Below are 72,089 nucleotides of genomic sequence, written 5' to 3' on the forward strand. Positions count from 1 at the left end.
ATGTGGCGTTGCCACATTGGGGAAACACTGTGTGTATGTAGATAAACCTGTATAATCCCCTTTTAACTACTGTATTCCCCTCCCCCCGCAAGACAGTTGCAAGCTGAGAGGAATAAGGCATGTTCAGACTTGCCTGCTGCTGAGAGAAGGAAAACCAATCAGGTTCCAGCTGGTGACCAATCCGTGAGTCATCACAGGTTCGCGGGCTTTACGAATTCAGTACTGTATTGTGAGAGTTGGAGTAAAGACCTATTTCTTGTAGCTCGCTGTGTTGCCTATTTCTTTACGCGGGAGACTGTAGTCTCCCACACCTGTATATTGTGTTATATCCGTTAGTTCCCCTCCAGACCTTGCTTAGTAAACACCTATCAAACCTACTCCTGTCTTCAGTGTCTCTATCAACACACAGACACAACAGTGGCGGCGAAGTGGAAACGGACTTACCTGCAATTCGGCAGCACCTCAAGGACATCGATTCCTCTGGCGTCCAGAAGAATCAAGAAAGTGAAAAAAAGCTGTGGTTTCACCAGCTGGCCAAGCTGGTGGCAGGTACTGCGCTAATCCTTCCTGGGCGTCAGGCTGGGGCTCCAGCGGCTGGCTTTACAGCTGGGCCAAGCAGCGAAAGCGGAGGCAAGCAGTAACAGACGGGAAGGGAGCACTCGGGAGATGGCCGGCGCTGCAAACAGGTCGGCGTTCAGACCTAGAGAGAAAGTCCGGCGGGAACGAGTCTCCAACTGTAAATAAATAAATAAAAAAAGAACGGAAATTGCGGGAAACAGCGTTGTCATCGGCAGCAGCGGCGGGAAAGCGCGGGAAGCGCCATATCTTTTCTGCAGAAAAGAAAGAAAAGCGCGGGAAGCGCCATATCTTTTCTAAGATGCCTAAGTCTGGCAATATTGATGCTTTTGATCGTGAGATAGAGGATTGGACCACATATGTGGAAAGAGTGGAGGCATATTGCACTGCAAATGGAATAGAAGATGAAAAAAAAGCTTCAGTACTGCTGAATCTAATGGGTGCAAAGACATACGGGCTGTTACGAAATTTAATCACTCCAGCCAAACCAACGGACAAGGATTTTAAAGAAATTGTTGATACCCTACAGGAGCACTTAAACCCAACACCGCTGCTGATAGTGGAACGATTCAAATTCTTCAAGAGAAATCAACACAAGAATGAAAGTAATGCTGATTACCTCACCGAATTAAGAAAGCTATCAAAACACTGCCAATTCGGGGCAGGACTAGCAGATTATCTTCGAGACAAATTCGTCTGTGGTCTCTTGAGTGAAGGAACGCAGAAAAGGCTGCTTTCTGAAAAAGATTTAACACTGGACAAGGCTTTCAGTATGGCTGTATCATACGAAGCAGCCGCAAGAGGAGCTGCAGAAATACAACAAAAGACACAAGACTTCGGCACCCATGAAATGACACAGGGTTTCGAGAGATGTTATTGCTGCGGCAGATCCACCCATGACCAGAGGGACTGCTGGTTCAAGGACAAAGCATGCAGGCAATGCGGAAAGATTGGACACATTGCACGGGTATGCCGATCTGGACAAAATAAATCCACAGACAGGAAAAAAAAAATCAATAAAGAAAAGTACAGAAAGGTACAAATGATGACGGACAGTAGCTCCGAAGACCAGAAGAGCGATAGCGACTCCGAAAACAAGAGACTAAGCTGTCTCAAATTACATAATGTACTTGCCAAAGATGATTACCAGACCATTTGGGTTACCCTCACGATAGCAGGGTCCCCAGTTAAAATGGAGCTAGATACAGGATCAGCTCTGACCGTAATAAATCGACGGGATTACGAGAGGCTATTTCTGCATATACCTTTAAAAGACACATCCATTATCTTAAAAACATATACGGGGCAGAAAGTATACCCCAAAGGAAAAATAAGGGTGCCTGTTGTATACAACGGCAAGGAAGTACAAAAGTTGTATTTATACATTCTACAAGATGGTGGCCCACCGCTGTTAGGATGTGAATGGATCAGGAAAATACGTTTAGACTGGCACTCCATTCAGGCACTGCCGGTGACCAGTAAGAAAAAAAACGATGATGACGTCATACCTGAACGATTAAAAGATATCTTGGCCAATGCCAAAGAAGTGTTTCAAGAGAAACTAGGAACCTTGAAAGGCATCACCGCCTCAATAAAAGTGGAAGATGCAGCAATTCCCAAGTTTTTTAAAGCAAGACCAGTGCCATACGCAATTCGTCCAGCAGTCGAGGCAGAGCTGGAGAATTTGGAAAATGCAGGCGTATTATCCAAAATAGATTGGAGCGAGTGGGCAACACCCATCATTCCAGTCATGAAGAAAGCATTGAATAATGATAAATCTGAAGAACAGAGAAAAATTTGCATCTGTGGGGACTTCAAGGTGATGGTAAACCCGGTCCTTCACACGGTACAGTATCCTCTTCCGAGGATAGAAGATATTTTCGCCTCACTATCCGGAGGGAAACGTTTCACCAAAATTGACTTGGCACAGGCATATCTACAGATGGAGGTTGAAGAGGCCTCTAAAAAATATCTCACGATAAATACACACAAAGGTCTGTACCAGTACAATCGACTGGTTTTCGGAGTAGCATCTGCTCCAGCTATCTGGCAAAGAGCTATGGAGCAAGTCCTCCAAGGGATTCCGGGAACTCAATGCTACCTAGACGACATCCTTGTAACAGGAGAAAACGACAACGAGCACCTTGCCAATTTGGAGCAGGTGCTCACTAGGCTGAGAGAACGGGGCCTACACGCAAATCGCCCCAAGTGCGAATTTTTCCTAAATCAAATATCATATTGTGGCCACATAATTAATAATGAAGGGTTGCATAAGTCACCTGAAAAAAAGCCCCAGCACCTGAAAATGTTTCACAATTAAGGTCGTTCCTGGGATTAATAAATTATCATAAATTTTTACCGAACTTATCAACTCTTCTACACCCTCTTAATGAACTGCTACAAACAGGAGTAATTTGGAAATGGAGCGAAGACTGTAAACGTGCCTTCCATAAATGCAAAGACTTAATCACATCCAAAGAAGTTTTGGCTCATTACAACCCATCACTGCCAATCAGACTGGCGTGCGATGCATCCCCTTATGGCATAGGAGCAGTATTATCGCATAAATTCCCTGATGGCTTGGAACGGCCGATAGCTTTTGCGTCACGCTCATTGAACTCAGCTGAGCGTAACTATGCCCAAATCGACAGGGAAGCACTCAGCCTGGTATGGGGAGTGGAGAAGTTCAACCATTACCTACACGGACAAAAATATACCTTGTTGACTGACCATCAACCCCTCATCTCCATATTCAACCCTAAAAAGGGTGTTCCCATTATGACAGCGCAAAGGCTACAGAGGTGGTCCCTTTTTCTAGGGGCGCACCAATACAACATAGAATACAAAGGATCAAAACAGCATGGGAATGCTGATGGTTTATCGCGCCTACTGTTGCCAACGGTAGAAGAGGCACCTACAGTAGACCCAGTGGAGATGTTCCACTTAACCATAGTGGAATGTCTACCAGTAACAAATTCTGCTATTGAAAAGGAAACGAGAAATGACCCGTCTCTCTCACGAGTCTACGACTTAACGGTGAAGGGATGGCCAGCACATGGCGAACCACTGTTGCCAGCATTCTCGCAAAGAAGAGAACAGCTGTCAGTATGCCGAGGAACCTTGATGTGTGGATCCAGAGTGGTGATTCCACCCAAACTCCAGGATAAAGTGCTAAAGGAGCTTCACGAGGGGCATCTGGGTGGAGTGAAAATGAAGAACCTAGCCAGAGCGTTTGTATGGTGGCCAGGTATCGATGGAGACATAGAAGAAATGACCAAGAGCTGCCTAGGGTGCCAGAAGGTCCAAAACGCTCCACCCCAAGCCCCTCTACATCCATGGGAGTGGCCCTCATCTCCCTGGCAAAGGGTACACATCGACTTTGCTGGTCCATTTATGGACTCAATGTTCTTAATCGCGGTTGATGCACACTCCAAGTGGCCGGAGGTAATAAAGATGTCCTCCACCACCACGGAAAAAACCATCACAGTATTAAGGACCATATTTGCCAGGAATGGGCTGCCGGAACAGATCTGTTCTGATAATGGACCGCAATTTGTGTCCGAAGAATTCAGGAAGTTCTTAAAAAACAATGGGGTTAAGCACTACATGTCCGCCCCATACCATCCCGCCACCAATGGATTGGCTGAAAGGTTTGTCCAGACCTTCAAGAAGGCCATAAAGGCCATGGGTAATGAAGACATAAAACTTCAGCACAAGGTGGATAACTTCTTGTTCGCATACAGGAATGCAACACATATGGTTACCAACCAAACTCCCGCCATGATGTTCTTCAATAGAAGCCTAAGATGCCAGCTGGATTTGATCAAGCCCAACATCAGAAGGGACGTGGAGAACCGGCAATTTCAAGGCATGAATGAAAGGCCAACTAGAACCTTCCCGATAGGTCAACAAGTTTTGGCCCGGGACTACCGTACCAAGAAATGGCAGCCTGGAACTATCTGCACACGACTAGGACCGCTGATGTATACCGTGGACATCGGAGAAAGCATAATAAGGCACCATGCTGACCAAATCATAGAGTCATCCGAAAAGGGACAACCTACACCACAACTCTATATGCCTAACGATGAAGTAGAGATACCCATATCTACCTCCGATCCGGTGATACTGGAACCCGATGAACCCGACACTGGCATTCAAGCCGAATCAGCCTTGCCAAAAGAACCTACTACACCACCGAGGCGTTATCCGGACCGAGTCAGGAAGCCTCCAGAGAGACTGACTTATAATTAATTAACTGCAGCAATGTGTATATTATTTTTCTTATAACATATAATTACTTAAAATATTATGTACTGGTTAGCTAAAAGGGGAGGAATTGTAGTGTATGTGCCTTTAAGAGCCCCATGTGTGCTGTAATGCCGGTAATGGCCACTCGGGCTATATAAGCCTGTATATTGTGTTATATCCGTTAGTTCCCCTCCAGACCTTGCTTAGTAAACACCTATCAAACCTACTCCTGTCTTCAGTGTCTCTATCAACACACAGACACAACAGTTTGCCATACTTTATTTGTCAATTTTTTCTGCCTATTTGCTTCCCTTATCCTCTGATCAATTCGATGAATCTCCTTTGTTACTTTTTTTTCCTAACTGTTGCTGTCGGGTCAAGGACTCAGAGTGTGTAGATGCAATAAAAGAACTATGGGTAGCAGTGTATGCATCTCAACCCCATACATCAGATAATACGGAGTTTCTTAGGGGACACTGTCCCTGATGCAGATGTGGGCACATTATTGAGTGATAGCTGTACTCCCAGAATGCTGGTGGTCCACTTATTTCCCTGATTCTCAACAGTTTGACCAATAGCTTTATTACTTCCCGATTTTTTACATTCCACCATCCCCGCTGATTGCGGATGATGTGGCGTGCTGTGCTCTAACCCAATCCCCCTTTGTTTGCAATAGTTTTTGAAGACCTTAGAGACAAAGGCTCCGCCTTTAACGGAGTGCAAGATTTTGGGTGCACCAGCTACAGTAATTATATCAGAAATAGCCCTGGCGAGTGCGTTTTCTGAAACAGTTTGTGGGGACCAGCCAGCAAGAAGGAAGTGCATCCATCCACACAAACGAGAACATGCCTATATCCCAAAAATGGGGGAAGTGGTCAAATAAAGTCAATAATTAATTTTCCCATTTGCTCATCAGCTTTCACAGGAGCAATGGTGATGGCTTAATTTAGTGATGACTTATTGGTCGAATAGCATGGCTCACAATTTTCCACGTATGTTTTACAGGCTTTAAGCATGCCTGGCCACCAATATAAGAGGGTCAATTTGCAGAATGTTATTCTGGCACTACAATATGATTGACTTATGCCCTTGTGAGCTTCTTTTACAAGCTGTTCTCATTTGTGGCTCGGGGGTACTTCTCGGTTTCCTTTGGGCAACTTAACTAGTACAATACCCATAGGGGTTTCCGAGTAAAAGTACCTCGGTGGACATTCTGGTGGATTCTCTGTTATTGGATCTAATAGCTGAATCAGTTCCTCATCCTGATTAGCTGCCCGTTCTGCCCTAGTGATTACACTAACATTGGCAGGCTCCTCTCAAGCGGGTATCATGCAGACCGAACGTTTCGCTTGTTCGTCTGTAAGGCTGTTTCCTTTCGAGTGTACTGTTCCAGTGGTATGCCCGTTTATAGGAATCACCTGACACTTCTTTTTCTCCATTCTCGAATGGAGAATTTCTTCCCACAGTGTGGATTTAATAAAATCTGCTTTCTTTAAAGCATACCGTAATGCTGTGGCTTCAGCATATTTGCGCTGTCTTATGGCCAAGGGGTTTAAACAGATATAAAGAATAGAAATCTCGACAAGTCCCTATTACTATCCACATCCGAGCTGAGGATTGTTGGGGTGTCTCTTTTTTAATCGTCATTGACGATCCATCACAGCAAATAACTTGATGGTATTCTGTAAGCGGTCTCATAAGTATTTATCTGATTCTCTTTTCCGTATTATCATCCTCCATGATGGAGAGATATTCTATCTTTCCACATTAATTTGAATGGCTTTGTAGTTAAAGATAGTATTTATTAATGAGTTGCTCAAGGAGGCCTTTGCTTCCCCCTTCTGGACAAGTTTAATCAAGCTGTGTTTGTTTGTGGGCAAGGTTGCCAAGGTATAGGGGATTTCAAAAGGTCCTGGCTAGGTGCCAGGCCTTCAATGCTGGGACTTATCATCCTGAAGATGCTGAGGTTCATTTACTGCTTTATCTTTCATTATTTTAACTGATTTTTGTTCCTCCCTCTTGGGGATTTCATGTTTTCTAGATCCCTGATGGGGTTTATCGGACCGTTTACTTTCTTGACGATCCTCCTGTTGAGGTGGACGTTGGTTCTGTTTTCTCGGTACCCTCCCATGGCTCTTTGATAACTTTGGCCAGTATAAAAGCTGTCCCCATAGGGAGTCTACTGTCCTTCGCTTTCCTTTTGAGGTCTAGCCCCTAGTCTATCCCATCTTCCTGGGGAAAAATCTGTCTCATATTGTGGGTGGGTTGGGGGTGTAAACCTTTTGGAATACCCTCTTGGGGGTCCCAAGCCATGAGTTTGTGTCTGGGCAGGGTGGAATTGAGACTTGGGTCTATACAGTCCTTCTTTCTGAGTACCAAAGGTACCTTCTTCAATTTTTTTATCCCTAGTTTCTGATCTCATTATATGTTTAGTTTGGGGTAGACCTAAGAGGTCATGATTTAATTGGATAATGCAATTGACATTATCCCATCTTTGTTGGTTATCTCAGTAATCATTTAGAGCACCCTCACAGGCAAGTTTGAGGGCTGTATTTTGATATTGATTTGCCAGTCAACCATGAACAGTGTCTCAATTATCCTGTGTAAGTACTTTGCCTAACCTGTAGGCAGCTACCAGCCCTTTAGTTGTGGCTGTATTTGTAAGTATTTCCTTGATTGAACCCATTACATGCCCGCCCTGAGTTGCCGTGAGAACATAAGCGTATATTTGAACCCAGTTGTTGCACTGGTTTAATGGGGGAATTAAGTCTGAACTTAGTATCATTTGCAGTAGTTGTCTCAGGTTTTGAGCATTCCAATTTTGGCAACAGGTTTCCAATTTATCAAGGTTAGTTAGAATCCAGCAGGTTTTTTCCTGGCTGGTGTTTCCTGGTTTACCACACTTTGTGTAGATAGAGCTTAGGTTTACTTGACCTGGGGCACAATTTGTGGTTGCTGGGGTGGGTTTACTGGACCATTACTTAATCATTGCGCCTCCAGCATTTAGATAAGAGTGAGCAAGTGCCTGTCGGCATTGATTATAATGGATTCTAAGCTGTCTATAGTTTTCTCGAAGATTGTTGTCATTTATTTCATCATGAGTTTGCCACCTTAACCGGAATCCATGGCCCCCGGGAGCATAGGCTGCTCCAGGTCCTGCTATTCGGTCATGGTTGCCACCACCTTGTTGGGCACCGTTTATTAGGCCTCCCAATTGTGCAGGTGTGCACCTTATCATTAAGGAATTTATTGGATTCGGAGTATTCGTTTGATTATCCCACAGGATATTCTGTATCCCCTGGTTCTGGGGATCAACATTAATCGTGCCATGAGTTCTAACAGCTCCTTTGGCTTCAAAGCCTTCTATTTCAAAAATTATCACTTGGTTTTGTGGAGGTACAGGGATAGGATTATTTCCCCTAATAAAGCAATCGTTTAAATTTTCTAATAAAAAAACTTGGCCAATTCTGACAGGATTTGCCATTTCTTCAAGACCTAACCTCGGTTAGGGTTTAATATTTCGTCAGGACCTAACCTCGGTTAGGGTTTAATATTTCGTCAGGACCTAACCTCGGTTAGGGTTTAATATTTCGTCAGGACCTAACCTCGGTTAGGATTTAATATTTCGTCAGGACCTGTAACTGGTTGAAGAGATAAGGGAGAACCAGTGGATGTGGTGTATTTGGACTTTCAGAAGGCTTATTTCCCCTAATAAAATAATTAAGGTCCTGCATAAGAGACTAGCATGCAAAGTTAAAGCACATGGGATTGGGGGTAAGGTACTGACTTGGATAGAAAACTGGTTGGCAGACAGGAAGCAAAGAGTTGGAATAAACGGGTCTTTTTCTGAGTGGAAGGCACTGACTGGTGGGGTACCGCAGGGATCGGTGCTAGGACCCCAGTTATTCACAATATATATTAAATGATCTAGATGAGGGAACTAGATGTAATATCTCCTAGTTTGCAGATGACACAAAGCTAGGTGGGCATGTGTGCTGTGAGGAGGATGCAGAGAAACTCCAGTACGATTTGGACAGGTTGGGCGATTGGGCAGATGCATGGCAGATGCAGTATAATGTGGATAAATGCGAGGTTATCCACTTTGGTGGCAAAAACAGGAAGGCAGATTATTATCTGAACGGCAATAGATTGGGAAAAGGGGAAGTGCAACGAGACCTGGGTGTCCTTGTGCATCAGTCGCTGAAGGTAAGCATACAGGTGCAGCAGGCGGTTAAGAAGGCAAATGGTATGCTGGCCTTCATAGTGAGAGGAGTCGAGTACAGGAGCAAGGATGTCTTGCTGCAGTTGTACAGGGCCTTGGTGAGACCACATCTTGAGTATTGTGTGCAGTTTTGGTCGCCTTATCTGAGGAAAGATGTTCTTGCCATGGAGGGAGTGCAGCGAAGATTCACCAGACTGATACCTGGGATGGCAGGAATGACGTATGAAGAGAGATTGGGTCAATTAGGCTATATTCACTAGAGTTTAGAAGAATGAGAGGGGATCTCATTGAAACTTATAACATTCTAACAGGACTAGACAGACTAGATGCAGGAAGGCTGTTCCCGATGGTGGGGGAGTCCAGAACCAGGGGTCACAGTCAAATGATAAGGGGTACGCCATTTAGGACTGAGATGAGCAGGAATTTCTTCACCCAGAGAGTGGTGAACCTGTGGAATTCTCTACCACAGAAGACAGTTGAGGCCAATTCATTAAATATATTCAAGAAGGAGTTAGATATATTTTTTAAGGCTAAGGGGATCAAGGGATATCCGGAGAAAGCAGGGACAGGGTACTGAATTTGAATGATCAGCCATGATCGCATTGAATGGCGGCGCAGACTCGAGGGGCCGAATGGCCTACTCCTGCTCCTATCTTCTATGTTTCTATGACCTAACCTTGGTTAGGATTTAAAATGAACTTTATAAGAAGCTTTTAGACCTCAATGGTATTTTGAGGAAGTTTGGATTTAAGCTCCACAAAGCCTGATCAGGGTCTTTGTCATCTCTAGAGACTTAAATCTGGGTCTTAGAACCACTGTCAGTAAACACTCCTCCTATACTTAACAATCTACAACATGGATATAGATATTAATATAAGTATAGGTTCTGTATCAACTCGTTGGGCGCCATCTGAAGGGATAATTACAGTTCTAGCCCTTTTGGGCTATCCCAGATCAGGTGTATTCCCTAGATGTTCACCTTCAACTTAAGTTAGAGATAGCCGAATTCCATAAGACACTTAAATGGGTCTAAATGTTCAGGCTATCTCTCCCTAAAGGAACGGAATGACTGAAGATGTTACCATCCTCCAGATAGTACTTTTAATAAGTTGAACTAAACTGTAACCTTCCGGATATTATGAGGGTCCGGAATAACCCCCAGAATTCTGCAACTCCTTACAAAAGAGTGTACAGAATTTGTGGGTTCGTGAGTCTATATAGAATTACTCTTTGAGACAATTCTAAAAATATATAGTTTTATTTAAGAGCTGACATTCAGTTAACATCTGTTGAATCAGTCGCAACATTAACAATTCAAAATAGAATTAGCTTACATTTCTTATTTCTCAGAGATCCTTATTCTCAAATCTTTACTTGGTTACATTTCTTATTTCTTACTTATTTCTAAATCCAGAACATCCACCAAAATCAATCTGACTTCCCGAGACTCATCGTTAAAGACTTACAGAGATGCCTCTGGAAAGTTGAGAAACGCTTTGCCTGTTCAGCTTGTTCTGACTTTTCTGTTGAAAAGGTCTTATTTTTATACCCTTTTGGCAGTGGTTTCTTTTGATGTTCTTTGCTGATGCCAGCTAATTGTCTTTATTGATACTTCTTTCGAATGCTTTCTATTCTTACTATCAATTCTACTATTGCTTGCATAATTATTTCTCTACCTTTAAGTGTTCCAAAAACCATCGTAAAAACAATGACAGCAATGTTTTCTGTTTGATGCCATTCTTATTGAAGATTCTTCATGGCTTTACTGTTTTTTTGCAGACATTGTGGCTCCCCTTATTCTCCAAGTTCATTACAAACACAATGCAATTGTTTGATGTATCTATTGAAGTCATATCTTCAAAGTGTCCTTGTTGGTATCATATTTGCTATGTCTATAAATTAAAGACACTTCAACTGAATGTTTAATGCATTTCTAGCTATCTCAATTGGTTGCAATCTTATGGCTCCTGTTTTCCAAGTTTAACATAAAACTATTTGACCAGCAGATGTTTCTTTTACTTGATGTCATGTTTTCAAAGGCACATGTCTCTTTAAATGTTTGTGTTTCTGTTCCAACATGTTGGCTCTTAACACTTAAGCTGGGCATTCTCATTGTGTTCGTTCCAAACTCTAGACTCTTCAGAAGCAAGTCTTTGCTTTTCAATAGGGTCTTATTTTCTTGGTCAATATCCCTTTCCCATTTCAAAGCCTGTTTACAACTTTGTTATCAACTGATCTTTTCTCAGAAGCCTGTATTCTGTTCACAGCCTTTTCTGCTGAGACTTGTGTCTTTTAAACCCAGTATGTCTTTTATTAATAATTAGAAATTTGTTCATGGTATCATGTATTTCTCTGAATCATGGCTATTCCTTCACAAATCCAATCTGGCCAATTACTGCCCCATCAGTCTACTCTCAATCATCAGCAAATTGATGGAAGGTGTTGTCGACAGTGCTATCAAGCTGCAATTACTCACCAATAACCTGCTCACTGATGCTCAGTTTGGGTTCTGCCAGGACCACTTGGCTAAAGACCTCATTACAGCCTTGGTCCAAACATGGACAAAAGAGCTGAATTCCAGAGGTGAGGTGAGAGTGACTGCCCTTGACATCAAGGCAGCATTTGATTGAAGGTGGCATCAAGGAGCCCTAGAAAAACTGAAGTCAATGGGATTCGGAGGGAAAACTCTCCATTGGCTGGAGTCATACCTAGTACAAAGGAAGATGGTTGTGGTTGTTGGAGGCCAATCATCTCAGCCCCAGGACATCACTGCAAAAGTTCCTCAGGGCAGTGTCCTAAGCCCAACCATCTTCAGCTGCTTCATCAATGATAGACCCTCCATTATAAAGTCAGAAATGGGGAGGTTCGCTGATGATCGCACACCGTCCAGTTCCATTCGTAACTCCTCAGATAATGAAGCAGTCCACGCCCGCTTCGGCTAATAAGTGGCAAGTAACATTCACGCCACACATGTGCCAGGCAATGACTATCTCCAACAAGAGAGCATCTAATCACTGTCCCTTGACATTCAGTGGCATTACCATCGCCGAATCTGTCTTCACGGAAGAAGATGCAAAAAACTTCCCGGAAATAGTGGACAACCAAGGGTCTAGCGAGAATGAGGAACTGAAAGAAATTAGTAAAAAAAATAGTAGTGGACAAATTAACAGGACAGAAAGCCAATTAATCCCCAGGATCTCATGGCCTACAGCCTTGGGTTTTGAAAGAGGTGACTATAGAGATAATGGATGCATTGGTTGTCATTTTCCAAAATTCCATACATTCTAGAATGGTTCCTGTGGATTGGAAGGTAGCAAATGTAACCCCACTATTTAAGAAAGGAGGAAGAGAGAAAAGGGGGAACTACACACCAGTTAGCTTAACATCAGTAGTAAGTAAAATGCTACAATCTATTACTGAGGATATGTAACAGGGCACTTAGAAAATAATAATAGGATTGGGCAGGGTCAACACGGATTTACGAAAGGGAAATCATATTTGACAAATCTGTTAGAGTTTTTTGAGGTTGTAACTAGCAGAATAGATAACGGGGAACTTTGGATTTTCAGAAGGCATTCGATAAGGTGCCATACAAGAGGTTTTAAACAAAATTAGGGCTCATGGGATTGGGGGTAATATATTAGCATGGATTGAGGATTGGTTAATGGACAGAAAACAGAGAGTGAGTATAAGCGGGTCATTTTCGGGTTGGCAGACTGTAACTAGTGGGGTACAACAAGGATTAGTGTTTGGGCCTCAGCTATTCACAATCTACATCAATGATTTGGATGAGGGGACCAAATGTAATATATCCAAGTTTGCTGATGATGCAAAGCTGGGTGGGAATGTAAGTTGTGAGTGTTATATCCGTGTATCTTAATGTTGTGTCCTTCAATAAACAGGCAACAGACTGCAGGGAACGATCAACAGGTGTTTACTGAATGAGGGTTCAAACTGCAACTGACTGTACAGATCACTACTCAGGGTTTAGAGACAGGTGTGGTCACTGCTGGTACTACAGGATACAGGAGCTGTAAAAAGTAGTTCTCCCCCTTAAAGGTACATACATTACAATTCCTCCCCTTTTAGATTAACAGTACCATAACACTCATTTAACAATTAAATATCAAACTAATTACAATTAACACTTTTAACATGCAACATTAGCTGAAAATAGTCTATTTATAAATTCAGTCTTTGGGGAGGCTTCCTGATTCTTTCTGGATAGCGCCTTTCCCGAGTGTCTCGCTCCTGGTGCGGAGGCGATTCTAACACCCTGTTGTCAGTTGATTTATCAGCTTCCAATGCTATTGTTTCTGAGGTAGATGCGACCTGTACGTCGGGTTCCTCACCAGGTACGTATGGCCGAGACATGGGGTTGACTCGTTCCTGTGACTCTAGGATCTGGTCAGTATGGCGTCTCACAATGTTCTCCCCAACATCCACTGTGTACATTAGTGGCCCCTGCCGTGTGCATATCATTCCTGGTTGCCATTTCTCTGTTCGGTAGTCGCGGGACAAGATTGGTTGCCCTACATTGAAGCTCCTTGTCGGCTTCTCATTGATGTGCTGGAATTGCTTACTCTCAACATCTCTTCGTACATTTGGTCTGAGCAAATCCAGACGAGATCTCAACCTTCGGTTAAAGAACATCATGGCCGGGGCCTGGTTGGTGACGGCATGTGTCGCATTTCTGTAGGCTAACAGGAAATTGTCCACCTTATGCTGCAATGGAATGTCGTCATCGCACATGGCCTTTACTGCTTTTTTAAAGGTTTGTACGAACCTCTCAGCCCATCCATTTGTGGCTGGATGATACGGGGCGGATGTGTAATGCCTTACCCCATTCCTTTTCATAAATCTTCGAAACTCTTCGGACACAAACTGTGGTCCGTTATCAGAGCAAATCTGCTCTGGCAAACCGTTCCTGGCAAAAACGGTCCGTAGGACTGCAATAGTTTTCTCCGTGGTGGTGGAGGACATTTTGATCACCTCAGGCCATTTCGAGTGCGCATCCACGGCTATTAAAAACATCGAGTCCATGAATGGACCAGCAAAATCAATATGCACCTGTTGCCATGGAGATGAGGGCCACTCCCATGGGTGTAGAGGGGCATGTGGTGGTGCATTTTGGACCTTCTGGCATCCTGAGCAACTCTTTGTCAGGTCCTCGATTTGCTGATTGATCCCCGGCCACCACACATAAGCCCTAGCAAGGCTTTTCATTTTCACCCCTCCCAGATGACCTTCGTGAAGCTCATTGAGCACTCTCTCCCTTAACTTGGGTGGAATTACCACTCGGGATCCACACATCAAGGTCCCTTGGCATACTGACAGCTGTTCTCTTCTGGATGAGAATGCTGGCAACAGTGAGTCGCCATGTGCTGGCCATCCCTTCACCGTCAAATCATATACCCGAGACAGTGTCGGGTCATTTCGGGTCTCCTTCTCTATACCAGCGTTAGTTACTGGCAAGCATTCAATTATAGTCGAATGAAATATTTCGACAGGATCCACTGCTGGTGCTTCCTCCGCAGTAGGCAGTGGCAGGCGTGATAGCCCATCAGCGTTTCCATGCTGTTTCGTGCCCTTATACTCGATTTCATATTGGTGCGCCCCTAGAAAAAGGGACCATCTTTGTAGCCGTTGCACAGTCATCACTGGAACGCCCTTCTTTGGATTAAAGATGGAGACAAGTGGTTGGTGGTCAGTCAGCAAGGTGAACTTCTGCCCGTGCATATAGTGATTGAACTTTTTCACTCCCCACACTAGGCTGAGGGCCTCCCTGTCAATCTGGGCATAGTTACGCTCGGCTGAGGTTAGTGACCGAGACGCAAAGGCTACTGGCCTCTCCGAGCCGTCCGGGAATTTGTGCGACAGCACCGCTCCAATGCCATAGGGTGATGCATCACACGCCAACCGAATTGGTAGTGCTGGGTTGAAATGAGCCAACACCTCTTTTGATGTGATCAATGCTTTGCTCTTCTGGAAAGCTCGTTTACATTCGTCACTCCACTTCCATGGTACCCCCGTTTGCAGTAGGGTGTAGTACGGTAGACAAATTCGGCAAGAACTTATGGTAGTAGTTCACCAGCCCGAGGAACGACCTCAGTTGTGACACATTTTCTGGTGCTGGAGCCTTGACTACTGCCTCAATCTTTTCAGGGGACTTATGTAACCCCTCTTCATCAATAACGTGGCCACAATACGAGATCTGCTTCTGGAAAAACTCGCATTTGTGGCGATTAGCTCGGAGCCCATATTCCTTCAATCTAGTGAGCACCTGCTCCAGGTTGGCGAGGTGATCACCATCATTTTCGCCCGTGACCAGGATGTCGTCCAAATAACACTGGGTCCCTGGAATCCCTTGCAGGACTTGTTCCATTGCCCTTTGCCAAATAGCCGGAGCTGATGCTACCCTGAACACCAGCTGGTTTTATTGGTAGAGACCTTTATGAGTGTTGATCGTGAGGTACTGTTTCGAGGCTTCTTCTACCTCCATTTGCAGGTACGCCTGGGCCAGATCAATCTTAGTGAAGCGTTTCCCTCCAGATAGCGAGGCGAAAATATCTTCAATCCGCGGAAGCGGATATTGTACAGTGTGAAGGACTGGGTTCACTGTCACCTTAAAGTCCCCACAGATGCGAACCTTCTTTGGTTCCCCAGGCGTATTACTCAACGACCTCTTCATTACAGGAACGATGGGTGTAGCCCACTCACTCCAGTCCACTTTGGACAGTACTCCTGAACGTTCCAAACCTTCCAGCTCTGCTTCGACGGCTGGGCGGATCGCATAAGGTACCGGTCTGGCCTTAAAAAACTTTGGGCTTGCATTTTCCTCTATTTTGATCATTGCTGTTATGCCTTTTAGTGTTCCGAGTCCCTGCTGGAACACTTCTTGTGCGTCAGTTAGCATTTTTGACAGTCGTCCAGGTGTGACGTCGTCATCCACAGTCAGTGCTTGTATGGAATGCCAATCTAGCTGTATCTTCCGGATCCATTCACGTCCTAGTAGTGGTGGTCCTCCATCTGGCAATACATATAGGTCCATTTTTGGTGTTTCCTTGCCGTTATATATAACGTTCACCCTTATTTTTCCTTTGGGGTAGACTTTTTGCCCCGTGTACGTCTTCAAGACAATCTTTGTATCTCTCAAGGTTATATGTGAGAATAGCCGCTTGTAGTCCCTTCGGTTTATGACTGTTAGGGCTGATCCTGTGTCCAATTCCATTTTCACTTGGACTCCTGCTATCTTGAGCATGACCCAGATAGTTTGGTGATCCTCCGTTTTGATCACATTATGTAGTTTCAGACAACCCAGCTCCTTGCTTCCGGAGTCTGTATCACTCTTCTGTTTGTCTGAACTACTCTCCGTCACCTTATGTACCTTCTTGTACTTCTCCTGTGGAGATTTCTTGCTGCTGGTTTTCTTTCCCGACCTGCAGACTCTTGCTATGTGTCCTACTTTTCCACACTTGGTCCTTGAACCAGCAATCATTATGGTCGTGTGTTGTTCTGCTGCAGCGATAGCGCTTCACTGTTCCGTATGACATTTCATTTGTGCCATATTCTTGTGGTCTCCATTGTATCTCTGCAGCGCCCCGTGCTGCTGCTTCGTGTGATACTGCAATGCTGAAAGCCTTGTCCAGCGTAAGATCCTTTTCTGATAGAAGCCGTTTCTGGGTTCCTTCACTTTGAAGCCCACACACAAACTTGTCCCTTAAAGTATCTGCTAGTCCCGTTCCAAATTGGCAGTGTTTTGATAGCTTGCGCAGTTCCGTTAAATACTCAGCATTACTTTCATCTTTATGCTGGTTCCTTTTGTGAAACTTAAATCTTTCTGCTATCAGCAGCGGTGTGGGGTTTAAGTGCTCCTGTAGGATTGACACTATGTTTTCAAAATCCTTTTCTACTGGCTTCTCTGGGGTTACTAGGTTTCGTAGTAAGCCATACATTTTTGCACCCATTGAATTCAACAATACCAGCGCTTTCTTGTCATCTGGCACTTCATTCGCCTTGCAGTATACTTCTATGCGTTCGACATATGTCGTCCAATCTTCGACTTCATTGTCTAACACTGTGATACTGCCACTCTTCGGCATTTTTGGGTGTGGTTAGACTGGCTTACAATGGCATCTCCCGCGCTTTCCTTTCTTCCCCGCTGCGGCTTAAAATGGCGTCTCCCGTGCTTTCCTTTCTTCCCCGCTGCGGCTTAAAATGGCGTCTCCCGCGCTGCTGCCAACGCTGCTCTCGGCGGTCCTCATGGCAAATGGTGACGCCCTGTGGGTTTCGTGCGCTGCTCCTGCGCTGCTGCCAATGCCGCTCTCTGCGGTCCTCGTGGCAATGGCAGCGCCTCGCGTTTTCCTGCGCGCCTCTCTCCCCCGTTGACGCTGCTCGGCCCTTGAACACCGGCTGCGCTCTGCTCTCTCTCGTCTCTCTCCCCGTTGACGCTGCTCGGTCCTGAACACCGGCTGTGCCCTGTGCGCTCTGCCCTCTCTCTCTCCCCCATCGACGCTGCTCGGCCTTTTTCTGTGCCGCTCGGTCGGCTCTAGCCGCCGCTGTCCGGGAAGGGTCTGCGCAGTACCTGTTGCCAGCCCATTTCGCTGGACCACCGTAACTGGAAAGCCAAGCCTGGCTCTCGACAGCCTCCCCTGTGATGCTCAAATCTCCGCTAGATGACTGGGCGGTTGCCCGTGGTCAACGCCCGTGCTTCTGGACTCAACCTCCTTCCACTGTTCTCCAGGAGCGAATCCCTGGGAGGTGATGCAGAGTTGCAGGTAGGTTCGAATCTGCGTCGTCGCCAATATTATATCCGTGTATCTTAATGTTGTGTCCTTCAATAATCAGACAACAGACTGCAGGGAACGATCAACAGGTGTTTACTGAATGAAGGTTCAAACTGCAACTGACTGTACAGGTCACTACTCAGGGTTTATATACAGGTGTGGTCACTGCCAGTACTACAAGATACAGGAGCTGTAAAAAGTAGTTCTCCCCCTTAAAGGTACATACATTACAGTGAGGAGGATGCAAAGAGGCTTCAAGGGGACATAGACAAGCTAAGTGAGTGGGCAAGAACATAATAAATGGAATATAATGTGGAGAAATGTGAAGTTATCCACTTTGGTAGGAAACATAGAAAAGCAGAGTATTTTTTAAATGGTGAGAGATTGGGAAATGTTGGTGTTCAGAGGGACCTGGGTGTCCTTGTACACAAATCACTGAAAGTTTATATGCAGGTACAGCAAGCAATTAGGAAAGCAAATGGTATGTTGGCCTTTATTACAAGAGGATTTGAGTATAAAAGTAAAGATGTCTTATTGCAATTATATAGGGCCCCGCTGAGACCACATCTGGAGTATTGTGTACAGTTTGGTCTCCTTACCTAAGGAAGGATATACTTGCCATAGAGGGAGTGCAACAAAAGTTCAACAGACTGATTCCTGGGATGGGAGGATTGTCCTATGAGGAAAGATTGAGTAGACTAAGCCGAAATTCTCTAGAGTTTAGAAGAATGAGAGGTGATCTCATTGAAACATACAAAATTCTCACAGGGCTTGACAGGGTAGATGCAGGGAGGATGTTTTCCCTGGCTGGGGAGTTTAGAACCAGGGGTCACAGTCTCAGAATAAGGGGTCGGCCATTTCAGACTGAGATGAGGATGTGGCGGAGCCACCAAAGGACTCAGAGCGGTTGTACATAATTCCTTTAACAGCAATGTAGTTACTGTCTGTGCCTGTACCTTTAATTACACTGTTTGACTGTACAGTGTCTAGTCACCTTTACAGCACGGTTTCAACGTGATGACGTCATGCCGTTAGTCACGTGATGCCCCAATGGCGGGAAGAACGTGATGACGTCATGACGTCAGTCTTCAGACCAGAGGATCAGTCCTCGTGGAGCCCTCAAGGAGAGTAGACCTGTTATTGATGTGTTCTAGCAGTTTTCAGTGTTAACTCGTTTGGTTTCATTAAAGTTCATTATTTTAATTGCCTGAGTCGAACTCAGTCTTTTTGATAGGAACCTCCGTTCCTACATTGGTGACCCCGACTTCTACGAACGATTTTCGTGGAAGATTCGACATGGACACGAACGCCGTCACGCTGAAACTGCCACAGTTCTGGGAGCAACAACCAGACGCCTGGTTCATCCAGGCTGAAGCCCAGTTTGCCATTCGGAACATCATCGCGGATCAGACCCATTATTATTACGTGGTCTCCGCCCTCGACAGCGCAACTGCATCACGGATCATCAGCCTCATCGGTAGTCCTCCTACTGACAGCAAGTATGATGCAAATAAGGCGTGGTTGCTTCAGGTTTTCGGGCTATCAAAGTCGGAGCGTGCTCGCCGGCTCATCACGCTGCCCGGCCTCGGGGACTCCAAACCATCCGAGCTCATGAGCCAAATGCTCACGCTCTTGGGTGCTGAACCGGAATGTTTCCTCTTCCGGGAGCTTTTCCTCTATCAACTGCCTGAACAGGATTAGGCTGCCCTAGCCAGATCCGACATTACAGACTGCGCCAAGCTTGCGGCCGAAGCCGATAAGATTTTCACGGTTGCCCAGCAGTGCTGCACAGCCACGAGGTGCCCACCCCCCACAGACGCGGTCCCGGCTTCTCCTACAGCGGGCTGGTGCTCCTACCACACCCGTTTTGGCATGAAAGCACGATGCTGCCGTTCCCCCTGCAGTTTTTCGGCAAAAAGAAAACCAAGAGGGCGCAGGCAGCGTCCCTAGTGACGGATGACCAAGTCTAACGGGCGTTCCGCGGTGGCGATGGCCGTCGGTTCTACGGGGAAACTCCTCTATATCACCGATTCCCTCTCGGGCCGCCGTTTCCTTTGTGACACCGGGGCGCAGTGTAGTATTCTACCTGCGTCGAAGCTCGACATGCAGACTGGGAACCTCGGTTTTTCCCTCGTAGCGGCTAATGGCGCAGCTATTCGAACGTTATGAAAGCGGCGGGTCGAAGTCTGTTTCGGCGGTCAGCGTTTCTTTTGGGAATTCATCACGGCCACGGTCTCACAGGCTATCCTAGGGGCAGATTTTCTGTGTGCCAACAGCCTACTAGTCGACGTCCGGCACCGCGGCTGATTAACGCAGCCACCTTTCACTCGATTCCGTGCTTCCACGGTACCTCCATGGCGCGCTCCATTGCCTGTGCTTTCCCTCCTCTAGATGACTTCACGCAGCTCCTCGGGGAGTTTCCGGAGCTGACAAGGCCCACCTTCTCCTCTTCAGCGACGAAACATGGTGTTGAGCATCACATCACCACTACTGGCTCCCCGGTTTATGCGCGGGCTAGAAGGCTCGAACCCGGCAAGCCCGCAGCTGCGAAGGCGGAGTTCACCACAATGGAGCGGCTCGGGATCATTAGGCGATCGAAGAGTCCCTGGTCCTCGCCTCTCCACATCGTGCCGAAACCAGGCGGCGGTTGGCAGCCATGCGGTGACTACCGATGCCTCAACGACGCCACCACTCCGGATCGGTACCCGATCCCGCATATCCAGGACTTCTCGGCCCACTTGGCGGGAAATTCTATCTTCTCTAAAGTCGACCTCATTCGTGCATATCACCAGGTTCCAGTGCACCCATAAGACGTCCCAAAAACCGCAGTCATCACCCCTTTTGGCCTCTTTGAGTTCCTGCGGATGCTGTTTGGCTTAAAGAACGCAGCACAGGCATTCCAGCGTTTAATGGACTCTGTTCTTCGAGACCTGCGTTTCATTTTCGTCTGTCTTGACGACATACTCATCGCCAGTGCCAACAAGGAGGAGCACATCTCCCATTTGCGCTCCCCCATTACGCGCCTCAGCCAACACGGTTTAATCATCAACCCGGCCAAGTGCCAGTTCGGCCTGCAACAAATCGACTTCCTGGGCCATCGCATAACATCGGATGGCGCCGTCCCTTTGTCGACGAAGGTTGAGGCGGTTACTTCTTTCCCGCAGCCGTCGACAGTCAAGGCCTTGCAGGAGTTCCTGGGGATGGTCAAATTCTACCACCGTTTCATCCCCAAGGCGGCTCAACTCATGCAACCCTTGTTCGGGGCCCTCAAGGACAAGTCCAGAAAAGATCCAATCAGCTGGACAGCTGAAATGGTCCAGGCATTCGGTGACACCAAGAACGCTTTGGCCAACGCAACCATGCTGGCGCACCCACTTCCAGGTGCTACTATCGCCCTTACCACCAACGCATCAGACTACTCCATCAGTGCAGTGCAAGAACAGTGGGTCAACGGCACGTGGCAACCGCTGGTGTTTTTCAGCCGTCAATTACGAAAGAATGAAAAAAAATACAGCACCTTCGACAGGGAGCTACTGGCCCTTTTCCTCGCCATTCGCCATTTCCGGTTTTTATTGGAGGGGCGCCCCTTCACGGCTTTTGTTGACCACAAACCCCTTACTTTCGCCATGGCCAAGACTGCCGAACCATGGTCCGCTCGTCAACAATGTCACTTGACGTTCATTTCCGAATTTACCACGGACATTCAACATGTGTCTGGTAAGGACAACCTGGTGGCAGGTTGCCTCTCCCGTGCGATGGTCCACGCGGTGCACCTGGGAATCGACTACGCCCTCATGGCGGCAGATCAGGTTTCAGGCTCGGAGGTCCAATCATATAGAACCGTTCCCTCTAGGTTCCAAGCGACCGACGTCATCTTCCAGGCCGCAGGTGCCACGCTCCTTTGCGACGTTTCCATGGGAGTTCCTCGACCTATCGTGCCAGTCGCATGGCGCCGGAAGGTTTTTGATGCCATACATGGGTTGTCACACCCAGGGATGAAGGCTTCACAACGGCTTATATCGGCCAATTTCGTTTGGAAAGGTATGCACATCGATGTCCGTGACTGGACTAATACCTGCGTCGTATGCCAGAAGGCCAAAGTCCAGCGTCATGTCAAGGCTCCAGTGGCTGCGTTCACTGTTCCGGAGCGTCATTTCGACCACGTGCATGTGGACCTCGTGGGGCCGCTTCCGCCTTCTCAGGGTTATACTCATCTCCTCACCATAGTGGACCGCACCACTAGGTGGCCAGAGGCAATTCCTTTGGTTTCCACCACGTCGGCAGACGTCGCTAGAGCTTTCATCTCCTGTTGGGTTGCCCGTTTCGGGGTGCCGGCGGACATCTCTTCTGACCGCGGGCCACAATTTTCCTCGAATCTTTGGAACGCTGTGGCACAGGTGCTCGGTACCAAACTTCATCGCACCACCGCCTATCATCCGCAGGCAAACGGCCTTTGCGAGCGATTCCACAGGTCGCTTAAAGCCTCTCTTCGGGCCAGTCTTCAAGGCGCAGGATGGGTGGACAGACTCCCATGGGTCCTGTTGGGTCTTCGTACGGCGCCCAAAGACGACCTACAATCGTCTTCGGCTGAACTTGTCTATGGCCAGCCGCTCCGTGTAGCAGGAGATTTCCTCCCTTCTCCCACAGAGCCATGGTCCGCCTCCCGGCAACTCGTTCGCCACCAAGAGGCGGCCAGATGCTTTGCTCCGATACCTATGTCCAATCACGGTTTGCAGAACTCCTACGTGCCACCGAGACTGAAGAATGCGGAGTATGTTTTCATCTGCCACGACGCTCACCGGGATCCACTCAAGCCCCCTTACACTGGTCCTTTCCGCGTCATCGAACCAGGAGACAAATCCTTTTCGGTTGACGTTGGAGGGAAGCCGGACCACATCTCGGTGGACCGCTTGAAGCTGGCTCACCTGGACCTGGACCACCCTGTCATAGTCGCTCAACCACCCAAACATGGCCGACCACCCGTTGCCGCCGCACCGGATCAATCAAAGCCGCCGGCCAACTCCACCGCGCTCGCCGCGCCTGCTCAGCCGCAACCGACTGCCAACTCGACCACCGGTCGTCAACTTCCTCTACCAGGGCACTGAAGTCGATCGGACAGGCTCATCAGGCCTCCTCCTCGCCTCACCTTTTCTGTTAAAGACAATTCTGGGGGGGCGCATGTGGCAGAGCCACCAAAGGACTCAGAGCGGTTGTACATAATTCCTTTAACAGCAATGTAGTTACTGTCTGTGCCTGTACCTTTAATTACACTGTTTGACTGTACAGTGTCTAGTCACCTTTACAGCACGGTTTCAACGTGATGACGTCATGCCGTTAGTCACGTGATGCCCCAATGGCGGGAAGAACGTGATGACGTCATGACGTCAGTCTTCAGACCAGAGGATCAGTCCTCATGGAGCCCTCAAGGAGAGTAGACCTGTTATTGATGTGTTCTAGCAGTTTTCAGTGTTAACTCGTTTGGTTTCATTAAAGTTCATTATTTTAATTGCCTGAGTCGAACTCAGTCTTTTTGATAGGAACCTCCGTTCCTACAAGGAGAAATTTCTTCACTCAGAGGGTGGTGAATCTTTGGAATTCGCTACCCCAGAGGGCTGTGGAGGCTCAGTCGTTGAGTATATTCCAAGACAGAACTCAATAGATTTTGGAATATTAAGGGAATCAAGGGATATGGGGATAGTACAGGAAAATGGAGTTGAGGTATAAGATTAGCCATGATCTTATTGAATGGTGAAGCAGGCTCGAAGGGCCAAATGGCCTACTGCTGCTCCTATTTCTTCTGTTCTTATGAATCCCCGAACATCAATGTCCTGGGGGCCACCATTGACCAGAAACTTAATTGGACCAACCACATAAATACTGTGGCTACAAGAGCATGTCAGAGGCTGGGTATTCTGCGGCGAGTGTCTCACCTCCTGACTCCCCAAAGCTGTTCCACCATCTACAAGGCACAAGTCAGGAGTGTGATGGAATAATCTCCACGTGCCTGGATGAGTACAGCTCCAACAACACTCAAGAAGCTCGACATCATCCAGGACAAGGCAACCAGCTTGATTGGCACCCCATCCACCACCTTAAACATTCACTCCCTCCACCACCAGCGTACTGTGGCTGCAGTGTGTACTGTCTGCAAGATGCACTGCAGCAACTCGCCAAGGCTTCTTCAACAGCACCTCCCAAACCCATGACCTCTACCACCTAGAAGGACAAGGGCAGCAGGTGCATGGGAACATCACCAGCTCCAAGTTCCCCTCCAAGTCACACACCATCCTGACTTGGAAATATATCGCCGATCCTTCCTAGTTGCTGGGTCAAAATCCTGGAAATCCCTCCCTAACAGCACTTTGGGAGTACCTTCACCACATGGACTGCAGCGGTTCAAGAAGCCGGCTCACCACCACCTTCTCAAGGGCAATTAGGAATGGGCAATAAATGCTGGCCTTGCCAGCGACGCCCACATCCCAGGAACAAATAAAAATACCCTAAAATTTAGTTATTTCAGTGTCCTGGCCTGAACCACGCTCCTGGCAACACTTTCAAAATGCCAATCTCGTTCTGTGGAAAGAAATACTTCCTATGTCTATACTAAAATGGCCTTTCACAACCTTAAATATTTAGGGATCAAAATTCAGTTGCCTAGCGCCCATTGTTTGGACGCTACAGGTGCCGTTTTGGGTTGAAAATGGCGTCCGAGCAACACTCACACACTTCTGGTGAGGCCACGCCATTTTGGTGAGGGTGTTAGCGTCAGCACTGGGAGCACGCAGAGGAAGGATGCAGATTACTCAGATTGTGACGTCAATCAACATGTAACGCTGATTTTTTTTTTTGATTTATTGATGGGATGTGGGCGTCGCTGGCTGGTTAGGCCTGCATTTAGTGCCCATCCCTAATTGCCCTTGAGAAGATGGTGGTGAGCTGCCTTCTTGAACCGCTGCAGTCCATATGGTGCGTAGCAGTTGTTTACAACTGAGTGGCTTGCTAGGCCATTTCAGAGAGCATTAAGAGTCAACCACATTGCTGTGGGTCTGGAGTCACATGTAGGCCAGACCAGGTAAGGACGGCAGATTTCCTTCTCTAAAGGACATTAGTGAACCAGATGGGTTTTTGCAACAATCGACAATGGTATCATGGTCGCCATTACTAAGACTAACATTTAATTCCAGAATTAAATTGAATTTATTTAAATTCCACCAGCTGCCGTGGTGGGATTTGAGCCCATATCCTCAGAGCATTTGACTGAGCCTCTGGCTTACTAGCCTAGTGATATAACCACTACGCCACTGCTAGTGCTGCCGTTTTCGATCTCAACGCTGGAGCTAACGCCTTCTCTTAACCTCACACAGCTGAATGTGCGTTCAGCAGCAGGAAGAACCCCCCCATCACGCTATTTAAAGGGATCAGCTACTTACAGGTTAGTTGTTGATTGATTTCTACTAGCTGTTGCTGAGTTTATAGAAGTGTTTGGTGCTTTCTAGACTTCTTTAAAGTTGTGTAAAGTCTACAAGGAGTGGTGTGGCACATGCTTATGGTCTTGGTACTGACTTGCAAGGGGTCTGCTCAGACCAGTTGCTCCCAGACATGGGTGCAGCATTTTGTATCCCTCTTGGCCTGCAACATGACGGGGAGAATTAAAGAGGCGACAAAGAGCAGGACAAGCTGCTAGAAGAGGCAGGAGGAGGAGGAGGGGGAGAAGCTGTCTCAGCAGGAGGCCATATCCACCCAGGATCTTCAGGGAACAATTCTCCTACCTCAACCTTAGCGAGGAACAGTGCAGGCGACATCTCCATTTCACTAAGGAGGTGCTCACTGAAATCTGCCACCTGCTGCAGGCAGAACTGCAGCCTCAGTCCAGGGTGAGGATGGCATTGCCAGTGGCTGTAAATGTCACCGTGGCCTTGAACTTCTTTGCGTCGGGCTCTTTCCAGGCTGGAGCAGGCAACATCTGTAACATCTCCCAGTTCGCCATCCGCTCCTGTATAAGGGAGACAAGTGAGGCTCTGTATGCAAAAAGAGCTGAATACATTTCATTTTCTCTTGCCAGAGAGAAGTAAGCAGAGCGAGCACGTGGCTTCGCCAGGATAGCAGGCTTTCCAATGGTGCAGGGTACCATTGACTGCACACATGTCGCTTTGCGGGCACCGCATCTCAATTTGGAGATGCACCGCAACCGGAAGGGACGCCACTCCCTCAATGTCCAGCTGGTGTGCGACCATACTCAGCTCATCGTGCAAGTCAATGCTCGGTATCCTGGCAGCAGTCATGATGCCTTCATTCTGCAGAGTCCGCTGTACCATCAGCATTTGAGCCACTGCGACAAAGCAGAGGGTGGCTACTGGGCGACAAGGGCTATCCGCTATACCTGGCTCATGACTCCGGTGCAGAAACCATGCACACGTGGGCAGCATGCATACAATAAAAGCCACGCTGCTACACGGAATCTGATAGAGCAGACCATTGGCGTCCTTAAACAACTCTTCTGCTGCCTGGATCACTCTGGAGGAGTCCTGCAGTACTCGCCAGAGCACTTCTGAAGATTCGGCATGGTCTTCTGCATGCTCCACAACATCGCCATCAGTGTACGCAGTACTCCAAGTGTGGTCTAACCAAGGTTTGATACAAGTTTAGCATAACTTCACTACTTTTCAATTCTATCCCTCTAGAAATAAACCCTAGTGCTTGGTTTGCCTTTTTTATGGCCTTGTTAACCTGTGTCGATACTTTTAGTGATTTGTGTAGTTGTACTCCGAGATCACTTTGCTCCTCTACCCCATTAAGATTTTTATTTTCCAAGTAATATGTGACCTCCCTATTTTTCTTACCAAAATGTAATACCTCACATTTATCTGTGTTGAATTTCATTTGCCAATTATATGCTCATTCTGCAAGTTTATTAATGTCTTCTTGTAATTTGTTGCAGTCCTCCTCAGTGTTGACAATCACATTTGTCCCCCCCCCCATTTGACGTCCTCCACAAATTTAGAAATTGTGTTTTTGATTCCAATGTCTAAATTTTTAATATAAATTGTGAACAACAGTGGACTCAGCACTGATCCTTGTGGAACACCACTTCCCACCTTCTGCCACTCTGAATAGCTACCTTTTACCCCTACTCTCTGCTTTCTGTATTGAAGTCAGCTATGACTCCATTTTGCTACTTGTCCCCTGACTCCGCATTCCCTGACCTTATTCGTTAATCTATTATGTGGTACCTTATCGAAGGCCTTTTGAAAATCTAGATAAATTATATCTAGTCCCACCCTCCCTCTCGCTCTCCCCCTCCCTCACTCTCTCCCCATCACTCCCTCTCTCCCCCTCCCTGCCTCTCTATCACTCTCCCCCTCCCTCTCTCCTTCCCGCTCTCCTCCCTCCCTCCCCCTCTCCCCCTTCCCTCCCCCTCTCTCACTCTCCCTTCTCCCTCTCCCTCCCTCTCTCGCTTCCCCTCCCTCAGTCTCTCTCTCCCCTCCCACTTCCTCTCTCTCCCCCTCACCCCTCCCTCCCTCTCTCCCTCCCTCTCTCCCTCTCACCCCCTCCCTTGCTCCCTCTCTTACCCCTCCCTCCCTCTCTCCCCCCTCATCCCTCTCCCTCCTCCCTTCCTCTCTCCCCCTCCCCCTCCCTCTCTCCCCTCCCTCTCTCCCCTCCCTTCCTCTCTCCCCCTCCCCCTCCCTCTCTCCCCTCCCTCTCTCCCCTCCCTCTCTCCCCCTCCTTCCCTCCCTCTCTCTCCCCCCCCTCCTTCCCTCCCTCCCTCTCTCCCCTCCCTCTCTCCCCCTCCCTCTCTCCCCCTCCCTCTCTGTCACTCTCCCCCCTCCCTCCCTCTCTCCCTCCCTCCCCCCTCCCTATGATGAGAGATTGTGTAGAATGGGCCTATACTCTCTGGGGTTTAGAAGAATGAGAGGTGATCTCATTGAAACATACAAGATTCTGAAGGGGATTGACAGGGTAGATGCTGAGAGGTTGTTTCCCCTGGCTGGAGTGTCTAGAACTAGGGGGCATAGTCTCAGGATAAGGGGAAGGCCATTTAAGATCGAGATGAGGAGGAATTTCTTCACTCAGAGGGTTGTGAATCTTTGGAATTCTCTCCCAGAGGGCTGTGGATGTTGAGTCATTGAGTATATTCACGGCTGAGATCGATAGATTTTTGGACTCCAGGGGAATCAAGAGATATGGATATCGGGCGGGAAAGTGGAGTTGAGGTCGATGATCAGCCATGATCCTATTGAATGGCAGCGCAGGCTCGAGGGGCCGTATGGCCTACTCCTGCTCTTATTTTCTTATTACCCTTGTTTAATCTCTCTGTTACCTCTTCCAAAAATTCAGTTAGGTTGGTCAAGCAAGACTTTCCCTTTTGAAATCCACGCTGACTATTTATTATTATATTTTTGGTTTCTAGATGTTCTTCCATTTTCTCCTTTAGTAGGGATTCCATTATTTTTACTACCACCGATGTTAAGCTGACTGGTCTATAATTCCCTGGACATGTTTTTATCTCCCTTCTTAAATATAGGTATTACATTAGATATCCGCCAGTCCTCTGGCACTACACCTTTTTCTAGCGAATTATTAAATATGTGTAGTAATGCCTCTGCTATCTCTTCCCGAGATTCTTTTAAAATGCGCGGTTGTAATCCATCTGAACCAGGGGTTTTATCCTCTTTGAGTTTCATTAGTTTACTTAATATGTCTCCTCATTTTATTTTAAATGCAGTTATCTCATTACTAATCTCATCATCTGATGTCATCTCCACCTGTTCTATCTCCCTGGTAAATACTGAAGCAAAGTAATTATTTAATATATAATTGGTGCTAGCCTCACACGAACTTGGGCCCTCTGCTGAGCATGCAGCCACTCAGCAGCGCGTTTAGCGCTGGACTGCACGCCTGGTACATGGTTAATTGAGCATCGCGATCCCTGCACCTGTTTTTGGTAGCTAGTGAATTTTTAGCCCTGTCTGTCTTGTCTTGCTGTTGTTGCATATCTGAAAGCAATGTTTTGAGATTACTTTCTCTATCCTGTTAAGGATCTTATATACCTCCAAAGCTCCTGTATGACATTTCCTTTTAAGACCTATAAGGTTGTTACACTTAGCCCGTCCTTGGTATCAGAAGAAGAAGCTTTCAGTCATGACTTTGAAGGAAAGGAAAATTGGACAGGGTGTTTAATAGGCGGCTGATCCGATATTGCCCATTTTACGCCATCGCCGCTAGTTATAATTACCCCCATGAACTGCAAAAAATATTATATTATTCAGCAAACCTTGTTGTACAACAGAACCTGCTTTGCTGTTCCCTAGTCAATGAATACATAAATCCTTGAACTTTTGTATTGAAGGGAGAACAGCAAGAACAGTTTTAGGCCTGGCTTTTTCTTTAAAAAAAACCACAAGTTTTTGGGCGGTCTTCAAGTAGTCTGTCAAGTAAAATGCAGCGGAGAGGCCCTCCACTGAAGCTCTTTATAATGGCCGCCATCATTTCCTTTCCATGTACCTGTTGTGACCTTGATCTGGTCACTGGAAGCATGCTCGCCTGTGATGAAATAATTGTGTTCTGATATTTGTACTTGTACTTGTAATGTCTGGAATGTTCCACCGGGGGGAACCACTAATGCTCCTCCCTGGCCCCGCCCCTCTTCTGGTATGTTCTACCAAGGGCTCGGTCGATGATGGACTCTGTTAACTCTGCCATGATTCTTATTTAATAAAAGGCTTCAGTCTTAAGCTTTAACTTCGGATTTGGGCAGTTATTTGGCACATCAATTTTATTAAATAACAACTTTTGGAAGATGGATCGATTTTTGAAACCAGAGCGTCTGGATATCGATCCCCATTCGGTAGATGCGTCGAAGAAATTTACGCATTGGCTCCGATGTTTTGAACACTTCATCGCATCATCGACCAATCCGACGGTTAACAAGTTGGGTCTTCTAACCAACTTGGTAAGTCATCAAACTTACTCTATAATTGAAGATATTACTACATATGAAGAGGCCCTCGCAGGTCTTAAAGCCCAGTACCTTAAGTCGGTTAACGAAGTATACGCCAGGTATCTCCTGTCTACTCGCAGGCAATTACCCGAGGAATCTCTGGACGATTTCCTGCAGGACCTTAAGGCTTTGGCTAAGGGTTGCAACTACAAGGCTGTCTCTGCCATAGTGTATCAGGAAGAAGCCATCCGCGATTCTTTCATATCTGGCCTCTGATCTAATTATATTAGACAGAGACTCCTCGAGAACGACTCGTTAGTTTTAAAAACGGTTGTCGCTGCTGCTCGATCGTTAGATGTAGCCCAGAAGAATTCAAAAGTTTATGCATCAGCCCATGCATCTCTCTCAGCCTCGTGTGTTCCGAGTATGGAGGCATCCATAACACCAATGGAGCCCCCACTTAATCCTATTGTTGCGGCTGTGCCCCATGGGTCTAAGTGTTATTTTTGTGGCCAATCTAAACACCCCAGGCAAAGTTGCCCAGCCAGAGAGGCTACCTGTTTTAAATGTAAGAAACGGGGACATTTTAGTAAAGTGTGTAAGGGTAATCCTGTACCCGATGTCTTCTCTGCTGCCGCCTATCGTTTTACTCTAGCCTCGGCTACGGTTGACCAGACCATACCGTGTTCCTTGTCAAAATCTATGATGGACATTAAGATTAATGGTCGTCCTACTGGGTGTTTGATAGACTGTGGCAGTACTGAAAGTTTTATACACCCCAACCTTGTTAACTCCTGTTCATTGAAGGTGTATCCTACTCGAAGTGAAATTGTGATGGCGTCCAAATCCCTTACTTCGGAGGTAACTGGATATTGTAAAGTCACATTGACCGTTAAGGATACGGAGTATAAGGACTTTAAACTCCTCATATTACCTCAGTTGTGTGTGAACTTAATATTAGGCTTGGACTTCCAGTGTCAGCATGAGAGCGTTACCCTTAAGTATGGTGGATCTCAGCCTCCGCTCACAGTCTGCGGCCTTTCTAATTTAAACATAAGTCCGCCTTCTTTGTTTGCGAACCTTGCTCCTAATTGTAGACCTATAGCGACTAAGAGTCGACGGTATAGTTCAGAAGATAAAACTGTAAAGTCTGTGGGTTGTATAGCGAAGTAATACACAGACTACAAGAGTAACTTAAACAGGACTTTACTATTCAAAGGTCAGGGCGAATCTGCCCAATAAATTCTGCCACAGCACTTATATACCGGTGTAGTCACCGTCGGTATTACAGTATACAGCAGCCAGGATAAAGTAGTGCCACACCTAAAATAGTTCTCTTAAAGGTGGACGGTTACATACAATAGTTCTCTTAAAGGTAGAACAGTTACATACACTACAATCCTCCCTTTTTAGCTTACAACATACTTATTCCCCATTAAACATAACCTCCTAACATATATCCAACTTTATGTTAAAACAGTTCACAGATGTAATCTCTGCAGAAACAGTTCACAGATTCAGTCTCTGCAGGAAACAGTTCATAGATTTAGTCTCTGCGGGAAACAGTTCACAGATTCAATCTCGGTGGATGCGCCTTCCGTGCTTCTTGACTCGGTCCTGACAACGCCTCAGTGGTGCAGCAGTTCCCCGTGGTGTAGTCGGTTCACGTTGCTGGAGTGACTCATCCAATAGTCCTTCACTGGACTTAACAGCTTGAACTTCCGTCCTTCTGAACCAGCATTGTTGGCTTGTAAACCTTGAGTACCTTGGGGAGTTTTCTATTTCCAAACTGATTTGGCTCCGTTCGCAGGGACCCCGGGCGTGATCTAATAGTGATGATGATGGTCCAGATGATCATCATTTTCTGCTTCGTCGTTTCCTTTTCTGTGGTTCAGATGGTTATCATCTTCTGCTTCGTCTTTTCCTTTTCTGCTTCTTGGAGACTCTCGGGGCTCCATTGTCAGCTGCCAGCTGCCTGCATAGTTCCTCCCGTAGTAGCGCCACCATCTCCCGATGTTCCTTAGACTTTTTGTGATTCATCAAGGTTTCTGCACTTTGGGAGTTTTCATCACAAGCTGGGCAGAACAGGTCCTCGTAATATTCGGTGTCGCTCAACAGGTCATGGTAATATTCGGTGTCGTCCTGAGCTAAGCCAGCGGGAGGGTCTTCTATTTCCTCCTTGCCCAGCTGAACGTTAGCCGACTTTTGTTCTAAATCCCGACATCTGTCTTGAAGAGACTTCATCATGCATTCAGCTTCATCCCGCTTTTTCTGGGCTTCCTGCAAGTCTTTTACTAATGACCTCATTTGTGATTTCAATACTTCAACTTCATTCGGAGATTGATTGATCGGACCATTCAATCCATCTACTGAAGTAGCTGTTTCAGCATTCTGTTGTTCTGCATTGACGTGAGGCAACGTACTTTCGGCATCCAAGAGCGGCTCTGCTGCAGTCTTCTCAGTCTGTGTTGCCACCTCAGCTATTTCAATAACCTTTGAGAGTTCCGAACCCCTTTTCTTTGCAGATTGAGGCTCGTGTTCAAGTTTTTCCCATTTCAGGGTCTTGTCCCTCAGCATATGAAGAAGTTGGCTGACTGTTAACTCTTCTGCCATCATCCGTTTCCCATTAGCTGCAGGGCTGTTTATAAACTTGCCCTGGGGCTCCTTTGCTGTTTCTACTTTGCCATCATCCGCAGCCTCCACCATTCGAATTTCCACAAATGAATCGTCCGGTGATGCTGCACCCAACTTCAGTAGGAGCTCGGAAGTCATGTCGACCAAATCAGCCTTTTCTGCCTGCAACCTGCTAACAAGCGCCTTCAGTTGCTGCACATCTTGTTCCACCAGATTAGAGCATGCACCTTCAGAAACCGACTCAGCTTTGATTCGTTTGGCCTCCTCTCGCAGACGGTTTGTGTGCTCCTGCTCCCTTTTCTCCCTCAGCTGCTTCTGTTGTCTTTCCAGATTCTCCCATTCGGTGTCATAGAACTTTTTCATTGCTTTCATCTCTTGTTCGAGACGGCAACTCAATTGCTCTAATTGCTGTCGTAATTGGAAATAAGTTTGAGTTCGAGCTCGGTGTTCCTCAGTAATGTATATGTCTGTAAACTGAACAGACTCAGAATTCTCTGTCAAACTATGTTGTTGTTGTTCAGTGGAGTTCTGTTCTGAAACTTTGTTCTCCTCTGGAGCATAAGCCTTTATGCACGCCTTCGTTTTTCCAACCTTAGTCAGCAAGTCCATTTTAGCCTGGTCTTTCATACTTGGGCTGGACTTATCGTCATCCGTTTCAGAGTCTGAGCTGATTGTCCGCACCGAGTCCTCACTCGTTATTGCTTTTAGGTAGTGCCATTCCATGTCTATTTTCTTGATCCACTCCCGTCCTAGAAGTGGTGGTCCTCCCTCAGGTAGTACATATAAGTCCATTCCTGGGTGTTCTTTGCCCCTGTCTCTCACCTTGACTCTTATCTTTCCCATGGGGTATACTTTATGCCCCATGTATGTCTGCAATACGAACTTGGTATCTCTCAAGGGTATATGTGAGAATAGCCGGTTGTAATCCCTTCGATTTATGACTGATAGGGCTGATCCAGTGTCCAACTCCATTTTTACTTGGACTCCGGCTATTTTTAGCATGACCCAGATAGTTTGTAGGTCAGCTTCCTTACTCACATTGTGAATTCTCAGACTACCCAGTTCCTGGCCGTTTGGGTCTGAATCCGAATTCGGTTCATCTGAACTCTTCTCAGCCACCTTGTGTACTTTGTTGTACTTTTCCTGTGATGGTTTTCTTTGGTTGTTGGTCTTCTTCCCTGACCGGCATACGTTAGCTATGTGACCCAGTTTGCCACATTTTCTACATTCCTGGTTTTTAAACCAGCATTGGTTCTGATCGTGTGTTGTCTTCCCACAACGATAACATTTCGTTGTACCCAAAGTAATTTGATCCACACTGAGTACCGCTGCCTTTAGCTGCATTTCCGCAGTTCCTTTCGCTGCGGCTTCGTGTGATGCTGCAATAAGAACAGCCCTCTCAAGTGTAAGGTCGTTCTCTTCGAGCAGTCGCTTTTGCGTTCCTTCCTTCGACAACCCGCACACGAACTTGTCTCGCAATGCCTCTGTCAGATTTCCTCCAAACTGGCAGTATTTCGCTAATCTACGCAGTTCGACCAAGTATTCCGCGTTGCTTTCCTCTTTCAGTTGCGTTCTCGCATAAAATTTGAATCGTTCCGCCAACATCAGCGGTGTGGGGTTCAAGTGATCCTTCAGATCAGCAACAATATTATCGAAAGTCTGATCCGCCGGTTTAGCTGGTGATAGAAGATGCTTCAATAACCCGTATGTCTTCGCGCCCATCGAGTTTAGCAAGGTTATAGCTTTATCATCATCTTCTATTTTATTGGCCTCACAATATATCTCGATACGTTCTACGTACGTGGCCCAATCTTCCACCTCGGCATCGAAGTTGTTGATGTTACCATGCTTAGGCATCTTCACTATCTCCCACTATCTTTCTGCGAAACAACAGGATTTCTCTTTAACTTTTTAACTTTTTCTTTTTTTTTTCAAAAATGGCGGTTTCCCGCGCTTGTCTTCTTCCCCACCTACTGGCAAAATGGCGGTTTCCCGCGCTTGTCTTCTTCCCCCCTACTGGCAAAATGGCGGTTTCCCGCTCCTGACTTCTTCCTCTGGTGGGAGGGGTAAGCTTTGCCCTCGGGCGACGACCGCTGGTTTACGGGGTTTGTAGCCTGTGCGCCGGCTTCAGTTTATTCTGAAGCGCACGCTAGAAAAGCCGATCGCGTTCCTTGTTCCCCCCCCCCTTCTTTTCGGCAGGGGCAACCGGCGCTGGGGACAACCAGTTGGCGTCGGACAGATCCAGCTCCTGGTCCTTCACGGCAGCTGCTGCAAGACGCTGGCCGGAACCTCCCTCACTCTCTCTCTCGGGCTCTGTCTCTCCCGCTCGCGCGGCTCTCGCTCGCTCGCTCTCTCTTGGGCTCTGTCTCTCCCGCTCGCTCGGCTCTCGCTCGCTCTCTCTCGGGCTCTGTCTCTCCCGCTCGCGCGGCTCTCCCTCAGCGGCTTTAAACGCCTCTCCCAGACCTCCCGCAGTCCGGTCCTTTCCTCCCCGGCTGCGGCTGATTCTTCGCGGGTTATTTAGTTATTTATTGCCTCCGCGCCTTATGATCCCGGTCGCAGCGCCTCACGGCCTCGGTAGGTGCCCGGCCTTTTTCGCTCCAATCGCGCCTCCCAGCCCTCTCGCAGTCCGGTGCTTTCCTCCCCGGCTGCGGCTGAGTTCTCCGTGGCTTATTTATGTTTATATCTTCCCGCGCCTTATGATCCCGGTCGCAGCGCCTCGTGGTCGCGGTATTTGTCCGGCCTTTTTTGCCGTCGCGGTCTAGTCGTCTCACGACGCTCCCCAGCCCGCTTGTACCGCGGCTTCTGCTCCACGCTGCCCCAGTCTCAGCGCCTCTGGGCCCGACTTCTGTCCGGCTCCTTTCCCCCTCGACCGTGGTTGAGTGCACCGCCCTTATCCTCCGTTTATTTGTTTCTATTTTCCCTTTACTCACAGTCACCGTGGCCAACTTGCTTCTCGTGTTGATCGGCTCACTCACCACCGTGGCAGAAGGGACAATCCGTGCCTGTTGCTGATGGAAGACTTCGTGTTTGAAATCTTCCTCCTTTCTTGGTCTGCAGACTCGAGTTTTCTCTCAGCAAAACGACGAGGGCGGGTGCCTCTTCTCGACGCTCGTTTACTTCTTCAGAAGTATTGTTGCCGCAGGGTAAGATCGAACTCGTCGCCACTGTAAAATCTGTGGGTTGTATAGCGAAGTAATACACAGACTACAAGAGTAACTTAAACAGGACTTTACTATTCGAAGGTCAGGGCGAATCTGCCCAATAAATTCTGCCACAGCACTTATATACCGGTGTGGTCACCGTCGGTATTACAGTATACAGCAGCCAGGATAAAGTAGTGCCACACCTAAAATAGTTCTCTTAAAGGTGGACGGTTACATACAATAGTTCTCTTAAAGGTAGAACAGTTACATACACTACAAAAACATTTATAAAAAGAGGAAGTGGAAAGGCTTCAACGGGAGGGAATCATCGAACACAGTGGTAGCCCGTGGCGTGCCCAGGTGGTGGTGGTTAAAACTAATGAGAAGAAAAGACTTGTGGTCAATTATAGCCAGACTATAAACTTGTATACCTAATTAGACGCCTATCCTTTGCCTCGTATTTCTGAGATGGTGAACCAGATAGCTCACTACCGCGTGTTCTCCACCATTTATTTAAAGTCTGCCTACCATCAACTCCCCATCAAAATAGCATCAAAATAGAAGACCGACCTTATACGGCCTTCGAAGCTAATGGGCGCCTGTTCCAATTCCTTCGGGTGCCCTTTGGAGTGACGAATGGGGTATCCGTCTTCCAACGGGAGATGGATCGTATGGTGGATGAATACGCGTTGGAAGCAACATTCCCGTACCTGGACAATGTTACCATCTGTGGGCGTGACCAACGGGAGCATGATCAAAATCTCGCGAAGTTCCTACAGACTGCAAAGAGGTTAAACCTGACCTACAACGAAAACAAGTGTACCTTCAATACTACACGTTTGTGTATTCTTGGTTGCGTTGTGGAGAATGGGGTAAATCGGGCCAGACCCTGAAAGATTATGCCCACTTAAGGAATTACCTTTACCTCACACTGTAAAAGCTTTAAGAAGGTGTCTGGGATTCTTCTCGTACTATGCCCAGTGGGTGGCTAGCTACTCAGATAAAGTCCGACCTCTTATTAAGTCGACGTCTTTTCCGCTATCGGCAGAAGCTCAGGAGGCTTTCCTTAATATCAAACGGGACATTGAGAAGGCAGTGGTATGTGCCGTGGATGAGAAGATCCCATGTCAAGTGGAAAGTGATGCATCTGATTTTGCGTTGGCAGCAACTCTTAACCAAGCTGGTAGACCAGTAGCCTTCTTCTCTCGTACATTGCAAGGACCAGAAGTTCGACATTCTTCAGTGGAAAAGGAGGCACAGGCAATTATTGAAGCAGTCAGGTATTGGAGACATTATCTCGCTGGCCAACGTTTTACGCTCATTACTGACCAGCGATCTGTGGCCTTTATGTTCAACACTAAGCAGAGAGGCAAGATCAAAAATGATAAGATTTTAAGATGGCGAATAGAACTGTCAACATATGACTATGATATTCAGTACAGGCCTGGAGTATTTAATGAGCCATCGGATGCTTTGTCACGAGGAGTATGTGCTAGTCTAGGTACAGATAAGCTTCAAAGTCTCCACGACGCACTCTGCCACCCTGGGGTTACCAGAATGAACCACTTCATTAAGTCCCACAATCTACCCTACTCTATTGAGGAGGTCCGGACAATGACCAGAACCGGTCATGTTTGTGCTGAATGCAAACCCCGCTTCTATAAGCCGTCCGAGCCAGCTCATCTTATTAAAGCAACTCGACCATTTGAGTCTCGATTTTAAAGGTCCCCTTCCATCGAGCGACCGTAGTGTCTATTTTCTTAATATTATAGACGAGTACTCTCGGTTCCCTTTTGTTATCCCCTGTCCGGATGTGACTAGTGCTGTTGTAATTAAATGCCTCTGCCAACTGTTTTCCTTGTTCGGCATGCCTAACTATATACATAGTGATAGGGGTTCTTCCTTTATGAGCGAAGAATTACGACAGTTTTTGCTATCGAAGGGGATTGCAACGAGTAGAACTACCAACTATAACCCTCGTGGTAATGGGCAGGTCGAGAAAGAAAATGCGACAGTGTGGATGGCTATCGTACTGTCTCTGAAGTCACGAGGCCTGCCGACCTCTCGCTGGCAGGATGTCCTGCCAGACGTGCTGCATTCCATAAGGTCTCTTTTGTGTACAGCGAGGAATGCCACCCCTCATGAAAGGATGTTTAGTTTTCCAAGAAAAGCTACTAATGGAGTATCGTTACCCACATGGTTGACGACCACGGGCCCTGTGTTGTTGCGCAGACATGTGAGAGGCCACAAGACTGATCCACTGGTGGAGGAAGTACAACTCCTCCATGCTAATCCCCAGTATGCGTATATTCAATATTCGGATGGGCGAGAGGATACGGTCTCTATTAAAGATCTTGCACCTGCTGGAGCTCGAAAAGAGTTCGACTCTGAGAGTAGAGTTTTCAATCGTGGTATTGGACCTTCAGAGACACAAACCCTCAGTGTGGAAAATACTGATGATTCTGGGAATTCGAGTGAACCGGAGTTAGTACTCCGGGAGGAGCCTCAGCAAGAGTTACGTCGTTCCCAGAGGATTATCAGACCTCCTGACAGACTGAATCTATCGCAGGGGGTGAATGTGATGAAATAACTGTGTTCTGATATTTGTACTTGTACTTGTAATGTCTGGAATGTTCCGCCGGGGGGAACCACTAATGCTCCTCCCTGGCCCCGCCCCTCTTCTGGTATGTTCTACCAAGGGCTCGGTCGATGATGGACTCTGTTAACTCTGCCATGATTCTTATTTAATAAAAGGCTTCAGTCTTAAGCTTTAACTTTGGATTTGGGCAGTTATTTGGCACATCACCGCCACATTTAAATGAAGTGGGATTGCGGCATAGCCAATTGTCCCCCGGGATTTCTTTGTATTTCCACCCACTTACTGTCCCTGCAGCTCACTGCCACTATTAAGGTGGTGGTGCTGAGCCTGTATGGTGCACTACAAGCAGGAAGAGATCAAGACGCTGAAAGGTCACACAAGATCGCATTGTGCAACACTGTTTTGGATGGGAATCACTTCTACGACTTTAAAGCTGCAGTTTCTGAGCATTAAAAGGTACTTGGTGAAACTTGTTGAGAGTTTAAAGTGAGTTGTGCATTGTGAAATAATGGATTTGCTTCAGGGGATCCCATTACTCCTGTGCTTTGAGGAGAAGGATTTTCTAGAATAGAAAGTCCAATTGGCAAAGTTCATACATGAATGCTTAATGCACTTGTACTACATTTCTGTGAGTGCTCTTTTTATGTTTACATCTGCCTGAAAATAATGCATGCAGGAATGTAGTATGATCTTGTTCAACATTCATGTATGAACTTTGACAATTGGAATTTCTGCCCTTTTCATTGGCAATCTCTTCAGGGATTCTCCCGATTGGCTGCCGTAACTTTGTTGGAAAATTGGCAGAAACCCCATTTATGTATTGAAGTTACAGCGGGAAACCCTGATGTAATTCCCGGCATCTATCTCTAGTCTTTAGTTTCCTTCTTTTCTCTTTAATGTCTTTCTAATCTGGTTACGCTCTCAGTCAGACTCAAGGCTCCACACCCCACTGACTGTCACCCAACAAACTCTCATCTTGACCCAGAACTGACCTCTTAGTTCTGATTAGCATTGAGTTTAGCTCTCTGTCAGTTGACTCCTTAGTTGCTCTATGCTTACTTATTTCAATTCCTGCTTGTTGTAACTTGCTTTAGTTATTTATCTTTGCTTTTTTTCCCACTTAGTTCCATTTCCCTCAATATCTCTATGGGAGCCTTACTCTCTCATGTTTCATTGTCACCAGCCCTTTACTCGAATGCTTCACACTAAATATTTTTACCTGTGAAGCATAACTTTTTCTGCTAATTTCTGGTTTTTGAATATTATTGTCCAAATAAGGGAAGTCACATGATATAATTTTTATGCTTATATGAACAAAAAACTATAACTTTTCCATTTCTGTGATGCAGTTGTAAATTAGCTCATTGATCTGCAAGTAAAACTATTTCTAGAAGCAGACTTTGTCAGTCATCGTGATCTATATCATTATACTTTGATAGTCATCAGTCAGAGATGTGATTAACTTGCATATGTCATGCGTTTAATTGTTTTGTTCTGCTTGAGAGATCCCTTATCGTGAGTGTATGGACAGTAAAGCTCCCTGCTTTCAGCGCCAATTTAATTATAGGTTTCTAGACAAATACATGACTGCTCTGTGAATCATTTTCTTTATTATTACTCTGGAGGCACCTAGCATTTGCAAAATTCTGCAAAAACTAATTCCTATAAATGTATGTTGCTAAATATACCGGTCACCTTGCAGCTTCTCCCAGTGAGATTGCCAGTTATGTTCTGTGAACCTTCTCCTATTAGTAACTGAATTGATATTGCCCAAATTCAACTTATATTTGCAGGGCTACGGGGAAAGGGTGGGAGAGTTGGGACTAGTTGAAGTGCTCTTGCAGAGAGCCGGCACGAGCTTAACGGGCCGAATGGCCTCCTTCTGTGCTGTAACCATGCAATGATTCCATGATTCTATACATATGACCCTTACAGCCAGCAGATGGAGGAGTCTTCCATTCCATTGGTCTGGGCTGGATCTGGATCCAGACTGCAGAGGCAAAAGGCTAGCATCTAACCCACTGCACCAGCCAGTTTCATGGTAACACAATTGGAATAAAAATCCGAACTGAGATCTCTCGGACCTTTCTTGAAAACATTCATGAGGTTATAACCTGGATACCTTATGCGACGATTGGTGGTAAAGAAATGCTTGCTGCAGATAATAGAGTTTAAACCAGAGGATGTCATAAAATCAATCATAAAAAGTCTTTAGAACGATGAGTTACTGGACAAACCTCAATGCATGAAAGAACTGATGGCATAGTTTGTAGCTTTTACTTTTCTCTTTTTTGGGGGGTAGCTTGCGGTAGTGGCCACCAGAAAGAGAAATCTTTGCTGGTGCAATAAAGGAAGGTCATGTGGCTTTTGGTAGAAAGTTCCATAACATGAGAAACATTCTTCTGATTTTCACAATTGCATTACTTATTTTACTCACACTACGTAAAGTACAACAAATGAAGATGAATGAAAATATATAAACATAGGAAAGAAAGAACCATGAAAGAAATTTCTAGATTCTCATTTTCCACATTTTTTCACACATATTTTAAGTATAAATTTATTTTATATACATATACTTTATTATATAGATAATAGTATATTGCTGAGAGTGTTCAGACGATGTCATAAACTGAGAGCAAACCTCATATAATTTTGAATAAACATTTGAAGAGATGGCAAGAGTCCTCAAAAAAGTAGAAAAGCCCCAAAATGGAGCTAGCCTTGGCAGAAACTGAATGTAGGCTACATTGGAGGGAGAGGAGACCTCGACTCGGCCCTCTCCCTCCAGCTGCAAAATTTGGGCTTTATGGCTATCTTGGGCCTCCTGCCACCTTTCACCAGGCAGGCCCAGGGAGCAGCGGTAAGAATGGTAGACAGGAGCAAAATCAGCTGGGAAGTTTGGCCCCGCCCACCTACTGGCCCTTACATGCAGTGGGGAAAGGGTGCCTGGCAGCAGTCCCAGTAGGGGTGGTGGGAAGTAAATAGAGATCAGGCTGCAGAAACAATGGAACATAGGAACAGGAGTAGGCTGTTCAGCTCTTCAGGCCGGTTATGCCATTCAATTAGATCATGACTGATCTGTATCTTAACTCCATTTAACTGCCTTGGTTCCATAACGTTTAATACCCTAGCCTAAAAAATATCTATCAATATTAGGTTTGAAATTTTCAATTGACCCAGCCCCAACAGCTTTTTGGGGGGGAGAGTTCCAGATTTCTACCACCTTTTGCATGAAGAGGTGCTTTCTGAATTCACCCTGAACAGCCAAGCTCTACGTTTAAGGTTATGTCCCCTTATTCTGCACTCCCCCACCAGAGAAATAGTTTCTCTATCTACCTTGTCAAATCCTTTAATCATCTTCAACACCTCAATTAGGTCACCCCTTAATCTTCTATACTCAAGGGAATACAAGCCTAGTCTATGCAACCTGTCCTCAAAATTTAACCCTTTAGCATCAGTATCATTCTTCTGGTGAATTTGTGCTGCACACCCTCCAAGGTCACCATATCTTTCCTAAGGTGCGGTGCCCAGAACTGAGCGCAGTACGCCAGATGTGGTCTAACCAGAGCTTTATACAATTGTAGCATAACTTCAATCACTTTGTATTCCAGACCCCTTGAGATAAAGGCCAACATTCCATTTGCCTTTTTAATTATTTTCTTTATCTGTCCACTGGTTTTTAGTGATTTCAGTACTTGGACTCCTAAATCTCTCTGCTGATCCACAGCTCCTAACTGCTCTCCACTTAGAAAATATTCTGATTGATCTTTCTTAGGTCCAAAATGGAAGACCTCACACTTACCCACATTAAACTCCATCTGCCACAGTTTTGCTACTCACTTAATCTATCAATGTCTCTTTGCAACTATCTGCTCCCATCTACACTACCTACTGTGCTACCTAACAGTGTCATCAGCAAACTTAGATACAGGGCTCTCTATTCCTTCATCTAAGTCATTGATAAATATAGTGAAAAGCTGAGGCCCCCAGTACAGATTCCTGCGGGACACCACTAATCACAATTGGACTACATGCCCATTATCCTACTCTCTGTCTCCTACCTCCTAACCAATTCCCTACCCACATCAATAGGTTGCCTCCAATTCCATGCGCTTTCATTTTTGCTAACAGCCTCTTGTGTGGAACCTTATCGAATGCCTTCTGGAAGTTCATATAAATAACACACATGGACACTCCCTTATCTACCACATTAGTGACCTCCTCAAAAAATTTGAACAAGTTTAGTTAGACATGACTTACCCTTTACAAATCCATGCTGGCTCTCTTTGATCAGTTCATATTTATCCAAGTGCTCAGTGACTCTGTCCCTAATAATAGACGTTAAACTAATCAGTCTATGATTTCCTGGTTTCTCTCTCCCACCCTTCTTAAATAATGGAGTGACACTGGCAATTTTCCAATCAAGGAGGACAATTCCTCAATCAAGAGAGCTTTGGAAGATCATGACTAAAGCATCTGCAATTTCCTCACCTACTTCTTTTAATGGCAGGCTTGACTGCTGGGTTTTGCTCAGTGTTCCACTGTAAACAAAAGAAAATTTAGTCCCATATATACAACAGTATGGCCACACACACAAAAGGCTTATAGGGAATATTTGGTAGCATTTAAGTAGTATGTGTCCAAAGAGCATTCTTGCTATTGTCTTGAATAATGGTTAATCAGAGAAAGGGACTAGCATGAATGGGACTTATGGTGCAGCATTGGTCAATATTGGGAGGGTGTATTTGGCCATCGTTTAGGGCCATGGATGACATTGTTGAAGGTTTCATCTATAAAAGCCTGCCTAAGGTCTGGCACAGCCTCGGATGTACTGTGGCAATTCTTCTGTGTCCTCTGATTATGGGGGTTCTCTACTGGTTGTGGTGGTTCCCATCCTCCTGTAACAGCTTCACATGGATGTCACTTTGGAAGTTCACAGCCTGATCAGGCTACTGCCATTTGTCCACGGGGAAGGCTCTAGTGAACAGTACACTACTCACCTGATGTATGCACTTATAGACAGTGGTCTGATAGATGTAGTTGGTGTTCCCTGTGGGCACCTGGAAGGATGCTGGCATGTAGAAATTGAGGGCAGCAGTGACAATCACTGCCACTGGCGGAACTGTGGCTGTGGTGGAACATGGCTGGAGGTCTACCTGACACGTGCAACGGAACCCTGTCACAGCTTCTCTATTGAAATATGGCAATGTTGCTCAGACAAACTGTGGTCTGATCACCTCAGATGGTATGTGTGGTTTGGAAAGTAGTTGATTGTGCAATAAATGCACCTATGGTGTAACCTGATTTTGTTCCTCCTCTTCTTCCTCCAGAAAACACAAATTCACTGCGATTCCCATGGGGACTGACATAAGAAAACTACTAGGCACTTGGTCTAAGCGTTAAACAAAGCTTTAATCAACTGTTTTACAACATGGAGGTCTAGTTGTGTCCTTCACTAGTTCCTGTTAAGAATGACCTGTGCAAGCTGGGCCCGTGCCCGAGTAATTATACTCTCCCTGGACAGCGCCACCCGTAGGCCGCTCAGTATTATTTCATAAGTCTTTCTTTCATGAATGACTGATTCATGTCAGGGACCCCATGTGATACCTTTAAATGTGAGTAGAAATAAATTGCTGCAAACTGTATACCAGCTTCTAGCAACATTTCCAGAGGGCAAACAAATGCAAACTTTTCAAAATTAGGCTGCTCAGACCTGTTACACTTCTCTTAAAGTGCAGTTTTAAGAAGTCTGGAGTCCCTTTATCCGTTCCAAACTATGAAACAGCACATGATTTTCCACGGTGCCTTTAGGTCTCTTGTGGCCTAAGTACACTGCAGTTCTTGCTTTAGAGTATTGTTTGTTGAGGCCTGCTGATTTAAGGTCTGTAGTATAATAATTGATCCAGCATTGCAGCAGTATTTGGGTCACTGTTTGGAAAAGATAAGCCTGTAAGAACACTGGGTTTTGGTGCTCCGACAAATAAATACCAAGGAACCAAACGAATCCTGAACTCCCTCACCTTAACTCCTCATTAAGGAACCTTCTGTGGGAAAAATTGGGTATAGCCCATTTTGGGGTGCTAACCTCGCCAGTTTTAGCGCCTCGAAAAGGTTAGCGCCCCTACCCCATAAATTCAGTAGTAGCACCCCAAGAAAGAGGTGGAGCGCTACTGGAAGTGCTCCACCTTCTTCTTGGGGTGCTACTACTCAATGTCGTGGTGCTACGTGCAGCCGTGCCACATAGCACCGTGTCATTGCAGGCCTCATCCCCTGATTAAAGGGGAGGGGCCTAGCGCTGCATGCACTGGGGCCCTGCCAGACCACCAGGGAGTGGGGTGCCCTGGAAACAGCTCGGCACCTGAACGATTGCGGCCGGCACCCTACATACAAATGTGAAAGGGGGCAGGTGCTGGCAGTTGGTCAAAGAAAATGGCCGCCCGACAATTGCCCTTTAAATTTCAGCGCCGCCCACTACTGCCACTGCAAAACTGCCCCCTGATCCTGTCGCACATATCACCTGCCGATAGGTCAGGGGGCGCAAGGGAAGTTGGCGGCCGAGGCGCAAACGGGGAGCTGCGCACAGCGATGATGTCATCATCGCCGGTGCAGCGGAGCGGGGCACTACCAGCTACCACCGCCGCTAACCTCCCGCTGAATTCCACGGGAGGTATTAGCAGCACCGCGCCCGGGCACTAGGGCATTTGCGTCCCATTAACGAGAGGCGCAAAGCAACCCAATTTCTAGCCCTCTGAGTTTTATCTCCCTCCACTGAGCCCTCTCCTGGGCTGTCCCTGCTACCACGACCTGCACCTGCTCACTCATGCTGGGTGCTTCACCCTCTTAACTCACTCTCTAACCCACCCGGGGTGCCAATAAATATCTGCGCTGATGCTTGGGATGGATGGAATGCCTCCTCAGGAGGATTGTTCTACTTTGAAGTGTTTTCTTCCGGGTCTTGCTGCTGAGAAGGGCCTGGAGGAAAGAGAAAAGGAACAAGAGTTAGCCTTGCACCAACAGGCTGCAGTCATTGGCGACAGGCTTCATAGTGCAGCTTGAAGTTATCAAGCTGGCTGAATGTACGTTTAGTGAGGTACATGAAGGGGTACAAGTAATAGTCAGAGACCCTGTTCAGGTAAGTTGCCAGCCCCCCATCTCCAATGCGCGTTGCTCTTGAAAAGCCACTGATTTCCAGAGCTTTCTGCTCCATCTTGTTGAGCGTCATGATGCTGGGTAGGTGAAAAGCAGAGTGTTGTGTATGTACCTTTAAGAGAAGAACTGATTCTATACTGCAGTACCGGCAGTGACCACCCCTGTATATAAAGCCATAGCAGGCTTCTGTACTTCAGTCTTAAGTTACCCTCTGTTCAGTAAATACCTGTTATTATTGTTCTCCTGCAGTCCGTGTATTATTGATACTCGGACACTACATTGGCGACGAACAGGTTCGAACTCACCTGCAGTACTGCATCACCTCACGGGGATCTTTCCCTGAGAAGAAGCTTCTTGGAGGTCGAAGTCAGAGCAACGGGCGTCGACCGTGGGCAACCGCCCAAGGATTCCATCGGAGTTCGTAGAGTTGCAGGAGAGGCTGTGGAGAGCTGGGCTTGGCTCCCCAGTCAAGGTGTTCCAGCAAATCGTGCTGGTAGCAGGCAGTGCGCTGACCCTTCCGGACTGCGGCGGGCTCGAGCTCGATCGAGCGGCTCTGCAAAGGGGCCGTGCAGCGTCGTCGGGAGGAAAAGAGAGAGCGAGAGAGGGTGGAGCGCACAGGGCGCGGTCGGTGCTCAAGAACCGGGCAGTGTAGCGAAAATAAAACAAGAGGAAGGAAAAGTGAGACGCGCCGAAGCCGCGGGTCGCTGCCATTACCCTGCAGAACGCTAGGAGCAGCGTGGCAGCAAGGGGAAGAAGGAAAAGCGTGGGAGGTGCCATTTTATTCCATTGGGGAAGAAGGAAAAGTGCGGGAGGCGCCATTTTAAATCACCCAAGATGCCGAAAAGTGGCAGTATCACTGCTTTCGACAACGAGGTAGAAGACTGGACCACGTATGTGGAAAGAATTGAAGTGTACTGCAAGGCAAATGAGGTGGCCGATGGAAAGCAGGTGTCGGTATTATTATTAAATTTGATGGGCGCGAGAACATACGGCCTATTGCGGAATTTAATTACCCCAGCTAAACCAATGGAGAAAAGTTTTGAATAGATTGTTAATATCTTACAGGAACACCTAAACCCTACACCGCTGCTGATAGCAGAAAGATTCAAGTTCCATAAAAGAAACCAGCACAAAGATGAGAGCAATGCTGACTATCTTACGGAACTACGCAGGTTATCGAAGCACTGCCAGTTCGGAGCAGGACTGGCAGACACCTTACAGGATAAGTTTGTCTGCGGGCTCCAGAGTGAAGGAACCCAGAAACGACTACTTTCGGAAAAGGACCTGACGCTAGAACAGGCTTTCAGCGTGGCAGTATCCTACGAAGCAGCAGCACGGGGAGCTGCGGAAATACAACAGAAACCACAAGAATACAGCGCTAATGAAATGGCGTATGGAACAGAAAAGTGCTATCGCTGCGGCAGAACAACCCATGATCAGAAGGACTGCTGGTTTAAGGACAAAGTATGCAGGCAATGTGGGAAAATGGGACACATAGCAAGAGTCTGCAGGTCGGGAAAGAAAACCAACACTACAAGAACTACTAAGGAAAAGTACAGGAAAGTAAAGAAATTGACAGACAGTTGTTCGGAAGATCAGGAGAGTGATAATGACTCCGGGAGCAGGAGACTAAGTTGTCTAAAGTTACACAACGTGATCGCAAAGGAGGATCACCGAACCATTTGGGTCACCCTCATGATAGCAGGGTCCCCAGTAAAGATGGAATTGGACACAGGATCAGCCCTAATTGTCATGAATCAACGAGACTATGAGCGGCTATTCTCACACATACTCTTGAAGGACACGTCCATTGTATTGAAGACATACACGGGGCAAAAAGTCTACCCCAGAGGAAAAATAAGGGTGCCAGTTGAATACAACGGCAAGGAAACACAGAAACTGTATCTATATATACTACAAGATGGAGGACCACCATTATTGGGATGTGAATGGATCTGAAAAATACAATTGGATTGGCATTCCATTCAGGCGCTAACTGTGACTGACAAAAAGGATGATGACGTCACACCTGGACGACTGTCAAAAATTCTAACTGACGCGAAAGAGGTGTTCCAACAAGGACTTGGGACTCTAAAAGGAGCAACGGCAACAATAAAAATCGAAGATAACGCAAACCCAAAATTTTTTAAGGCCAGACCGGTACCTTACGCGATCCGCCCAGCCGTTGAAGCAGAGCTGGAGAGTCTGGAGCGTTCGGGTGTGCTGTCCAAGGTGGACTGGAGCGAGTGGGCCACACCCATCGTTCCTGTAATGAAGAAATCATTGAGCAGCACGCCTGGGGAGCCGAAGAAGGTTCGCATCTGTGGGGACTTCAAGGTAACTGTGAACCCAGTCCTGCACACAGTACAATATCCACTTCCACGGATAGAAGATATTTTCACCTCACTATCTGGCCCAAGCGTATCTACAAATGGAGGTGGAAGAAGCATCTAGGAAATACCTCACGATAAACACTCACAAAGGCCTTTACCAGTACAATCGACTGGTATTCGGGGAAGCATCAGCCCCGGCTATTTGGCAGAGGGCGATGGAACAAGTCCTGCAAGGGATTCCGGGGACCCAGTGTTATTTCGACGACATCCTGGTTACGGGCGAAAATGACAGTGAACACCTTGCCAACCTGGAGCAGGTGCTCACGAGATTACAGGAATCAACTCCACCGCAAGAACAGGATACTCGAGAAAGGCGCTATCCAGTCAGGATCAGGAAGCCTCCTCAAAGACTGAACTTATAAATGATTATTTCAGTTGATGTATATAGTACAGAGAAAATTATAATTGTAATTAGTTATTATTTAGTTGTTAAATGAATGTTATGTACTGTTTATCTAAAAGGGGAGAAATTGTTGTGTATGTACCTTTAAGAGAAGAACTGATTCTATACTGCAGTACCGGCAGTGACCACCCCTGTATATAAAGCCATAGCAGGCTTCTGTACTTCAGTCTTAACTTACCCTCTGTTCAGTAAATACCTGTTATTATTGTTCTCCTGCAGTCCGTGTATTATTGATACTCGGACACTACACAGGGTACATATGTATAGAGTTTCTGCTTGTTGTGCATGTTCTGAGAAGGAGAAAAAGCAAGATGCAAGCAGGATAGGGAGGTGTTAAATGGAAAGCAAGTGATTGGAGTGTGAACTCAAGGAATTATGAGAGGAATTCCTGGTGTTACAATTGCTACCAATGTTGAACAGAATGCTGTTCAATGCTGCTAGGAAGGCAGCAAGTTTGTGTTTAGAATGAGAGGTGGTATAGTGTGGCCTTGTCATTGGTGGTGAAGGATGTGATGTAGGTGAGGAAATTGTTCTGATTGCTGGGTGGTGGGGGTTGGACTGTTACCAGGTGTTATTGAGAGAGATGGGAAAATAGAGACTGTATTGCTACTCTTGCCAAATCATTGAAGTGTTTCCTACATTGAATCCAGGTCCTGAGGGTGGTGCTCCTGGAACTGACCATCTCTGCCACCTCTCAAGTGTACGTAGGCCTTGGCAATCTTCTTCCCACTGTCAGGAAACAGAACATCCCTCCTTGCCCTCACCTCTTCCACTAAGACCTCCAGGCAGGCACCAGAGAACCTGTGGGCAGCCTTGCAACTCGCGGCTGAGAATCTCCACTTACCATTTGCATCACAACCAGTCTGGCAGCAGTGAATGCAACCTCCCTTTGAGAGGTGCATTCATGCTTTAAAAAGGCCTGATGTGAAAAGTGGGAAGGTTGCCTGTTCCCAACGTAATCGTGTGGGCAGCCCGCCAATCAAATGTTAACATCAAAAAATGATGTACAGACTGTCAATCCAAATAACCATAATAAGAGAGGTTTTAATTATATTACACTTAATCAAAATAAAAAGCTAACTTGAATTAACTTTTAGTTAAAGAACAAACTTGCATTTACATAGCAACTTATCATGTCCTCGTGATATTCCAAAGTGCATTACAACCAGTTAATTACTTTTGAAATGCAAGGTCCCATAAACAGCAGATGAATGAATGGCCAAGTAATCTAATTTTGGCATTGATGGCTGAGGGAAGAATGCTAACCATAATACTGGCAGAATTCTTTGCTCTTCTTCAAATACTGTCAAGCATCTTTTATGTCCACCTGAGCAGAGATGGGGCCTCTCTTTAATGTCTCAACTGAGAGGTAGATAAAGTGTTACATTAGAGCCTTCAAAATAGTTTTACTGGTAAAAGTGGTAAATGTGCAGCTGATATATGGATGCTAATAAAGTATGAGGTCAGTAAAATAAATCAAAGTATTAAATAATGTCCATGCCTAACAATAAATTAAAATGTCTAACTATATTATTGTATGGATAGTCTCTGTTCCTTAGTGTCACAAAAAATAAAAATGAGTGTCACCAACTTTAATATTCTGTTTCTTTGTTCATTTTTGACAAACAGTCAGTATTGATGATTACTGATTGGGAGAAGCTACTGAGTGAAATAGAATAATTAAGTAAAAGGGTACTAAAGTTGATCTTTACTGTTCAATGTTGCTTTATACTGCAACTTTAGTGTTGCCGCTCCATCAACAGCACCGCCCCAACATCCAATTGCAATTAATGCGGTGATGCCGCTGCAACATACGCCTGAATTGGAAGGCCCTAGGCTGGCCTGAAATTGAATCTCGGATCTCATCTAAGTAATCTGGGCAAGCTGCACTGGTGAAATTAATTTCAGACCACTTGCCTCGCCCTCGGATATGTTTGGGAGGGGGTAAGGAGAATGGAAGGGGGGCCGATTGCAGGCCAGCAACGACCTTAAGGAGGGCTATGGAGCTGAGCAGAGCACTCCTGCTCCTCCAGGCTCCACAGGAACATTACAAATATATTTTTAATAAACTATCCTTTTGTTGGCAGCCACTGCTTAGGCTGCAGCAGGTGCTGAAGAATCCTGAACAGGTTAGTGTAGTGTATGTACCTTTAAGAGGAACTATGTTTTTGAAGCCCCTGTATACTGTAGTACCAGTAGTGACCACTCGGGTATATAAGCCTGTGTAGCGTCTTGTGTTGTTAGTTCACCTCCAGACTTTGTTCAGTAAACACTTGTTAAATCAACTCCTGCATTCCGTGTCTCCATTAACACACGGATCTAACAGTGGCGACGAGTTAGAAACGAACTTACTTGCAATTCGGCAGCACCTCAAGGGGATCGATTCCTCAGACGAAGGTCGAAGCCAGAAGCAAGAAAAAAAAAATAACTCGAAGAAACTCGAAAACGAGGGCCAGGCTTGGTCTCCAGTCTGTGGTTTCCCCAGCTAAACGGGCTGGTGGCAGGTAGTGCACTGATCCTTCCTGGGCTGCGGCGGGCTAGAGCTCGATCGGGTGGCTCTGCAACGGGGCCGGGCAGCGAGTCGGGAAGCAGAAGCAAAGAGAGAGAGAGGGTGGAGCACTCAGGGCGCGGCCGGTGCTGTGAAGCAGGTCGGCGTTCGGACCGAGCAGAGGGAGGGGAAAGTCCCAGAGGGTCCGCTCCACGACGGGAACGGTTCTCCAAGTAACGAAGAAACTATTGAAGCGCTATAGAAAAAAATAGAAATACCGCGAAAAGCTGCAGGTCGCAACGGGAACCGCGGAGAACAGCGTTGGCAGCAGCGGCAGCGGCGGGAAAGTGCGGGAGACACCATCTTAACTCGGCGGGGAAGAAAGAAAAGCGCGGGAAGCGCCATTTTAGATTTTCAAGATGCCGAAGACTGGCAATATTACTGCTTTCGATGGTGATATAGAAGATTGGACCACATATGTGGAAAGAGTGGAGGTATATTGCAAGGCGAATGAAGTACCGGATGATAAAAAGGCATCGGTACTTCTAAATCTGATGGGCGCAAGGACATACGGGCTGTTACGAAACTTGATCACTCCAGCCAAACCGATGGACAAGAATTTTAATGAGATTGTTGATACCTTACAGGAGCACTTAAACCCAACACCGCTGCTGATAGCGGAACGATTCAAATTCTTCAGGAGGAATCAGCACAAGAATGAAAGTAACGCTGATTACCTCACCGAATTACGAAAGCTGTCAAAGCACTGCCAATTCGGGGCAGGACTGGCAGATTCTCTACGAGACAAATTCGTCTGTGGTCTCGTAAGCGAAGGAACACAGAAAAGACTACTTTCTGAGAAAGATTTGACACTGGACAAGGCTTTCAGTGTGGCTGTATCATACGAAGCAGCAGCAAGAGGAGCTGCAGAGATACAGCAAAAGCCACAGGACTTCGGCACCCATGAAATGACACAGGGTTTCGAGAGATGTTATCGCTGCGGCAGATCCACCCATGACCAGAAGGACTGCTGGTTCAAGGACAAAGCATGCAGGCAATGCGGAAAGATGGGACACATTGCACGTGTATGCAGATCTGGAAAGAAATCCGCTGACAGTAAAAAGGTCAATAAGGAAAAGTACAGAAAGGTACAAATGATGACGGACAGTAGCTCCGAAGACCAGAAGAGTGATAGCGACTCCGGAAACAAGAGACTAAGCTGTCTCAAATTACATAATGTAATTGCCAAAGAAGATTACCAGACCATTTGGGTTACCCTCACGATAGCGGGGTCCCCAGTCAAAATGGAGCTAGATACAGGATCAGCTCTGACCGTCATAAGTCGATGGGATTACGAGCAGCTATTTCCGCATATACCTTTGAAAGACACATCCATTATCTTGAAGACATATACGGGGCAGAAAGTATACCCCAGAGGGAAAATAAGGGTGCCTGTTGTATACAGCGGCAAGGAAATACAGAAGTTGTATTTATACGTTCTGCAAGATGGTGGTCCACCGTTGTTGGGACGTGAATGGATCAGAAAGATACGTTTAGACTGGCACTCCATTCAGGCACTGACGGTGACCAGTAAGAAAAAAAACAATGATGACGTCATACCTGGACGATTAAAAGAAATCTTGGCTAACGCCAAAGAAGTGTTTCAACAGGAACTAGGAACCCTGAAAGGCGCCACCACCTCAATAAAAGTGGAAGATGCGGCAATTCCCAAGTTTTTTAAGGCCATACGCAATTCGTCCAGCCGTCGAGGCAGAGCTGGAGAATTTGGAAAAGGCGGGCGTGTTATCCAAGGTAGATTGGAGCGAGTGGGCAACACCCATCGTCCCGGTCATGAAGAAAACGTTGAATAATGAAAAATCTGAAGAACAGAGAAAAGTTCGCATCTGTGGGGACTTCAAGGTGACTGTAAACCCGGTTCTTCACACGGTACAGTATCCTCTTCCGAGGATAGAAGATATTTTCGCCTCACTATCCGGAGGGAAATGTTTCACCAAAATTGACTTAGCACAGGCATATCTACAGATGGAGGTTGAGGAGGCCTTTAAAAAGTATCTCACGATAAACACACACAAAGGCCTGTACCAGTACAATCGACTGGTTTTCGGAGTGGCATCAGCTCCGGCTATCTGGCAAAGAGCTATGGAGCAAGTCCTGCAAGGGATTCCGGGGACTCAATGCTACCTAGACGACATCCTTGTAACAGGAGAAAACGACAACGAGCACCTTGCCAACTTGGAGCAGGTGCTCATGAGGCTGAGAGAATGGGGCCTACAAGCAAATCGCCCCAAGTGTGAATTTTTCCAGAAACAAATATCATATTGTGGCCATGTCATTAACGAAGAAGGGTTGCATAAGTCACCTGAAAAAATTGAAGCGGTCGTAAAGGCCCCAGCGCCTGAAAATGTCTCACAATTAAGGTCGTTCCTGGGATTAGTAAATTACTATCATAAATTTTTACCAAAGTTGTCGACGGTTCTGCACCCGCTTAACGCACTGCTACAAACGGGAGTAGTTTGGAAATGGAGTGAAGACTAAACGTGCCTTCCATAAATGCAAAGGCTTGATCACGTCCAGGGAAGTGTTGGCTCATTACAACCCATCACTGCCAATCAGACTGGCGTGCAATGCATCCCCTTACGGCGTGGGAGCGGTATTATCGCATAGATTCCCTGATGGCTCGGAGCGGCCGATAGCTTTTGCGTCACGCTCATTGAACTCAGCTGAGTGTAACTATGCCCAGATCGACAGGGAGGCACTCAGCCTGGTGTGGGGGGTGAAGAAATTCAACCATTACCTACACGGACAAAAATTTACCTTGTTGACTGACCATCAACCCCTCGTCTCCATATTCAACCCTAAAAAGGGCGTTCCCATTATGACAGCGCAAAGGCTACAGAGGTGGTCCCTTTTCCTAGGGGCACACCAATATGACATAGAGTACAAAGGAATAAAACAGCATGGGAATGCTGATGGGTTATCGCGCCTACCGTTGCCAACGGTGGAAGAGGCGCCTACAGTGGACCCAGTGGAGATATTCCACTCGACCATAGTGGAATGTCTACCGGTGACAAATTCTACCATTGAAAAGGAAACGCGGAATGACTCGACTCTCTCACGAGTCTACGATTTAACGGTGAAGGGATGGCCAGCACATGGCGAACCACTGTTGCCAGCATTCTCGCAAAGAAGAGAACAGCTGTCAGTGTGCCGAGGAACCTTGATGTGTGGATCCAGAGTGGTGATTCCACCCAAACTCAAGGATAGAGTGCTAAAGGAGCTTCACGAGATGCATCTGGGTGGAGTGAAAATGAAGAACTTAGCCAGAGCATTTGTGTGGTGGCCAAGTATCGATGGAGACATTGAAGAAATGACCAAGAGCTGTCTAGGATGCCAGAAGGTCCAAAACGCCCCACCACAAGCCCCTCTACATCCATGGGAGTGGCCCTCATCTCCATGGCAAAGGGTACATATCGACTTTGCTGGTCCATTTATGGACTCAATGTTCTTAATCGCGGTGGATGCACACTCCAAGTGGCCGGAGGTAATAAAGATGTCCTCCACCACCACGGAAAAAACCATCACAGTATTAAGGACCATATTCGCCAGGAATGGGCTGCCTGAACAGATCTGTTCTGATAATGGACCGCAATTTGTATCCGAAGAATTCAGGAAGTTCTTAAAAAACAATGGGGTTAAGCACTACACATCTGCCCCATACCATCCCGCCACCAATGGATTGGCTGAAAGGTTTGTCCAGACCTTCAAGAAGGCCATAAAGGCCATGGGTAATGAAGACATAAATCTTCAACATAAGGTAGATAACTTCTTGTTTGCGTACAGGAATGCAACACATGTGGTTACAAACCAAACCCCCGCCATGATGTTTTTCAATAGAAGACTAAGATGCCGGCTGGATTTGGTTGAGCCAAACGTCAGAAGGGACGTAGAGAACCGGCAATTTCAAAGCATGAATGAAAGGCCAACTAGAACCTTCCAGATAGGTCAACCAGTTTTGGCCCGGGACTACCGTACCGAGAAATGGCAGCCTGGAACTATTTGCACACGACTAGGACCGCTGATGTATACCGTGGACATTGGAGAAAGCATAATAAGGCGCCATGCTGACCAGATCATAGAGTCATCCGAAAAAGGACAACCTACACCACAACTCTATACGCCTAGTGATGAAGCAGAGATACCCATAGTATCTACCTCCGATCCGGTGATGCTGGAACCAGATGAACCCGACACTGGCATTGAAGCTGAATCGACCTTGCCAAAAGAACCTACTACACCACCGAGGCGTTATCCGGACCGAGTCAGGAAGCCTCCAGAGAGACTGAATTTGTAATTGATTAACTTCAGCAAATGTGTATATTATTGTTCTTGTAAAAATGTTATTTAATGATTACTTAAAATGTTATGTACTATTTATCTAAAAGGGGAGGAATTGTAGTGTATGTACCTTTAAGAGGAACTATGTTTTTGAAGCCCCTGGATACTGTAGTACCAGTAGTGACCACTCGGGTATATAAGCCTGTGTAGCGTCTTATGTTGTTAGTTCACCTCCAGACTTTGTTCAGTAAACACTTGTTAAATCAACTCCTGCATTCCATGTCTCCATTAACACACGGATCTAACAGTTAAGTCTGACGCCTGCCCCACTCATCCCACACGAATTCCAGTGAGGGGGGGCCTAAAACAGGCATTATGTCCCTCATTTACATATGCAAAAGACCTAACACCCATTTTAGGCAGCTGCCAGGAATGCCTAGAAAAATAAGCTGATCCAATTTAGGGCGGGACATTTGTCAGGTAGTGGGTATGAAATATTGGGCCTTGTTGGGCCCTGTTTTACGACCATAAGATGGCTGCAACAAGGTCCAAATTCTAGGCCAATGTGTGGCAAGTCGGTGCTAAAATCTGCATCGGATGAGATGCCATCTGGATGAGGTAGCCCTGCACCGGTAACAATGCACATCAGCTGAAGTATAAAATTGCTAATGCGCAGTCTACTAAAGAGGTTAGTTTTAAAAGTTAACAAAACAATTCTGGTTGTCCACTGTACTGACAATCAGACTTTAATGATTCTCAAGCCTGACTATTTCATCAGTTCTTTTCGATTACTAAAATAACTCATCTCTATTTGGTAGCTAGTGAGCAGTGCTCTCTACATGTGTCTGAGTACTGCTGCATGGAGCTCACCTTCCTTCAATTCACATGATGCGAGCAGGCAGGGTAAATATGGCTCTCCTGATGATGAGATTTATACTGTACCCTTTGCTGCAATATAGTAAGTGCACCAATATGCTTTTCTGTACAGTTGTGAATGTTTTATAAATCAATTACTAAACTGAATCAGCACTTATCTGATTTTCAGTGTACAGTTTATCCTTGCCAAACACTCTTTTGCCATAAAGGAAGCCCACCCCTAATGTACTAGTGTGGCGGAACCACCAGAGGATTACGGACAATTGTATATAATTCCTTTTACAGCAATGTAGTACAGCTGGGGGCTGCACCTTTAATGTATCTGTTAACTGTACTAGGGCTTCTTTCCTGTACTCTGCGTGATGACGTCATGCCGTCTGTCACGTGATCTCTCAACGGCGGGAAGAACGTGATGACGTCATGACGTCAGAGCTCAGAATCTTCTAGCAGTAGAGCTCGGAACCTTCTAGCAGTTGAGCTCGGAACCTGCTAGCAGTTGAGCTCGGAACCTGCTAGCAGTTGAGCTCGGAACCTTCTAGCAGTTTCCAGAGAGGTTTTCAAGCAGACCAGACCTATTTGCATTGTATCCTACAGTTTCCTGTACAGCTTCGTTTGTTCATTAAATTTTATTGTTTTTGATTTTCTGAGTCGATCGCAATTCTTCGGCTAGGAACTCCAGTTCCTACATTGGTGACCCCAATTTCTTCGAACAATTTTCGTTGAAGTTACATCATGGACACGAACGCCGTCACCCTCAAACTGCCGCAATTTTGGGAGCAACAACCGGCCGCGTGGTTTTTCCAGGCGGAAGCCCAATTTGCAATCCGGGGAGTAGCAGCGGATTCGACCCGTTATTATTACGTGGTCTCCGCCCTCGACAGTGCCACAGCCTCGCGGGTCGTCAGCCTCCTCGAGAGTCCACCGAACGAGGCAAGTACAAAGCTTTAAAAGCACGTTTACTGCAGATTTTCGGTCTGTCTAAGTCGGAGCGCGCTCGCAGACTTAACTCCATGCCCGGCCTCAGGGACTCAAAACCCTCAGAGCTCATGAGCCAAATGCTCACGCTTTTGGGCTTGGAATCGCAATGCTTTCTGTTCCGTGAGCTGTTTCTCTGTCAACTACCAGAGCCAGTACAGACGGCCTTGGCCAATTCCACGATCACGGATTGTGCTGAACTCGCCGCGGAAGCGGATAAAATATTCACCATCTCACAACAATCTTGTGCAGCCACGAGGCACCCATCCCCCACAAGAGCGAATCCGACTCCTCCTCCTGCAGGCTGGTGTGCATACCACGCTCGTTTCGGCGCGAAGGCCAGAAATTGCTGTCCGCCCTGCAGTTTCTCACCAAAAAAAAACCTACCTCAAACCAACGGTTTCTGAGAAGATCAATAAGGCCTAAGGGACGCGCCGGAGTTGCGATGGCCGTCGGGTCCGCAGGGAAACTCCTATATATTACAGACTCCCTGTCAGGGCGACGTTTTCTCTGTGATACTGGCTCCCAGTGCAGTATCCTACCAGCGTTGAAGCTAGATCTTCAATCCAGCGGTCAAGGTCCCCCCCTCGAGGCAGCCAATGGTGTGGCCATTCGCATGTTCGGAAAGCGTAGGGTCCAGTTGAGTTTTGGCGGTCAATGTTTTGTTTGGGAGTTCATCACAGCGAAAGTCTCACAGGCCATCCTGGGGGCAGATTTCTTCTGCGCAAACGGGTTTCTCGTCGACATCCGACACTGCCGGCTAATCAGTGCCTCCACTTTTCACTCGGTCCCCTGCCACCGAAGCACCGCGATGTCTTGGTCAGTTGCCTGTGCAGTCCCATCTCCAAATGAGTTCTCTCGTCTTCTCAGTGAGTTCCCTCAGCTCACCAGGCCCACATTTTCTTCTTCAGTCGCGAGGCATGGTGTGGTGCACCACATTACCACGACAGGATCCCCCGTTTATGCAAGAGCTCGAAGGCTGGAACCCGGTAAACTCGCGGCCAGCAAGGCGGAGTTCCATACAATGGAACGCCTGGGTATTATTCGACGTTCGAATAGTCCTTGGTCCTCGCCATTACACATTGTTCCTAAGCCGGGCAGCGGATGGCGACCATGCGGCGACTACAGACGCCTGAATGAGGCTACCACACCGGATCGGTACCCAATTCCTCACATTCAGGATTTTTCGGCCCATCTGGCAGGGAATTCCATCTTTTCCAAAGTAGACCTCGTCCGATGCTATCATCAAGTGCCCGTGCATCCTCAGGACGTCCCCAAAACTGCCATCATCACACCTTTCGGGCTCTTTGAGTTCCTTCGTATGCCGTTTGGGCTGAAGAATGCAGCACAAGCCTTCCAACGTCTCATGGATTCCGTGTTGCGTGATCTGCCGTTCATCTTCGTCTACCTAGATGACATCCTTATTGCCAGTAACAGCACGAAAGAACACATTACGCACTTGCGTACCCTTTTTTCTCGTCTCAGCCAACATGGCCTTATTATCAACCCGGCCATGTGCCAGTTTGGGTTGCACAACATTGATTTCCTGGGACACAGAATCACCTCAGAAGGCGCCGTCCCGCTGGCCACCTTAAAGCCGCACTGCGTGCTAGTCTCCGTGGGCCTAGTTGGGTGGACAGGCTCCCTTGGGTGCTGCTAGGTCTTCACACGGCGCCTAAGGACGACCTGCATTCTTCTTCAGCAGAGCTGGTTTACGGCCAACCACTCAGAGTGCCTGGCGATTTTCTTCCTCCTCACACGGAACCCTGGTCCCCAGCTCAGCAGCTCGTCAGCCACCAGGAAGCGGCTAGGAATTTCATCCCAGTGCCTATGTCGCATCATGACCTGCAGCGCTCCCATGTCCCGGTGGTTCTTAAGAGCGCAGAATACGTGTTCATTCGGCAGGATGCTCGCAAAAACCCGCTCAAACCGCCTTACACAGGTCCGTTCCGCGTCATCTCATCGGGTGACAAGTCCTTCACAGTCGACGTCGGCGGTAAGCCTGACCACATCTCCATCGACCGGTTGAAAACGGCGCATCTGGATCTGAGCGAACCAGTCGTCACCGCTCAGCCGCCTCGTCGTGGTCGTCCACCATCGACTGCCGGTCCAGTACAGCCATAGTCATCCGCCGAGTCGCCAGTGCCCTCGTTCCCTCTTCCTCAGACCATCAGGGCCCTCCAGGAATTTCTGGGAATGGTCAATTTTTATCATCGGTTCGTCCCCAAGGCGGCATTGTTGATGCAACCTTTGTACGAGGCCCTCAGAGGTAAATCGGGCAAAGACCTGATCGATTGGACACCCCAGATGGACCAGGCTTTCCTTGACACTAAGAACGCTTTGGCTGCTGCGACCATATTGGCACATCCCTTCCGGGCGCAACCATTGCCCTTACCACTGACGCATCTGATTATGCCATCGGGGCAGTACAGGAGCAGTGGGTCGACGGCACATGGCAACCACTGGCTTTCTTCAGCCGCCAATTGCGGAAGAACGAACGCAAGTATAGTACTTTTGATAGGGAGTTGTTGGCATTGTTTCTGGCCATCCGCCATTTTCGCTTCCTACTGGAAGGACGCCTATTCACGGCTTTTGTAGACCACAAGCCACTTACTTTTGCGATGGCCAAGACAGCGGAACCATGGTCGGCACGGCAACAACGTCATCTTACATACATATCTGAATTTACAACCGACATACAACATGTCTCGGGCAAAGACAACCTGGTGGCAGATTGTCTCTCCCGCGCCCAGCTCCACGCAATACACCTGGGAGTCGACTATGTTGGTTTGGCAAAAGAACAGAAGGCAGACCCTGAAGTGCAGGCATACCGGACCGCACCTTCCAGCTTACAAGTGGCTGATGTCAGTTTCCAGACCGCAGGGACCACACTCCTGTGTGACATCTCGATGGGCGTCCCACATCCAATCGTTCCAGTCGAATGGCGCAGGAGAATTTTCGACACTATCCACGGGTTGTCACACCCTGGCATGAGAGCGTCACAACGACTCCTGGCAAAGAAATTCGTCTGGAAGGGCCTGCATCTCGACGTCCGTGACTGGACCAATACCTGTGTGAGTTGCCAGAAGTCCAAGATACAATGCCATGTTAAGGCCCCAGTCGGCAATTTTCCGGTTCCGGCGCGTCGATTCGACCATGTGCACGTGGACTTGGTTGGTCCTCTCCCTTCCTCTCGCGGGTACACTCACCTCCTCACCGTGGTAGGCCGCACCACCAGGTGGCCAGAGGCAATTCCTTTTGTTGCCACCACAGCGGCAGACGTCTCCAGAGCCTTCATTCTCGTCGTGGGTAGCTCGGTTCGGGGTACCGGCTGACATCTCCTCCGACCGGGGGCCTCAATTTACCTCTGAGCTTTGGAACGCCGTAGCTCAAGGTTTGGGCACCAAGCTTCATCGTACCACCGCCTACCATCCACAGGTGAACGGTCTGTGTGAAAGATTCCACAGGTCCCTTAAAGCCGCACTGCGTGCTAGTCTCCGTGGGCCTAGTTGGGTGGACAGGCTCCCTTGGGTGCTGCTAGGTCTTCACACGGCGCCTAAGGACGACCTGCATTCTTCTTCAGCAGAGCTGGTTTACGGCCAACCACTCAGAGTGCCTGGCGATTTTCTTCCTCCTCACACGGAACCCTGGTCCCCAGCTCAGCAGCTCGTCAGCCACCAGGAAGCGGCTAGGAATTTCATCCCAGTGCCTATGTCGCATCATGACCTGCAGCGCTCCCATGTCCCGGTGGTTCTTAAGAGCGCAGAATACGTGTTCATTCGGCAGGATGCTCGCAAAATCCCGCTCAAACCGCCTTACACAGGTCCGTTCCGCGTCATCTCGTCAGGTGACAAGTCCTTCACAGTCGACGTCGGCGGTAAGCCTGACCACATCTCCATCGACCGGTTGAAAACGGCGCATCTGGATCTGAGCGAACCAGTCGTCACCGCTCAGCCGCCTCATCGTGGTCGTCCACCATCGACTGCCAGTCCAGTACAGCCATAGTCATCTGCCGAGTCACCAGTGCCCGCATCACCGGGTCGACCACAGCCGGCCTCTTCTTCTCCTCCGCCTGCGGCGTCATCCCAACCACAGCCAACGGCCAGTTCGTCTTCTAGCACTCCGTTCCAGCTGCCGGGGTATCGCAGTCGGTCGGACAGACTCGTCAGACCCCCTTCTCGCCTTACCTTCTCTGTTAAAAGCAATTCTGGGGGGGCGCATGTGGCGGAACCACCAGTGGATTACGGACAATTGTATATAATTCCTTTTACAGCAATGTAGTACAGCTGAGGGCTGCACCTTTAATGTATCTGTTAACTGTACTAGGGCTTCTTTCCTTTACTCCGCGTGATGACGTCATGCCGTCCGTCACATGATCTCTCAACGGCGGGAAGAACGTGATGACGTCATGACGTCAGAGCTCGGAACCTTCTAGCAGTAGAGCTCGGAACCTTCTAGCAGTTGAGCTCGGAACCTGCTAGCAGTTGAGCTCGGAACCTGCTAGCAGTTGAGCTCGGAACCTTCTAGCAGTTTCCAGAGAGGCTTTCAAGCAGACCAGACCTATTTGCATTGTATCCTACAGTTTCCTGTACAGCTTCGTTTGTTCATTAAATTTTATTGTTTTTGATTTTCTGAGTCGATCTCAATTCTTCGGCTAGGAACCCCAGTTCCTACACTAGAACCATTAGAGACAGTGCAATATAAGCTGATATTAAATAATATAGAGTGTTTACCGCATTAGGATCTGCTCCCAACAGGTTTATCTGTGAAATTGCTGAACTAAGCTAGTCAGTATCACTGGTTTGCAATCTTCCTGCTGCATTTCAAATGTTAGATGTGAGTCACATAACATTAACAGAGACTTGAGCACAATATAAGCTGATATTAAATAATATAGAGTGTTTACCGCATTAGGATCTGCTCCCAACAGGTTTATCTGTGAAATTGCTGAACTAAGCTAGTCAGTATCACTGGTTTGCAATCTTCCTGCTGCATTTCAAATGTTAGATGTGAGTCACATAACATTAACAGAGACTTGAGCACAAAATTCTAGGCTGACAATCCAGTGCAGTACTGAGGGAGTGCTGCACTGTCAGAGACGTTAAACCGAGGCCCCGTCTGCTCTCAGGTGGACATAAAAGATCCTATGGCACTATTTTGAAGAAGAGCAGGGGAGTTATCCCTGGTGTCCTAGCCAATATTTATCCCTCAATCAACATCTACAATAGATTATCTTGTCATTATCACATTGCTGTTTGTGGGAGCTTGCTGTGCACAAATTGGCTGCCGCATTTCCTACATTACAACAGTAACTACACTTCAAAAAATACTTCATTGGCTGTAAAGTGCTTTGGGACGTCTGGTGGTCGTGAAAAGCGCTATATAAATGCAAGTCTTTCTTTCTTTAGTTAGTAACATTTTCTCAATAAATTAAGTACTATTTTCTACAAAAGCAAAATACTACGGATGCTGGAAATCTGAAATAAAAACAGAAAATGCTGGAAATACTCAGCAGGTAATATTTTCTGACAACATTGCTTGAGCATATATATCTGAGGACTAACCTCTTACCTTCTATTAAATCAAATTCTTACCCTGACCAAATAGTCCAGTCACAATGATAGAGAAGATACCCTCTAGTGAGTTTTTTGTATGAATGGGCAACTCCCCTGAAACTGATACTACAAACTCAAATTCGACACTGAATGGAGCCCATTTTAAGTATAAACAAAATGCAGTCGTTTTTTCCAAATTGAGAGGCAGAGCAGTAAATCAGTTGAATGTACAAATTTATATGTTAATAAAAGGAATTCCTCTTTTCAGACTCTCTTGTTAGTGCAGCTGGTTAAGCCAGTGAGTAGTTAAGCTATAAAGACCAAAAAGATCCAAATTCCATCTCTATTTGTGCGCTGAGTTAACTTATCTCAGTCTGGGTAGCATTAAGGCCTGAGATGGTATAGTAATCTGGGATGTTATGATTAAGGTTATCCACCAGGTGGTGCTGTAGCCAATGCTGCTGCTAAGGTCAGAGGTTTGTTTCCTGTTAAGGTCAGAGGTTTGCTTCCTGTCAAGGTCAGCAAAGGTGAAATGCCAGGATGCAGGCATGATGTTTGTTACTCTGTTTGTTAATAAAGTACTCGTGCTAATTCTACGATATCGCCTCTTCGAGTCCTTGTCTCACTACATGGATTTATCACATTTGGCGACGAGGTAAAACAGGACCCTGGATAAAGAAGAGAAGTCTGCCAGGACGTTTAAACAACAAAATCACGAGCTGCAGTTAGCTACCAGTTGGAAGAGAGCATGGCTGCCACGGTAGGAACGATTTCCGCTTTTGATAGTCAAGTACAAACCTGGGAGGAATACTGTGAAGTGTTGGGTTATTTTTTCAAAGCAAATGAAATAAATGATGCCGGAAAAGGGAAAGCCATTCTGCTTAGTTCAGTGGGAAGCCAAACCTACAGTTTGATGAAGAATCTGCTCAGTCCTGAAAAGCCTGGAGACAAATCATTTGTTGAATTAGTGGCTTTGCTAAAAGAACATTTCAACCCTAAGCCTAGTGAGATTGTACAGCGGTTCAAGTTTAATTCAAAGAACAGGAAAGAGGAAGAGAGTGTAATGGACTATGTAGCGGTGTTGCGTAAATTAGCACAAGATTGCAATTATGGGAACAACCTGAAGGAAATGCTGCGAGATAGGCTAGTTTGCGGAATTATGGACGACCGAATGCAGCGTAGATTATTATCCAAGACTGGGCTTACTTATGAAAAAGCATTGGAACTTGCTCAAGCCATAGAGACAGCGAACCGAGATGTAAAAGAAATAAAGGGTTCAGACAGGGCTAATGCTACACAAGTTGCAGGTCAGGTTGTTGTGCACAAGTTGAACATGCGTCAGAAACCACAACGTGAGCATGGGAAGGCATGTTATAGATGCAAGGGCAATCACCTGGCGAGTGAATGCCGGTTTCTGGAGGAAAAGTGCTACAAGTGTGGGAAACAAGGACACATAAAACGAGCTTGCAGGGTGAAATCACCTGTGGAGGAATCCAAACCAAAAGGGGAAGGACAACAAAACCAAGGGAGAGAAGTGAAAAAACATGGAGCACACCACATCAGCGGGGAAGCTGAGGAAGAAGAGGACATGTTCATAATGTATAGCATGTTAGAGAACATTCCAAAAGTGGCTCCTATCACATTGCAACTGACAGTAAATGACTCTAAGGTGAACTTTGAAGTGGATACACGGTGCAGCGTGACCATAATGAACAAGGCAGAGTACTCAAAATTGTGGAACCGTGCAAAAGTTCCAGAGTTAAAGCCTTGCTCCCTGCATCTTAAAACATATACAGGTGAACGAGTAGCGACATTAGGTACAGCTAAGGTAACTGTGCAACACAGGGACACAGTGGAACAGCTACCTGTAGTTATAGTATCGGGTACCGGACCAAACCTGTTAGGTCGGGGCTGGATAAAAGAACTTAAATTAGACTGGGGAGCAGTACATCAAATAGATGCGGGCAACCAGTTGACTTTGCAAGAAGTGTTGAGTGAACATGAGAATGTGTTCAAGGAGGAACTTGGCACATTTAATGGCACCCCAGCTAAGATTTATGTAGACAAGGAGGCACCGCCAAGGTTTTTTAAACAATGACCTGTGCCTTATGCCATGAAGCCAAAGGTAGAGGCTGAGCTTGACCGTCTATTGAGAGAGAACATACTGGAGCCAGTGAAATGTTCGGAATGGGCAGCTCCCATAGTACCTGTTTTAAAACCGGACAATTCAGTAAGACTCTGTGGAGACTATAAATTGACAGTCAATTGGGTGTCCAAACTAGAGCAGTATCTGATTCCCAAAACAGAGGATCTCTTTGCAAACCTGGCTGGAGGAAAGAAATTCACAAAGTTGGATATGAGTCATGCCTACTTGCAGATCACACTGGATGACGAATCAAAGAAGTATGTCACCATAAATACACACAAGGGCTTGTTTACATATAACCGCTTACCGTTTGGTGTCTCATCTAGCCCAGCTATCTTCCAGAGGACAATCGAAGGTGTACTGCAAGGGATTCCACATGTTTCCATCTATCTGGATGACATTCTGGTGATGGGAAGAACTGACCAGGAGCATTTGAGCACTCTGAGAGAGGTACTACAGGGATTGGAGAGGGCAGGGTTCTGGCTCAAGGGGAGTAAGTGCACTTTCCTGGGGAATGAGGCAGTGTTCCTGGGACACAGAGTGGACACCACCGGGCTCCATCCACTCAAGGAGAAGGTACAAGCACTGCAGGACGCCCCTGCTCCTGCAAATGTGGCTGAGTTAAAAGCTTACCTGGGACTGCTGAACTATTATAACAGGTTTTTACCAAACTTGTCAACTGTGTTAGCACCTTTTCACAAACTACTGCGCAAGGAAACACAGTGGCAGTGGGGAGAGGAGCAGGGGGTTTCATTTGAACAGTCCAAGAAACTGATGCTGTCGTCGGATGTGCTGGTTCACTACAATGCAGAGAAAGACATCATTCTCTCTTGTGACGCTTCACCTTATGGGGTGGGGGCAGTTCTTTCACACTGCATGGAAGATGGAACTGAAAGACCAATAGGGTTTATGTCCTGAACTCTAACACCAGCGGAAAAAAATGATTCCCAGTTAGACAAAGAGGGGTTAGCAGAAATGTTTGGGTTACAGAGGTTCAACAAGTACATATATGGCAGGAAGTTCACCATATGCACCGATCATAAACCTCTTCTCTCTCTTTTCAATGAAATGAAAGCAGTTCCACAGATGGTGTCACCCCGGATCCAGAGGTGGGCAGTGACGTTGAGGGCATATGAGTATGTCATCGTCTACAAGGCAGGCAAGTACCATGGGAACGCAGATGCCTTGAGTCGTCTTCCACTGCCAGGCACACCTATCCGTGCAGCTCCAGAGGACAGAGTTTTGATGTTGGAGGACATTGACACGGCACTTGTGACTGCAGAGCAAGTATGAACATGGACAGGTAAAGATCCAGTACTGTCTAGAGTTCGAGAATATGTGGTGAGGGGATGGCCACAGCATCCGGAAGGGGCTGACTTCACACCCTACAGTGTCAGGAAAACAGAGCTGAGTGTGCAGGATGGTTGCGTGTTGTGGGGAGCACGAGTGATTATTCCACAGCCAGCACGACAATCTATCCTAGAGCAACTACATCAGTGTCATCCTGGGGTCTCGCGTATGAAAGCCTTGGCTAGGAGTTACTTGTGGTGGCCAAAGCTAGATGAGGAGATAGAAAATCTAGTCAAGACATGCAGCACTTGTCAGGAACACCGGAAGGCACCAGCAGCGGCTCCTCTCCACCCCTGGGAGTGGCCGGATAAACCATGGAGAAGATTGCACTTAGATTATGCGGGTCCATTCATGGGGAAGATGTTCCTCATAATAATTGATGCACATTCCAAATGGATGGATGTTTATCCTGTAAATTCTGCTTCCGCCACTACTACTATAGACTGCCTGCATCGGAGCTTCAGTAATCAAGGGCTACCGGAGATCGTGGTGAGTGACAATGCCACTTGTTTTGTGAGTACAGAGACAAAAGAGTTCTTGAGAAAAAATGGTATAGTGCAGGTGACCTCGGCTCCATATCATCCGTCCTCGAATGGACTTGCGGAGAGAGCCGAACAAACATTTAAGGAGATGATGAAAAAAAGTGCAGAAGGGAGTTTAGCAGCCAAAGTGTCACGGGTTCTGTTTAGCTACAGAACAACACCTCAATCCACCACAGGACTCTCTCCTGCTGAGATGTTATTAGGTCATAGACTACGCTCCACTCTTGACCTTGTCCACCCAGACCTAAAAAGGAAAATGGAAAACAGACAAAACAAACAAAAAGAGAACCATGGTGAAAGAACAAATAGCCGAAGTTTTGGAGAAGGAGATGCGGTCCTTACCAGGAATTTCAGTTATGGACCAAAGTGGATCCCTGGCTTCATCGACTCAATGACAGGTCCAGTATCATACAAGGTCATGTTGGGAGATGGTAGGGTAGTACGCAAACATGTAGATCAGATACTTCCCAGACAAAGGGAAATTGAAATGAAGGTTCCAGATGCAATGACTGAAGACAGGGTTGCCCCCAGTTATCCAAGTGCATCTGTGGTGCCACCACCAGGGACAGAGCCAACTCCACAGGAACCCATTCGTCAAGAGGAAACCATTGTTGCAGAGTCAGATACTCTAAGCACTGCTCAGGAGCAGCTGATGGCTTCACCACAAACAAGCAGGGACTTTACTGTTAGACGTTCACAAAGGACTCGCAAGCCACCAGAGAGATTAATACTGAACTGTTAGATTCGTCAAGTATGGAACATGATGAATGGAGACTCCTTATGTGACCCTCAGGAATGGTTGTTTGTTAAATCTTAAGGGGGGAGGGATATAGTAATCTGGGATGTTATGATTAAGGTTATCCACCAGGTGGTGCTGTAGCCAATGCTGCTGCTAAGGTCAGAGGTTTGCTTCCTGTTAAGGTCAGAGGTTTGCTTCCTGTTAAGGTCAGCAAAGGTGAAATGCCAGGATGCAGGCATGATGTTTGTTACTCTGTTTGTTAATAAAGTACTCGTGCTAATTCTACGATATCGCCTCTTCGAGTCCTTGTCTCACTACATGGATTTATCACAGATGGCAAAGGTAAAATTTGTCAAGGTTCCTGGCTTTCTAGCAACCCCTGTTGGAAGTGTGCTGTGGATAGGATCAGGTTCTGCTGTAATTACTTTGCTGTCAAATAGCCGACCGACACTGTCTAGGCTCACACATGAAAGATAGCCAATTATCCCTGAAACATATAGAAATGTACCCCAACAAGGAAATAACATTTTCAGAAGAGAAAGAAAGGGGGAAAGGCAACTTGTGATTAAGAGGGGAAAATACTCTTAAGTGTTTGAAGACAGACAAGGATTATCAGTTATCAAAGACAGTTGGGCGGAACTTTCAACTGCGGCAGGGGCGTAATCCGAGTAGTAGCAAATTGGCCGTCCGTTATGCACCCCGCCCGATTTTCCTCCCACCTGATTTTCCTTTCCATTGGAAAGTGGTATCAGGCAGGTGTATAATTGGTGGCTGATCCACTACCCTTTGTTTTACACCCCTGCTGAAGTTGAAAATTCCGACCTATCTCTCTCTCTCTCTTAGGCAGTCCCTCGGAACCGAGGATGACTTGCTTCCACATTAAAAATGAGTTCGCAGGTGACTGATGAGTCCAATGCGGGACCTACAGTCTCTGTCACAGGTGGGGCAGACAGTGGTTGAAGGGGCGGGTGGGTGGGGTGCTTGGGTTGATGTGCGCTCCTTGCGCTGCCTGCGCTTGGCTTCCGCTTGCTCCTGGCGAAGAGACTCGAGGTGTTCGGCGCCTTCCCAGATGCTTCTCCTCCACTTTGTGCGGTCTTGGGCCAGGGATTCCCAGGTGTCTGTGGGGATGTTACACTTTTTCAAGGAGGCTTTGAGGGTGTCCTTGAAGCGTTTCCTCTGCCCACCTGGGGCTCTCTTGCCATGCCGGAGCTCCGAATAGAGCGCTTGTTTTGGGAGTCTCGTATCGGGCATGCGGACAATGTGACCCGTCCATCGGAGCTGATTGAGCGTGGTCAGAGCTTCGATGCTGGGGATGTTGGCCTGAGCAAGAACACTGACGTTTCTTAACAACTACTCAGAGAGTAATATAAAATACCATTAAATGCATCTTTTTTATTTCTTTGCAAGCCTTTCACTGCTGATATTAAGAACTTTCAGCATTATCTAGCAGATTAAGATCCAAACTACTCTTTTATTTTGAATGTTTCCTTATATAATCATTGTCTCAGTGAAGAATATAGGTTGTGCCATTTATCATTGCCCATATATTCAATGCAGATCACAGCAAATACCACATTGAGTTTCTTATGACCACAGCACCACCTTATGTCCATTTAAGATAATACAGGGTACTTAAAAGAAATTACCTCCAACCAAGTCGATCATTTGAGGAGAAATGTCACTGGGAAGGAATGGGAAATGGAATTACTTATATGTGTGAGGTATATCTATTAAGGTGAAATATAGACATGGCTGAAGCCTTTTCAATTTCTCTTCTTTATTAAGGCAGACATATCAAGAAGAAAGCATCTGGGACAATATGCGTGATACAGAATGGACACATGGATACAGAAGTTGAAATTGAAACCCACCCAGCTTGACCTTACAAATTATGTAAGGGCAGAACTAGGTTAGATGTTAGGCGGTTCTTTTCCTAGCTGTGGCTCAGTTGGTAGCACACTCGCCTCTGAGTCAGAAGGTTGTGGGTTCAAGTCCCACTCCAGGGTTAGGTTGATTGGCTATGATAAATTGACCCTTAGTGTTAGGGGGATTAAATACGTGGGGTTACGGGGATAGGGTGGGATATGTGTTGGTGTAGGGGTTACGGGGATCGGGTGGGATATGTGTCGGTGCAGGCTCAATGGGCCGAAATGGCCTCTATCTGCATTGTGGGGTTTCTGTGATTTCTGTGATTTCTGTGACTTGAGCACATAAATCTAGGCTGACACTCCAGTGGAGTGCTGCACTGTCGGAGGTGCCGTCTTTCGGATGGTTAAACCGAGGCTCCGTCTGCTCCCTCAGGTGGATGTAAAAGATCCCATGGCACTATTTCGAAGAAGAGCAGGGGAGTTATCCGTGGTGTCCTTGGTAATATTTATCCCTCAATCAACATAACTAAAACAGTTTATCTGGTCATTATCACATTGCTGTTTGTGGGAGCTTGCTGAGCGCAAATTGGCTGCCGCGTTTCCTACATTACAACAGTGACTACACTTCAAAAGTACTTCATTGGCTGTAAAGCACTTTGAGACATCCGGTGGTCGTGAAAGGTGCTATATAAATGCAAGTCTTTTCTTTTTAGAGTATAGTGGGCCTGTGGAACAGGATGCTGACTCGTGCAGTGAATGCTGATTCAGTGTATTCCTTCAAGAGAGAGCTGGACTTGTTTCTGGCTAGGGTGGAAATCACCTTGTACAAGAGATAGGTACCCTGTATGAAAAAAATAAAAAGAATCAGGGTCAATGTGATCTCCTGGTTTAGTTTCAATCACCAAAAGGGCTTAGAGAGGAATTTATCAAATTTTGTTTCCCTAACTGGCCTGTATTTTTATCAGTTTTTCTGCCAGACTCAAATGTGAGAAAGTGTGAGGCCATCCACTTTGGATCTGAGAAAGACAAATCAGAATATTTTCTTTATGGTGAGAGACTATTAGCTGTGGAGGAGCAAAGGGATTTAGATGTCCATGTGCACAGATCACAAAAAGATGGTGCGCAGGTACAAAAAGTAATCAAATAGGCTAATGGAATAGATAATGGCCTTTATCTCAGTATTCAGTTATACAGAGCAATTGGTCAGACCCCATCTGGAGTCCCACATTCAGTTTTGGGTTCCGAAATTCAGGAAAGATAATCGCCATGGAGGGTGCAGATTCACCACAATAATACCAGGGCTTGAAGGGTTACATTATGAGGATGGGATGCATAAACTTGGTTTGTATTCCCTTCAATTTAGAAGTTTGAGTGAGAACTAATTAAGGTCTTTAAAATGATAAAGGGATTTGACAGTGCAGATGCAGAGAAACTATTTCCTCTGGTCGGAGGATCAAGAACAAGGGGGCATAACCCTAAAAATAAAGCCAGGTCATTTAGCAGTGAAATGAGGAAGTACTTTTTTCACACAAAGGGTAGTGGAAATCTGGAATTCAATCCCCAAAAGGCTGTGGTGAATTGAAATTTTCAAGTCTAAGATCAATAGGATGTGAAGGCCCTTGAGAGGGTGCAGAGGAGATTTACTAGAATGGTTCCAGGGATGGGGGATTTTAGCTACAAGGACAGGTTGGAGAAGCTGGATTTGTTTTCATTCGAGCAAAGGAGGTTGCGGGGTGATTTGAGAGAGGTGTACAAGATTATGACGGGTTTGGATAGGCTAGACAGGGAAAGGCTGTTCCCACTAGTTGATGGTACAAGGACTAGGGGACACAGATGTAAGGTTTTGGGCAAGAGATACAGGGGGATGTGAGGAAAAACTTTTTTACACAGTGAGTGGTGAGGACCTGGAATTCGCTGCCGACGGAAGTGGTGGAAGTGGAGACACTCAATGTTTTCAAGAGGAGCCTGGATAGGCACTTGAGGGAAATAAACTTACAGGGCTACGGGGATAGAGCGGGGGAATGGGACTGACTGGATCGCTCCACAGAGAGCCGGCATAGACTCGATGGGCCGAATGGCCTCCTTCTGTGTCATTGGGGCAGGCTGGGGTCGTGTCATCCGCTTTTCGCGTTATCCACCCGATTCCAAATCGATGTGGGAGATTGATGCGATTTTCTCATAATCGGGCAATTGAGTTCCAGCGTGTGGGAACCCATGGCCCAATTAGTTTTTTCAGTCTGAAACTCGCCTCTGATGATGTCATCATTGCTGCTGCATTTAAGGTCTGCAAGAAGCCTTGCTTCTTCTGCAGACTGCCAACCTCCAAGTAGCCATCCGTTAAGTTGGTCTGGCGGACTGAAGAATGGAGGCACACTAGACTGGCGCAATATGAAGAAGTCATGGCAACTGCCAGGGTACTTGGCACAAACATGCAAAATTTCCTTCTTATGGTCACACACCAGCTGCACGTTGAGGGAGTGGAAGCCCTTGCGGTTGACAAAAATACCTGGATTATGATGGGGTGCCTTAAGGGCCACATGTGTGCAGTCAACGACGCCCTGCACCCTTGGAAAGCCTGCCAGATTAGCTAATCCAACCACACGCGCCCTGACACTTGCTTGATCCTTGGAGAAATGGATGTGATTGTGCGCGATGGCAAAGAGGGCATCGGTTACCTGCGTGATGCAAGTGTGTGCGGCCGCCTGGGAGATGCCACTGATGTCTGCTGCTGATCCCTGGAATGAGCCTGAAACAAAAAAGTTGAGTGCGGAGGTGACTTTGACAGCCACTGGTTAAGGGGTGTCCACCTGCTCCTCTGGGCTCCAGGTCTTGCTGCACCATTGTGCAGATGTCACCTACTACCTCTCGCGAAAGTCGGAGCCGCCTTTGGCACTGCTGCTCACTCATGTTGAGGTAGCTGATCCTTTGTCTGTAGACCCTGTTTGGGGGGTATCTCCTGTGCCGACGGGCTTCCGTGGGCTGGCGCCTTCTAGCCTGTGCAGCTTCAGCTGGGTGAGCAGCAGCTTAGCGCTCCTGTTGTTGTTGCTGCTGTTGGTGCTGCTGTTGTTCATGGTTCTGCTGCTGCCGCGGCTGGTCT

Source organism: Somniosus microcephalus, chromosome 11, assembly GCF_052327205.1.
Source record: "Somniosus microcephalus isolate GS21.2 chromosome 11, FLI_Smic_1.0, whole genome shotgun sequence".
Classification (NCBI taxonomy): Eukaryota; Metazoa; Chordata; class Chondrichthyes; order Squaliformes; family Somniosidae; genus Somniosus; species Somniosus microcephalus.